This window comes from Cricetulus griseus (genome assembly GCF_003668045.3).
Source record: "Cricetulus griseus strain 17A/GY chromosome 1 unlocalized genomic scaffold, alternate assembly CriGri-PICRH-1.0 chr1_1, whole genome shotgun sequence".
Taxonomy (NCBI): domain Eukaryota; kingdom Metazoa; phylum Chordata; class Mammalia; order Rodentia; family Cricetidae; genus Cricetulus; species Cricetulus griseus.
This window is the reverse complement of record NW_023276807.1, coordinates 27809020-27881108: the sequence shown is the minus strand read 5'-3', so window position 1 is coordinate 27881108 and position 72089 is coordinate 27809020. Positions and strand designations below refer to the sequence as shown.

The following is a 72089-nucleotide window of genomic DNA, read 5'->3' as shown; positions in this document are numbered from 1 at the left end:
TGTAGTGCAGAAATATGTAGTCAAAATATATTTTATACTTGTATGAAACTGTCAGAGAATAACGGATATTTTAAGAGAAATTTCTGGTAGCACTTCTTTACTATAGCTTCTAGTAACTGTGCAATACTTCCACATAAGCTTTGAAACTTTCTTGTAATTTCTTCCAATGAAAATCTTTATCTGAAAGTGTTTTATTATGATATGAATTCAGGGGTTACTGGGTCTTTTAGAATGTAAGACTGATCTTCTCTGGTGAGAAGATATATAATTTATGACTTATGAAACCTTGTTCTCTTTAGATGTCATTTTCTTGGTGACTAAACTTACCTTTTTTAATCTTTGGGCTTTACTATTGCCTATGTGTGGTTTTCTGCTTAGGTTTTCTTGGGCTTCAATTTGATAACTCCCAGAAAATTACAGAATGATTCTATTCCTTCAAATACCTCTTTGTTTTCTATCGTCTCCTTCAGAGACTCCAGCTCAGTTGCTGTTACTTTTTCATGGTGGTCTTTGTTTTCAATTCTTTTATCTCATTTCAGTCTCCAGAACTTCTTTTTGACCAGTCTTCAAGTTCACTCTTTCTTTGCCTAATTCCAATCCAGTCTATCTGCATGTGAGCTTATTCAGTGGAATTTTGTTCAGAGCTCACTCTTCCTTATATTTATCCAATTGCTTTTAAGTTCATAATAATAATAATAACTTTATTTGCTGAGATTTCTTAAACCACTTGTTTGCAAACCTTAAATACATGTATGCAGTTGACTTAAACAACTGCAATGTTGTAGTCAAATCAATATGGGTTGTATAGCCACTGTTTTATTATGAGTTATTCATCATTGTGTTCTGTTTACTCATGTTTACAACTTTTGGTTGGACAAAAACACAAAGAATATCATAAAGTCTCAGAATAAAAATCCTTTTTGTTTTACCATAATTAACTTGTATAGACTTAAATTCTGTGTTCCAACTGCATATGGTGATAGCAACTTAACAACCTTTAGAGATTTCTTCTATCTTCTTGTTACTGATTTAGTGTAGACCACTGTCATCTATTTTTGTCTATAAACTGTAACAAGTTGGTCTCTGGATTTCCTCCATTTTCTCCAGTCCTTAAGCTCTTTTTTTTTTGAAGCCTAAGACAGATAAGATGGTTTTGCCTGGGATATCTAATTGTCTATGGATCAATGATTGACCTCAGAAAAATATTTCAAACTCACAGACTTTATTTTAACAATTCCTTCCAGAAGAGTAAAGTCTCGCAGAGTCTCTGTCTGCTTTCTGTTTCTCCTCAGTGGACTCACATAGTTGTGTGCTGTTAGCATTGTAATCAGGGGTGTTGGTCCTTCTAATTCAGATGCTCTGCAATTGAGAGCTGAAATGACAGTACTTTTAAGTTCGTAAAAATCTCCTGTTCCCCACTCAAGTAATGACAAAACTGTGTTTTCCCCCTGTTGGGAAACTGAGTTAGCAGCACTCAATTTCCCATATTAAGTCTCCCAGGTTGTTCTGGTTTCACAGCTATTTCATAGCCCACTGGTTGCAGCTTTTTCAGCATATGGAATGTCCACTCCATCAAGTCATGCTTGTTAATCCAGAGGAAAATCACATCAGCTCGGTTTCTAGCCTTGTATTGGGCACTGCGGTGTTTAACATTTTATTTCTTTTAACATATCTTTGCACCAAAATTGGTATTTGACTGGAAACATGTGCTGTCAATTTTTCTTTCAGATTGGCTATGAGCAAAAATAAAAACGGGGACAATTGCTCTTAGAACTGATACCTAACCTGGCAATTTATGGGCACTCCCATTGAGAAAAGGTGGTCCAGAATTAAAGCTTTACTTTTGAAGGAGCTAGGCTCCTATATCAATTCCCTCCTACTGGTTTTGGAAATGTCTTTTTTGATATTGTGGTCAATTATACAAATTGTCCTTGGAATGACTTCTCAATTGTCTGTGTGACATCATTCCTTAATTTTGCAAATGCATATGCTGCCTGTTCTCTGAGAGCATTGTTTTCCCCAATTCTGCTAAAATTGCTCAGATTTTTGAAACACAATGATCTTGTTCTCACATATTATAGCACCTGCAGTGTTCTTGCCATTGTACTTGAGAGATACTTTAAATTTTCAGAAAATAAATACTACATAGCAGACATTAAGATTAGCATATAAGTACAGCCTGGTCTCCAGAGCCAATGCCAGGACAGGCTCCAAAGCTACACAGAGAAACTCTGTCTTGAAAAACCAAAGAGAGAGAGAGAGACAGAGAGACAGAGAGACAGAGAGAGAGAGATTAGCATATAAGTGTAGATGCCCCCTTTGAGGGAAATTAATTCATGCTATTAAACAAAGAATGATTAAGCTTGGAGCAATTTACCTTGTGAACCTCTGTATTACAAGATGGCTCCTAAAGGATAGAAAGAATATATTTCACTGTTCTTAATTTAGTGTCAAAATCAAATCTTTTAGTCATAGTTTATAAACCTTCGGAAATATCCCTACAGAAGCACAATCCTTTTATAAATAATGGCTGGAGGGTAATGGGTGTGTCCCCATTCAGTGCCTTGAAATCAGAAGTTATTTCAGAGTTTATAATGGGAATTTGTCATAGACTTATGTATAATAAACAACCCCAAGAAATGAGGGCATTATACCTTTAATGTAAGATGAGTGGTCTGTGGGATCTAAGAAAGAGCCTGAACTGGCCATCTTCTGTAAACTGGCAAGGCATCCAGTGGAGGAACTGGGTTACCCAACCAACCACAAACCCTTTGGACTACAATGTGTCCTGCCTACAAGATGTTCTGGTGTAAAGTTGGTGCAAAAATTGTAGGAGTGACCAACCAATGACTAGCCAGGAAACCCATAACCTGAGGTGGAATTCATGCCTGAGGGCCAGGATCCAGAGGGAGGAGCCTAGTCTCACTGCAACTTGATATACCATGATATACCTCCATGGAAGGCCCATCTGTATCTGGAGAATTAGTGGAGGAGGAGTGGATGGGGGAGGGTGCCATAGGAACTAGGAAGAAGGGAGGGGAGAGGAAACTTTGGTTAGATATAAAAAACAAATAAATAAACAAACCAAAAGCAAGAAACAAAAAAAAGAACCCCTGCATTTGCATAAGAAGCTAGAACGCCAAACTATTAACCTTGACAACTCAGAAATGGGGATAGGCTGAGTGTTCATCTGTCATTCCTGTTGCTCTGGAAGCTTCGAGAAGAAAATTCCTTAGGCCAATGCAAGACTCTCTTAATCAACATAGGAAAATACCATCTCAAAAGAAAAAATCAGAAAGGGTAACAGGAAGTATGGTGATATATTATTTATGGTTTAATAAAAGCTTTCCTGAAGGGGTTCGGGATTCAAAGCCAGCCACACTAGTTATCTGTAGAAGCTAGGTGGTGGTGCTACACACCTTTAATCCTAGGACTCAGGATTAAGAGGTAACTGGATCTCGGTTAGCTCAAGGCCACACTGACTACACAAAATTGACCAGTCCTGAAAGAAACAGCTCACACAAAAGTGATCTCTGGCCCTGGGATCACACACCTTTCATCCCAGCACTAGGGAGGTGGAGACAGGAGTGACATGGCTGGGCAGAAAAAAAGGAATAAAAAGCATGAGGAGACAGGAACTTGAGAGCTTTTGCCTCTCCTTAGAGACATGATTGCCATTTCATCTGGGTGGAGGTAAGATACCCTGGCTAGGCTGCTTTGCTTCTCTGGTCTTCAGCTTGAATCTTGAGCCCCAGTATCTATCTCTGGTTCTTTTATTTGCCGTGCTACAAGGAAGTAACAGCAGGAAGATTAAGTAAGTATCTTCTCACTGGATGAAATGGTCATACCTCAGATGTGCTTGGTAAGAGGTGAAAAATAAAATTGTGACTTTGCTCTTTTTCCATTCCTTTTTAAAATTATTTTTCAGTGTTCTTGAAGACTTTCATACATGTGTACGATGAAACAGGGTCACAGGCAAATCCAGTTTTCCCCCCCAGCCCTCCAAATCCCCCTAACATTTCTTGAAGACAAGATATTGCACTGGGAAACCAGTAGAATTCATTTTAGCAGTTCCCTGCTACTATCTATAACAGAAAATATCCAGTCTCCAAGGAGAGTTCCCCATCCCCACAACACCATCTCCCAGAGTGTCCTGTAAGCAGGTTGACTTTAAAGAGCATAAACATTCGTATCATGTGGGAATCTGGGATCCTCTCAGCTAGAGTCACAGTCTATTGTGGGCTGCACAACTGGATGCTCGGAACAGAACTCAGGTCCTCTGGAGGACTGAGAGAAATTAGCTACTGAACTTTCTCTGCACCCTTTATTTCTCTTCTGTTAAATACTATTTGTGTGCCAAATTATTACTTTGAAACAGATGTTCATCTACACACATATATTTATAAGGCTTCTTACTTGACACATTTTTTGAAGGTCTGATAATGTAACATGGCCAAGTGAGAGCTCAGCAACTTTTACCAACACCACCCTTCCTGCTCTAAGTATATACCTAACATCACCATACAGGCAGTGGTATAAGCCAGTAGTGTGTGAGTTGCATTTGATTGTTCTTCCTTCCTTCCATCATTTTCACAGTGGCCATTTGCTTTGGTGAACCACATGGGAAAAATAACAACTTCATTTAAACAGTTTATGACCAAGCTAGAGACAGTCATAGGCTTAGATTAAAAATCAGACTCACTAACAGCCTTTACCTCCTCTCCAAGCCATTACTCGTGTATAAATCATTTTGATATTGCCATCATGGCATGAGTCAAATCTGAAGACTGCAAGAAATATTACTGTGAGATGTTAAGAAGTCCATTTGTCTCGTTATAGGTTTCTCCCCTAAAGCATATACTATTGATGGTTCTATGTATTATTGATTCATCAGCAAATCTCTCATATCTAATGACCTATCTATCAATTGATCTCTTCCTCCTTACCCCTTTCTGGATCCACTCCCTCATCCTCTTTCTCTTCCTCCCCTACTCTGTGTCTGGGGGGTGAGGGTGTTTGCTTGTTCTTTGTTTTAGGGTATGTTCAGCAAGTGCTGCATAAACTCTGCAATAACAGCAACACAGTGTTTCCCTAACTAAAAAATTATAATGTGCTGTTTTGCATTCTGCTCTGAATTGTTTGTTTTCTATTCTTTTTCACATTGGAAAGTACAGGGATACCAATTTAGATTTAGGAGACATAGCATATATATAAACTCTTTACCTCAAAGTAAGTGGGTGAAAAAGACACTGGAAGTCAGAAAGTCATTTTTCTGTCCTTGTATAGCACCTACTAACTTACAGAATGAAAGAGTGTATTGTGTCTCAGGTGTCTGATGAATAAAGAAGGATGGATCTAATGCAGGAGTGAAATAGAATATCTTGGAGATTTGTGCTTAAGACTGACATTGTAAACAACCAACCTTGGTTTTCCTCTCTACACTGAATCCAAGAAGTCTACACTTTGTCTAATTCTTCATCACTGGGGGAAACTTTCAGGCATGTTTCCACAGAAGAAAGGGGAAGATGATGAAACTGGGAGACTTTTAACACCACTCTACTAATTTGCCTCTTGTGCCAGCATCTCATTGAAAATGCTGTGTAGCCTTCCCTTCGGGTTTTACTCAAACTTCAAAACACTCTTAAGACCTACTCAGAATATAAAAAGAAAAAGGGACATATACCCATTTACTAACACTACCATAGCTGAAGACATTTTCAGTGTTTTGGTTACTTTGAATTTTATCTGTTATCCTACTTTGATCCTAGTAGACTGATCTTGGTACTCCTTGGAAGACACCCTATGTCTGATTCATGTTAAATTCTTTATAATTGTACAATATGGTATGCTATTTAACTTCTTTGTGTTTTAACTTCTTCTTTGGCATGCAGTGGCTAATAGCAGCTCCTACTATGAAGGCTCAATGTGAGATCTTGATGCTACAATATATGAGAAAAGCCAAAGACACTTAGACCTCAAATGTTCCCAGAAATGAAATAGGAAACATTAATCTTTTATCATGCCATGAAAACCATTCAATTTTCAATGATTTCTTCACCCTATCTAATTTATTTTTGAATCCATTGCCATTTTTTTCAGGCTTTTCTTCCTCAGGAGATTAATGCTGTCTGACAAATTCTGTCAGAATGAAAGTGAAAGTGTCCTTTGCCTATTTGCAGAAACCACTAATGCATTGAGACCCAATGTCATCTGTATAAACAAAAGTTTGAATACTCAAGAGTGAATGTATTTTTAATGGGCTCTAAGAATAATGATGACTGATCCCAAACTAACTCAATATGCCAGGAGGGGAAAGTAGAAGTCTACCTAAGCTCTCTTTTTCTCATTTGTTTATTTCGGCCTTGAGCGTATATTCACATGGTGTTTAAAGGCAAAATGTTGAAAACCATGTAGGTGAGGAGGATGCCACAGGCATTTGAAATGCTCTCTTTTTGTCAACTGTTGTGTCACAGAGGCACAGATATAAGCTGTATAATAACCCAGTAATCACACAGATGACTGCTTCACTTGTTTACTTTCTCTACATTTTTGAAAACTAACGTTCAATGCAGAAAGCAAGGGACTTTGAAACCCTCAGCTCTACATCTGATGTCTGCATCACACCTCCCCTCTCAAGCCTTGGGTATCTATGCAGAAGAGAGGCAGTAGATACACGGGGGAAGGCCTAGGCCCTCTCTGAAATTATGTAATATACTTTGATAATACCCCATGGAAGGCCTCACTCTCCCTAGGGAATAGATGGGGGGTGAGTAGAGGGGGCTAATGGGGGCAAGTGAGTATGGGAGGGAGAGGGAACTGCGATTGGTATATAAAATAAGATTGTTTCTAAATTAAATTTTAACAGATTTAAAATAAACAAAGAAGAGGAGGCAGAAAGATTCCAAGAGGCAGAGGTGTTGGATGAATTCAAGGAAATATCTTATTTGAGATACAAAAGTATGATACACATATAAGCTCACAGAGATTGGCATCACACACAAGACCTACCTAGATTCAAGCCAGACAAAACCCTGGCACTGAGAAGGGAAAGTGAATACAAAGTCCCACGCTAAACATTGTAATTGGTAGCTACTTCAAGAAGGAAAGTGGGTTTTCATCAATGGAGTGACACACGCTAGGCCAGTCCACATGCTCTGATGTAGTCGACCAACACTAAATAGACACCATGATAGTTTTGTTTGGTTTTGTTATTTGTGTGGTGGTTTGGGGGGGTGTTTTTGTTTTCTGTGGGCTTGTTTGTTTTTTTGCATGTTTCTATGCTACCTTTATTGTTTGCTTGTTTTGTTTTTTGTTGGTTTGGCTTTTTTTAAGAGAGAAAGAACATGAAGGTGGATGGGGAAGCAAGGAGGAGACCTGGGAAAGGTTGAATAAAATGTATTGTATGAAAAATTTTAAAATAATTTTAAAATTACAAACACTATAGGATTTCTTTAAAAATAAAGAAGAGAAAACCCAGGAACACATGGGAAGTTAAAAGTATACAAATGAACTCTTGAGGAAGCACACACAAGACTTGCGCAAACTGAGGCCAGACAAAGTTCGAATTCCAACTTGGAGAGGGGAGGTGGGCAAGAAGCATTCAAATATTTGAGCCTATGGGGGACATTCTTATTCAAACTACCACACTAATGTTCTTTCTCTTGTAAATAGTTGACAGGATTTGTTCATCCTCCAGGTGAATGCTAAGAATACCTGCCTTGGCTCTTTTTCCTCAGATCTCCACTCTTCACATCTGCTCCTAAGTGCCTTGTACATACACAGCTTTGTGAGACAATGGCCCTTCCAGGAGCCTCCACTAGAAGATTATGACATTGGTTTCAAACCAGGTCTTTCATAAATAAGCTTAAGTAGTCTTCCAGCTCTCTGTCAATGCAAAAATTATTTACATTAACTGACAGGTTTTAGGTATTTGGAGCACTACCCAAAGTTATAACTTTGTGCATTACCATTGTCTACTATTGGAGTAACTTCCTACTATAAGGAACAAGAAACAATACATCTGCTACAAAGACATCTCACTGTTCCTGCAGCTTAGAACAGAAGAATCAACCTGGGTACGACCGATACATATTCCTACCTAACAAGAAGAAATAAAAGATTAAAACAGATGAAGATAATTTGTAAACTTGGTGATACCCTAGGGTTATTTTTTGCTTCTAACAAAATGATTTTTTCTCTGCCAACTATGTATAGAATAGATGTTGAAATATTACCTATTACACAAGACAAGATTTCAATAGCAAAGCTAGAGAAAATAGAGCTTCATGATGAGTTTTGATGGAAAGGTAAATGGACTTATCCTAATTTTAGTTGAGATCGAATATCTTATGAGCCCAAAGCCATTTATTACTGCAATGCAAAAAAAAAAGACATTGGGAATAACCAATTTAAAGACCACATTTTCCTGTGTTTGGTGAAAAGTTAACATCTCAGGTGCTATTCATTTACTAAACTCAAACTGATCATTTTAAGATGTACTTTAGTTTTGGTTAAAAGTTCTTGATGAATGATTAGGAGAGAGTATCTGTAATGTACAATTGATACATTGCACACTGTGCAAATAGACCTGGCAAGATCAGCAGTGGGTGATGTATAACTCTATGTCTGGCTATGCTTTATTTGCATTTCGCTAAAAATGGAAAGAATAAAATTCACTCTGCTGTGCACACTGCATAAAAGAATGTTTAATATTCTCAAAGCATCATGTGATTGTACAGGTGCAGGATATATTCCAGTAAGAAAAAAAATACCTCTAGTCTCTGTCATGTGAATGACAAAGGGAAAATTGCTTCCTCTTCCAAAGGGAAAACTCATAGAACTTAAAATTTAGAATGTCACTAGAGATGCCTTCCTGTCATAAAGTGTCTAAGACTTTACATTTCAGAAAAAGGACCTTTTAGAACTATGCATCATGTAGTGATGTCTGAAATCCCAGATCCATGACACAGAGATGACTAGACATTGCAGGGTCTGCTGTGACCCTTTTCTCATTGATAAGATATAGAATGCATTTCCCATACCATTCACAGGCACAAATGTAAGTTAAGGACATATATCCTGAAGCAATGGTTCCTAGGTCTGTATTCCTTTCCTAACACACACAACTAGGTACATCAGAGTTTCCATTTGTTCATACATAAAATTGAAATTATAATGTATTTACTGATGATTAAATCAGATGATTCACTGGTATTAAGCAAATGCTTTTTATAAAGGTTAAACATTGCCATTACCCACCCTTCACCAGCAAGGTTCTTGTCACAATTTTAACATTTTCTTTTATTTATACTTTATGTTGAGTCATCTCTCACCCTTAATTCAGGTATCATTAACTTCCTTATTTCAGTACTCACATTAGGTATCCAGTAAAGCATTTAAACAAATAAAGAAGCATTTGTGTTTAAACTTTTTAAAGTTTTATTTATTTTTATTGATGTGTCTGCCCACTTTTCTCAGTGTGTGCCATGTAGGTGCCATAAAGGCCACAACAGGGAATCCAGGCCCCTAAAGCTGAAGTCACAGATAGCTGTGAACCATTCTTGGTGTGTGCTGATTACTGAACCCTGTCCCTGCACAAGAGATGCAGGTTCTCCTAACTGTTAAGCATTCTCTTTAGCCTCACATTTATGTTTGGAAATAGCATGGTGATGTTGTGAGATGGCTCACTAGATAAAGACACCTAAGGCCAAGCCTGAAGACCTGCTCACTCATGGTTGAAAATGACAACACTACTGGTTGTGCTCTGCCCTCCCTTGCATGTTGCAGCATGTAGGTACACACACATGCACACATACAAAATGCATAACTGCACAAAATAATTTTTAGAAAGTGTTTAGAAATATCACTCTGTCTTAAGGAAAAGAAAAAGAAAGATGTCTTTTTTCCAATGAAGAGGAAACTGTAAAAAGAACTAGAAACTTTTAAGAAATATAGCTTAAATCAATAATGGAATAAATACCAATTTAAAATGCCAGCAGCTAAGGGGAGCAAGTTATAGAGCATGGGGAATCTTAGGCTCACTGCAGTGGATTTGCTCTATGGTGCAGCAGGATTGTTTTCTTTAATTTTCTACTTGGCCCTAAATTCAGGGAAAAGGAAGTTGAAGTAAAGCAAATTCTTTTCAATTGATGAGTTCATACATGCAGAATAATCCAATACTTTCTAAATAAGAGTAAAGCAGTCAGTCAATTGCTCCAGTTTGCTTTAAATGATAAACACCAAGCATCACTGAGGAAAAAAAAAAAAACTACAACACTATGTGGTGTCACACATGGAAACAAAATGGTCTTTCCCCAAGAGGGACATGTAAGCTCCTTTTAAGCACATGTACAAGAATTTTAAAAGCAGTGGGACCATTCTACTTAGGATTGGCTTAGTCGAGTGGCAATCATATTAGTACATTTCAAATTGGTTAGGGTTGGGGGCGCTAAAGGTATAGTTTTTCCATTCTTGGGCAAGTCTGGACAAATCCCAGGCTTTATCCTTACTTGGTTATCACCTGTGGGTTGGGAGGGGTGTTTGCCCAGGCCTACTTTGGGCAGGAACTGAGGCCTACTTCTTAACTGAGTTACTAGGGGTCTGTCATATTTGCCTGGCCCTCTCAACTGGCAGGAAATGTGAATGTGTTTTCTTTTTAAGTAAAGCATTTGGAATCAGCAGAATAGGAAGGCTTTGGGATTATTTTAAGGCTCCTCTTTTTACTGCCTTGTCTTCCCATTCTTCCCTAAAACCTCTCTTTTATATTTAACACAGCAGGAAATATAGTGGGCTTTTGTATATAAATGCAACACACACATGTAATTTTTGGCCCATGCAAGATCTCCAACCCTATAAGAACATCACAGTCCTGTTTGAAGACTGTGTTCTCCCTTTATGTTTCCACAATGCTAGACGAATTTTCCTTTTAAGACGCAAATCAGACCCTAATACTTTCCTCAGAAGTATTATCAAGCTATCTTTCTATATTTTTATCCAAAATATTGCAATGTACAAGACACAATAAACCAATGCAACTAGCTGCACACACCTCTCTATCCATCTCGGACAGTACTTCTCCAAAAGGGTAACTGCTCAATAATAATAATAAAATAATAATAATGATAATAATAATAATAATAATAATAATAATAATAATAATAATAATGACAATAATGAGTGGTTTGGATACCCAGTGAGACTCTGTTGGGGAAAATTAATTTGCTCTTTTTTATTCTGTTAGTTTGATTTGCTTTGTCCTATTCTGGTTTGTTTTTTGTTTTATCTTTTATTATTATTATCTGTTAAATGCCTGTTTTCTAACATGAAAGGGTGTAGGTTTGGATGGGAGGAGTTGAAGAAGGTAAACCTTAACCAGAATATATTGCATGAAAAAAACTATTTTCAATAAAAGAAAAATGGAAAATATGGGTGGGTGGCCAAAATAATACACAGAGGGGGAAAAATAAAAAATATATAGTTATCTATATCATACCTTGTATCTATTTTACATAATTGTCATTCAGTCTCTATATAATCAATGTGATCAAATTCTGATTGACAGAATCAGTGAGTAGTTTGGTTGTCATTATAATAGTAATGTCTAAAAAATTAAAAAGTATAGGAAATTAAACTTAGAATGAAAATAATACATTCCTAGGAAAATGTATAATTGAAAAGCTATACAATTGTAGTTGCTATTGTTCAAATGCTTTTCTTACATTATGTCTACAAATAAGTCACTGACACTAAGGATAATGAATATAATAATAATCTTCCCTAAAATTTATCCTTTGACTTGTTTTTCTTTACATGCATAAGACTTGTATGTCCACAAGTCTGTTATCCCTGAAAGTACTTGGACTAAAACATCTGTTCTGATAGAAAATGAAGTTAATAATGTATCAAGTCACTGTTCTGCTCATTTTGGGCAAAAATGAAGATTCTATTTTTTACCAAGAACACAGAAAAAATATACATATATATATATATATCAATTAATAACCATCTTCACTGCATAATTCTTAGATAAAAAAACATTCTCTCATCTCAGGTGTTTATTTCTTTAAGAAGAATCCACAAAGGGCTCTATCCCAGCTTTCCAAATTATTCAGGATATTCTTGTTGTGGACTGTTGTCAATAACATATGATGGCTGTCTCTTTGAGCTTGTTATAGCCTCATGATTGCTTTGCATTGACTGATCCTGGTAAGAATGGGAAAGAAAGAATCATCAAGTAATGCAGTCAGTAGAAGTTTAAGCCTCTGCTTTTGTGGTCTTAGACCCGAGGTCCCACAAAAAATTTTTCCTGTGTTACATTCACACGAATACAGTGGATGGTTTTCTACACCAATACACAAATGCCTAGTTATTCCCTTATCTGTATTACCAAGCTTAACTACTTGTTCTCTGCTGCAGCTAAAATTATCCATCTGGCTGTCTACCCCAACACCTGAGTTATTTAATGATTTGAAGCATCACCTGGACCAAGTGACCCCTCACACAGTCTGAAACCTCTACAGACTGTGTTACTGAGGGTTCTTTCTTCCCACTCTTATTGGGATCAATGAGAGTTTCTAAAATATAGCAAGGTAGTCAAGGATGCATTAGTTTTAGTAGCCCAAATACCATCTCATTCTCAGCTTAATTCTGGCAGCAAGTACAGTTTCATTCCTTCTACTTAGGGACTGTGGCATGTCTGCAGTTGTCTTGCGTGACTGCCTCATTTAAACCCATGTTGGTTCCTTCCCCTCTGGATTCACCTTTGTACTAGCTTTTATGAAATTATTTCATAGAGACATGGGTCAGCACTTGAGTGCATACTGCTCATGCAGAGCTGTTATGATAAATATTTCCACCACCTGCTTGAGTTCTGCCCGCCATGTGGGTGGCCAAAATAATACACAGAGACTTATATTATGTACAAATGCTAGGATTTCTCACCTGTTTGGCCAATGACTAGGATTTCTCACCTGTTAGCTCAGTCTTAATTATCATAAATCTATATATCTTATAAGACTTATCTTATTGGACACAGTGGCTCTGTCAAGAGAGAAATTTACTTATTAATGGCCATTCTGAACACAATCGGGACACTGTTTGTTTCACAGCCTGTGGTAATGATAACCAAGACAAAAATTAAATGCTCAACATGCAGCATGAACTAAAAATATAAATTATAATAATTTCATTCATATAATCATATTCTTAAATAGCTTATTATGATGATAAGAACATTTGTTTTAAACAAAGATCTTCACAATCTGTGAAGTAGCATTCCAGATATTTCACTTCTATCTTGCTTCCTCATATTCATTAAGTTTCATCTGTATAAACATTTCAATAGCTCCTAACCACAATGCTAAAATTCCAAGACCTTAATAACAAGGCCCCAATTTTCTGTCTTCTCAATCCTGAGATCACAAACCAATGCATCATGCATTCTGAAATGTCAATCCTGAGCTGTTTCATAACTGCAATGTGCAATGTGACATCTTCCTTTTAGAATACCTTTTATCCATCCTTCCAAAGAAACTCTTATTCACAATGACACAATTCAAATATTTTGTAACACTGAAAGTTTTGTCACCTCTATGTGCTCACATATATTTCTATACACATCCGTTGAGGACCTGTATTGCTGTTTTTATTAGTGGTTTATACACTTACCTGCCATATTTAAAGCTTTCACTAAAGGTTGGGGATTTTATCTTGCTATTTTTGTAGCCTCAGAAAGTAGACTCACTTTTAGAACACAGTCAGCCTCTGAACATTGGTTGAAAGATAAATGGGAAAATGAAGTGTATTATTCTGTATTTCCAAATGGTAATTGTAAAATTCAAAGTTATTGCTCACGATTAAGTTATGATGTAAGTTCTATAATGATCTTACACATAATTAAGCTTTTTTAAAAAATAAATGATTCAATGAGACCAGATTCCATACTTTCATCAGTCTACATAAACTATATCACTATATTGACTTTATTACCTATCTACAGTGGTAGTGTACATCACAAAGAGAAATTTTATAAAGGTGTTGGGTTAAACAAGGAGAACTGCAGACTTTGTGCTGCAAAATGGGTGGTGTAGCTTGTTGTAGACTTGTATAGCTATCAAGAACAGCCAAATATTTCAGATGGAGTTTTTAAAAGCCACCAGTTTCTGCACCATGGAGCTGCAAAAGTAATGAACTAAACATCAGAGGGTCTAAAATTACAGGTATAGAAAATTGCTCTCAATTTGAGAAACCTTTCCACATGAACCTTTGGCTGTTCTGAGAGTTCAGACGCTACCAGAAATTAATCTTTGTGGGCATAAAAACCAACAAAGCTTGGTCAACAACCCAGAGCCAAAATGGCTCAACTCTAGTCCAGGAGTTCATTTGACAGCACACTTCTGGAAATCATGGTTGCATAACTAAGCTATGAAGAGCAGGGTTTTCAAGAAAGAACCAAAAGACATAGGTCAAGCAGAGAAGCATCTACCCACAGTCAAGCTGCACCAGATCAAGATCTTCCAGGGAAATGATCCCTAGTGACATCATCAGATCATCAGTTGGATCCCTTGAGGAAATAAACCTGGAGGTAGAACTGGGAATGGAAGAAATGTAGATAGACCCTCATTAAAACCACAGCTTCAGCCCCTTGCAGAACAATACCTGAGTCTATCAGAGACATCATGAAATCCCCTTCGAAAATATATCATTCAGATTTTATGGAATATAAAGTGCAATTAGTATAATGGATGATTCAGATAGGATGTCAAGTAATTCAGGTTACCTTAATGTTCTCTGTCATCAAGATACCTTAAGTTCCAGAACTTCCTGCCCTTCTCTTCTAAGGGCTGGAACTGTAGGTGTGTGCTACCATGCCAGACTTTGGTAAAGTGTTTTGTATTAATCGTCTGACATTTAACAGAAAGTTACCACCAATGATTCAGAAAACAAAACAAAACTTATATATATATATATATATATATATATATATATATATATATATGTATATATGAAAATGCCATCATGAAACCCTATTTATGCAGTTAATACAGCCTAGTGAAAGATTTCAAAAACAAAGTAAATAATAAAAAATGCAAAAATATGCAAGAACAGGAGGTTTCAAGAGACAACTGAAATGTGTGTAAGAAATAGAAATGCTAAGGCTGAATGTTTAAATATCCCAGTTAGTGACTGATGCTCACGGCAAGCTAAAGATGCCAGACTTGACAGTAGAAATATGAGTATCTGGGAACAATAATGATTTTAAAACACAAATCTGACAGCTAAATCTAGGGAAAATGTTTGATAAAACAACATAAGATTCATGTATATTAGAGAAAAACATATCATATTTGTCATTTGAGTCTCAGAATGAGAAAATAAAAGAAACACAATTTGTAATATAAAATGACCACAAATTAAAAAAAAACAAGACAATAATAAGGCAGTTCAAGAAAGCTGAGAAAGCACAGTCTTTATGAACAGACATGAGTTGAAGAAAATAAGCTTTTAAAGTTTCTATCCTCCTTCAGATTTCTCAACTTTTAGTATCCAATTAATATTGTACAACCATAAGCAGTAAATCTGTTTCTTTTTAAATTTTGTTTATTTATTTAGGAAAGTCATTGCATGCCATAGCATGTGCCAAGATCAAAGGTCATTTCTCTCCTTATACCACATGGGTACTGAGATATTCATTTCAGTCATTGGCCTCAAGCACCTCTACCTGATAATTCATTTCACTGGTCCAAATCAGTATATCTTCTATTGTTCTCACTACATGTTGTCTATTTTCCATTCCAGGGCTTGGACCTTTTTGCCTTATTGCTTGAGGGGGCTAGGAGAATGAGAAGGGGAGAAGAATAGGGATGCCAAGGACATGAGGGAGCAGAAAGTATGAGTCAGGGGAAGAATACACGATAACAAGAATGGAGATATCATAATAGAGGGAGACATTTTTGGTTTACAGAGAAATCAGGCACTAGGGAAATGTCTGGAGATCTACAAAGATGACACCAGCTAACTATCTCAGCAATGGAGGAGAGGCTACCTTAAATGCCCTCCCCTGATTATGAGATTGATGACTGACTTATATGCCTTCATCCAGCAGCTGGTGGAAGTAGAAGCAGACACCCATAACTAATCACCGATCTGAACTGGAACCCAGATGCAGAGAAGGACCAGTGAAGAGCACAGAGGTCCAGACCAGGCTGGTGAAACCCACAGAAACAGCTGACGTGAACATCTGGGAACTCTTGCTCCCCAGTCTGATAGTTGGAATACCAGCATGGGACAGATCCAGAACCCAGGAACATGGGTTTCTGTGAGGAAACCTCAGAAATCTATGGGACCTCCTGTAGAAGCCCAGCATTTATCCCTAGCATAGGTGTGGACTTTGGGAGCCCATTCCATATAGAGGAATACTCCCTGAGCCAAGACACATGGGGGTGGGCCTAGGCCCTATCCCAAATGATATGAAAGACTCTGATGACACCCTATGGAAGGCCTCACCATCCAGGGGGAGCAGAAAAGATATGTGACAGATAAGGTTTTAGTTGGGAGGAGGGTAGGGGAGGACAGGTGAGAGAAGGGAACTGGGATTGTCATGTAAAACAATCCTGTTTCTAATTCAAATAAAAAAGGTGGAAATAAAGATCTAAACTGAAAATTTAAATGCTTTTAGAAATAAGTAATTAAATGACCATGGACAAGCAAACTGAGTAGCCATTACCTAAAACAGTTCTGATCTATACCTGGTATTATTTCAGAGCACAGAAGAAACCAACATCTTTAGTAGATAATATATTCCGAAGTGTATGTGAGGGATGAGGTGCACATGCTAAAGCATGGTGTGAAAGTCAGACAGTCCTCTTCTTCCACTGTGAGTTCTGGGGACTGAGTTCAACACATTACACTTCCTAAGCTCTTTGACCCATGGAGCCATCTTGCCAGACCTGTTGAGGTAGCATGGTAATCTGGTACCATGTAGTTCAAGGGTTGAAACAGGCCTGCCAGGCATTGGTGGTTCATGCCTTTAATCCCAGTACTCAAGAGGCAGAGGTGGATCTCTTTGAGTTCTAGGCCAGTCTGGTCTACAGAGCGAGTTCCAGGAGAGACCCCTAGAGAAACCCTGCTTCAAGATAAATAAGATGAAACAGGCAACAAGGAAGAAAGGGGAGAGCTATTAATGACACTCATTCCTCACCTGAATGAAACTCAAGACTACACACATAATTCTGAACATCTCTTGTGGGGACAATAATAGATAACAAGGAAAATTACAGTGTTGTTGAAAGTGAACTAATGCAACCTGCTAATGAAGGAATTATTTTGTGTCCAAGTCTTTTTTTTTATTTTAATTTCACTTTACAATCTAGTCACAGTTCTCCCTCCCACCACTCCTCCTGCTCCCCCACCTCCCCCCAAGCCCACTCCCCATCTACTCCTCCATGGGAAGTCAACAAAGTCTGGCCCATTAAGTTGGGGCAGGACCAAGCCCCGCCTCCCGGGCACTAAGGCTGAGCATGGCATCCCACCATAGGGAATGGGCTCCCACATGCTAGCTCACACACCAGGGACATATCTTGGTCCTACTATGAGGGGCCCCTCAGATAGACCAAGCTACACAACTGTGTCCCACATGCAGAGGGATGCCCCTCAACCAAAGAATAGATAAAGAAAATGTGGTACATTTGCACAGTGGAATATCAGCTATAAAAAACAATGACATCATGAAATTTGAGGGAAATGAATAGAACTGAAAAAAACATCCTGAGTGAGGTAGCCCAGACTCAGAAAGACAAACTCACTCATAAGTGGATACTACATGTTGTGGTGATATATTATTTACGACTTAATAAAGCCAATGGAGATCAAAAATGCAAAGCTAGTCACAACCATAGAGCCAGGCAATCATGATGCATACCTTTAATCCCAGCAGCCATACTAGCTAGCTATAGAAGCCAGGCCATGGTGGTACATACCTTTAATCCCAACACTAGGGAGGCAGAGACAGGAGTGATATGGCTGGACACAGACAGGAACATAAGGCAGGAGGAGACAGGAACTTGGGATTGCAAATTGAGACTTGGTGGAGGGCAGTGCAGTCTGCACTGTACTCTGAAGATTTGTGGAGACAGTATTGCCATTTCAGCTTGGAGAAGGTAGGAGATACTGGCTTGGCTGCTTTGCTTCTCTGATCTTCAGCATGAACACCAATATCTGTCTCTGGACTTTTAATATCTGTGTTAAAAAATGTAGGCAGACTACAATCCACAACTCCAGAGAAGCTATGTAACAAGGAGGACCCTGAGAAGGACACATGGACAGCCCTGGAAAGGGGAACTGGATGAGATCTCCTGGGTAATCTGGGGGCACTAGGGGCAGTAAAGGGGAGGGGAGGGGGGACGAAAATGGTCGTATCCAAGTATTAATTTATAGAAATGACTAAGCAATGCACAAAGAAACGAGTTTCATTGAAGAGAGATTTTTGATATTCCCTGTTTTTGTTTTCCCCCTGGAAATAAGAGGTACAGAATGACACAGGAGGTCACACAGGTCTCAGGATACAGACAGACAGAAACTGAAGTGACATCATTTTGTCTAGGTAGCAATGTTCCTGTTGACTATAAGGGGAAACAGGCAGATCAGAGGTGGTAGCAGGTGTTTGGAGAAACGATAACATGACGTCTGAACATCCCTAAAAAGTTACTTTGCAGAAGAGATGTAAACAACTTTGGTCATTAGTCAAGCCCTGTGATTCAGCCAACTCGTGGGGAGATTAGGAACAGATGCCAAATGGCTAGCACAAAATCTAAAATTATGGTTCATACAGGAGGAAATTGCTCTCATTCCAATGTCATAAAGCATACGTCCATAATTCTCCCTGATGCTGCTGGCTTCATTAACTGTGCCTTGAATAGTAAGTAGTGGGCTCAGTCTTAAAAGGAAAAAGTTTCCAGAGGATGCAGATGGTGCTTCATTGATAATGAAGCCCCCTTTAGTTTGTGTATCTAGAGTGCTGTAGCTCTGACAATTCCCCTTCATAATTTAATTCACTAATAAAGCACTTAGTAGAAACCAACATTGTGCCAGACACTGTGTGTGTACAGGTTATTAGCTCATATTTTGATAAAAGGCAGAATCTATAAAATGTTAAGTTTTAAGATTAAGAGATTATGAATCTTTAATATGAGTTCTCCATCATAAAGAACAATAGACACCATCTAAGATTGTCATGTGCTTAATATTTAATGCAATGCAGGAGTGAAAATTTAAACTGCACATATTTGTCTCTTAATAATAATCTTGCTCATGCTCTTTGTGTGAGAGCCAACTTTCATACATAAGTGTTCCTAGATGGTGTACCTAACATCCTCATCAAGACATTTTCCCCTAAAGCAAGTGGAGACCATCACAGAAAACCACACTGAACACAATGCAGAGGACCACAGATCATGTGGTGCTCAGTCCCAATGGATAGATCACAGCTCCTGCATCTATGTCTCAGGGAACATGCAGAAGAGGGAATGGAAAGATTGTAAGGGCCAAAATACTAGACAGTCTAATGTGAAACACTCTCTCCTGGAAAGGGCTGCATGAACAAGACCAGAACAATGGCACTATCAACGTCACATGGAAGATGGAAATTTTCGTGGGTCCTATACACAACTAGTAACTGCTGGGAAAAGAAGAATTAGCCTCTCCCAAGGATGAAACCTTTTGTTGGTTGTCCGAGGTAGAGTGGTCATCTTTGAATCAATACTCACAAAAATATGGATTCACACGCACACACACATAATACATAAACAGAAACATATGTGTATGAGAATAATAATCAGATAAAAAGACGCCATTAACTGGGAAGTTGAGGAACATCCTGGGAAGAAGGGCTAGAATGAAGAATGGGAGGGGATAGTGCCATTCAATGTGTTGGTCATGGAAGAAAAAATAAATATATTCGAAAATTAAGGCTAGTCTGGACAACATAATGCGGCCCTGTTTCAAAAACCATTTTCTCTAGTTGTTTCTGTTATACACAAATGCAACTGCCTCATAATTATTAAAAATAAACAAATAAAACTGAGTAGCTTAATGTCACCAAATGCTCTTGGTTTCATGAAAGATTGGGTAGTAAACTCTGGGGTACTGGAGAATTCAGTAATACATTAGCCAGTATGCACTCTAATATCTAATGACAAGAACAAGTCACTGGGCCTTAAACTGGCATGAATGCTTTAAGTGAGTGCTTAGTATAGACTAGTCTGAGAATGAAAATCCCTGGGATCACAGCCCAAGAGACTCTCACATTTTTCTGGACTGTACCTCCCATGATCCTACACAGTAAGGACCTGAGTCAAAAGCCCATGCCTAATCAAGGGCAAGAATAAAATAATAATAAAAATAATTCCAGGGTATTGTGCATAGTAAAGCCTATTTTGAGAGGACTCTTGGAATGAAAATTTCCAGACACACATCAGACACGAAGGAAATTCATCATAGAATTAGCCAGCACCACTTTTAATCATCATAACTTCAAGTCTTATTAATGCGTTAAAGGACACCTGAGAAACATCTACGAGAGTCATAGCCAAGGAACAGTCATGACTGAGACCTAACTAAAATAACATGCAATTCTCTGTCTGGTTTATTAGCACTACAAGATTCCCAGGTAGTAACTGATTATAACAAAAGGCTTAGTTTCTAAACAGAGGAGAGTCTCTAACAACAGCACAAAGCTTAACAGAGGGAACACAATCATGGACTTAAGGAAGCTGAAACTTCTTGCAACTATAGCTACAGCAAACATGAAACACAGCCTAATCACTAGACATGATGTCCAGTTGGCTCATACCAAAGTCCTGTTTGTGTACGAATAGCTGTATAGACAGGTGGGCAAAGTGAGCAGAGCTGAAAACTGGAGAAAGCAAGGAAAACTTAGAAATAAAATGTTCTGTGGCACAAATGAAGAGAGCAGATGAAACACCCTTCAGGCGTTGGGTGATATTGAATAATGAGGAAGGGCACAAAGGAGGAAAAGGAGCATCATTGTGGAAGAGGATATGAAGCTATTGGGGGGGTGCAGAGTTCAACTTCTTCATAGTTTTTTCTTCTTCATCGTGGATGTGTAAAATCAACTTCCTCTGTATTGGTGTAGCAGGAATCATTTTCATGCTCCAAAAGAATCCAATGTATATTATTCTTTGGAGAGAATGGTTATGATAGTTGGACTTTCTATTGTCCATTAGTGTGATAGGAATTAGATATGGCCAGTCATTGAATGCATGACACCAATCCATTCAGAAAAAGTGACTTTTTTAAAAGAAAATTATGTTCTAGGGAATGGTTTTGTTCCTAAATTTTTCCCTATTTTTCTTCTATTTAAAACAATATTAAATCATTCTATCACAGTGTTTTTAATATAATGAGTACATCCTACTATATGTAAAATTAAGTTTTTTTAAAGAAATGTCAGCTGGAGACTCCTCATACTAGTTGCTATAGTCACATGTCCTCAACAAGCAACAACCATTCATTGTCTGAGACAATGTTCTGAACTTAATACTACATATTTACTTATATTCTTATTATCTTGACTCATGACCTGAAGAGTTCCCTTACTCATCTTGATTACATAGCACTCTCAATAGTCTACACACTCTTCCCATTTGGCATAAAATTACAAAGAGAGTTAAATCCATACTCAGAAAATTCAAAATGTACTGGAAACAGTAGGCACATAAGGTATTAGCTCTGATACTGTTGTATAAATTCCCTAAGATAAATAGAATTATAACCTGAGGTTGTTTTCTCTCACACTCTGGCTTTATTCACTTTAATATTTACTACCCTGGCTGGTACCAAACTGAATATTACAATTTTACTCCCTTGGATATTTTGTTATCAAAGCTTAGTTATTATAAAATTGCCATAAGTAAAAACGAAGTGATGTTTTCACTATATAACTTTTGAACCAAGCGAGATTAATCTTTATCCTACAGCAAGGGAGAAATGGCTTGTCACAGATACATCATTTCAAACTGCAGGAGTGATTTTAATTAAAGAAATGCTGTTATCTTCTAAGCCCAGCCATTAAACGCTACCAGCGAGCCCTGGCATTGTATTGCTTGATAGATGCAGTTCCTAAAATGTGAACCAGTTAATTGCAGGAATTTAGTTCATACACATGTTATTGCAATAGGACTTCAGAGTGATAGACATGATCTACAACAAAACCCCAATGAGGCATATAGAATCCCATAATTTCTGCTCACTTAACATTATTTCCTATAAAAGTAACTGAAAGTTCATTGTCTCAAATTTTCATGAAACTAAATGATTAAAATTAAAATCTCAACTGCTTCTCCGTTGTCTGTTAAACAGGTCTCATGGGTCTCACTTAAAGAGAAGTGATTGGAGAATTTATTCACTGGGAAAAATATCAGGCTTGGGGATTTTTACATAAAAAAATGTATCGAGCTATGCACAAAGATAATTTTCAAAATGGAAAATTAAAGATGGTTATGTTCCTCTTATGTTGACTTAAGTCCAGGGGAAGATTAGATTTAATTGGCACAGAAATCAGGTATGGTCTGTTTTGATAAATTTGACAGTAATATTCAAAGCCCCTGAACCCAGAAAAATAAGTCCCCTTAAGGATACTTTAGTTAATAGATGCAGTTTAGAGATGTCTGGGGAAACATGCATGCTAAAGCCTGGAATTCAGCTGAAAATGTCTCACCATGACAAGTTGTTTTGAAATGTGCATTTTTGCGTGACGAGAATTAGTTTAGTTTTCAGATCTTATCTTTCTGAGTGGTGCTTCTAGACCCTCCTCACGTTTGGTGAGACTGGAGAAAGACAAGCATACTTACAAACCCTGGTTTAGAAACAAAGGGGTAAGAGTGGCTTCTTTGGAGATACATGAACCTGTCTATCATTAAAAAGATACCCTTTTTGATTTCCCTTGTTCCTCAAATATGAATAATTTGGATACATTTGTATTCATTTATTTTAATTTTTTTTTGGTTTTTCGAGACAAAAGCTCTGTGTAGCTTTGGAGCCTATATTGGCACTCGATTTGGAGAACAGGCTGGCCTCGAACTCACAGAGATCCTCCTGCTTATGCCTCCCGAGTGCGGTGATTAAAGGCGTGTGCCACCAACGCGAGGCTGTATTCATTTATTTTAAATTCAAAATTTTTAGCATATAAAGCATTTCCCTTTGTTATTGTGAATACTGATAAAAATTCTATTAGATTTGAAAGTGTATCACTAAGGCCCACCTAGCTGCTCACAGTCTGGGCTGACTGAAGACACACACCCAGTATCTTGAGTCTCAGAGTGTGCTGGCTTCATTATGGTGAGCAAATATTTGGTGGAGAAATGGGAAGGAAGAGAAACGGAACAGTTCATGTGCTGCAGAGGGAGGCAGAACTGAAGAAGCATAGGTGGTGAGGAAGAACCTGATATAGGTGACCTGTGCTAATACCCGGGTCCATGGCAACATCTGGGCCTGGGCTGCTGCCCAGGGCTGTGTCTGGGTCCATGGTACTACTGCGGCCAGAGTAGGGTTGATGTCTGTGGCCTGTGTTACCACTGGGTGTCAAGCAAACTATTCATGTTGAAGCCTGAGGGTCCTGCTGAGGCAGCCCCACCCTCCACTGGCCCTGAAAGAGTTGACCCTGCCCTTCACTGGCTACTACAGTGGGAGAGCTCACCCTGTCCCTTCTGGGAACGCTGACCCCACATTTAAGAGAGCTAGCTCCACTCCTCACTATGCATGCTGAAGAGCTGACCCAATGGCATGAGTTGACCAAGACCCTCAACCAAGGGGGATGGCCCCAGCAGGGGCCTGGACTGACCTACATAGCTACCACCCTGGCCCATATCCAGGGCTTTGAATTTACCCACCCTACCATCTGTGACCTGCAAGAACATTTGAAGAGACCAGTCCCGAGGAACCACATAGCCTCAGAATATCCATGACTTGCAGCATCAGCAGGATATCCAAGAGGAATTTTGGCAGTCTTGATGATGTGCCAGATGCCAGAGGCCTTGAACCAGAAAACAACTCATTGCAATGAACATTTGCAAGTAAAGTTGTTAGGACAAAAGGGAATACTGTGTGACACACAGCAGCTCCCAATGCCACTAAGACAAATGAAAGGTAATGAAGAGTCAGGAAAGATGGTGGAGATTAGTGGTTCTCTTTGATTATTGTATTATTTTTTTCTTTATTTTCTTTTGTGGAGGGATATGAAAAGCAAGTAAGAAGGGACTGGGGAATGAGTAGGATTGGGGCATATGATGTGAAATTCTCAAAGAATCAAAAAATTATATTAAATGAATACATAAATAAATAAGCTATTAATTCACAAGTTTGGATAAGTATTCTTAGAAATATTTTATTGATATTTGATTTGAGTCCATGAGAGTTAATTTATGGGAAAGTCACAAAACTATATTCATTTAAATGTGCTTACCCATTTGGGGGGAAGAAACGATATCCCCATATACACATACACATACACACTCATAACAATTAGAAAAAGTAAGTAATCCCCAGATGTATGAATAGAGGTGCCCAGCAAACACCTTCTTCTCAAAACAGGAGAAATAACTAAGAGATAGATGGTACATTTTAAGGTGAGTGGTTATAGTTGAATTCAGAATGAGAGATTGCATTTTAGGATTCTGAGGCCTGATATGATCCAAAAGAAAAAAAGAGTAGTTAGTGTCTTGTGACTATAACCCTGGGTTTCCAGAGTAGCATTCCCCTGCAGAAGATAGGGTAAGCAGAAAAGTGTTATCAAGCACCATGCCTGGGAATGCTAGCAGTCCTAAACACAGGAAAGTTTCATAGTCTTCACAGGCCTGAAGCACAGCTGGAGGAGAAATCTGGGATCTACACAGGCACACTGTGCTAGAGAAAGAGATACTATTGTCACCATGACAAATGCAGAGCCCAAGTTGCTACTGTGAAGTGCCATTTTGGAAGAAAAGTGTTATCAGCATTTATTCTGTACAATGGGCAAGAACTACATGCCTCTGTCCCTGGGACTTCATGCTTATTCTTTCACAGAGGCACAAGGACAGCAGCCTCACAAACCAATCTTGGAATAGTAGAGCAATTGTGAATTCAGCAGGCAAGCACAGGCAGTGTCTTGTTTAACACAAAGCAAGTGTTGCAGCATAGAGCAGAATGCAGGATGCTGTGGTCAAGAGCCTAGGAACCAGTGTCCATGTCCTGTGGTGCCCAGAGGGTGGAAAGCTGTGTGCAGGCACATAGCACTAGAAAAAGACAAAACTCCTCGCTAAAAGATGACTGGAGCCGACAAAGGAATTAGTAAAGATGTATTTTATATACAAATTTTATATACAAATAGTATTTTATATACAAAGATTTGCTGATGAAGAAATCATAAAAGGAAACTCATTCACAGTAGCAACAAATAAAAAATAAAACACCTGTGAATAAACTTAAGCAGGATGTGAAGCACATCTGTTTAAAAATATCATAAAACCCTAATGAAAGAATTTTATGAGGACACAAAAAATTAGAATAAATTCCTATGTTCATAGGCTAGAATATTGTTAAAATATCTTGCCATTATAATTACAGATTCAGTGCAAACCCAACCAAACACTAATGAAATTTTTCACTAGAAAAGAAAAATCTTAAAATGCTTCATCAAAAAGCACAAAAGAATCTGATGAATCAAAGAAATCCTGAGCAAAAAAGCAAACCCGGAAATACCACATTGCCCAGCTTCAAGGCACACTGCAAAGTTATAAGAAGCAAACTAGTGAGGTATTGACATGAAAACAGGCATGCACAGCAATAGAGCAGAAAAGGACACAAAAAGGAAGGAAACAAAAACTTATATCACAGTCAACTGTTTTTGTGACAATAGTGCCAAATACATTGGAGAATGGACAGATTTTTCACTAGGCTCCTGAAAAACTAGGCACAGGTAGACTATTGAAATTACATCCCTGTTTCTCACCATATAAAATAAACTAAAATTTTGATGAAGATATTAATGTCATTAATATAATTTAATGTAATGCAATTTACTAAAAATATATTAATCCAGATATTCCAAAATGTCTGTATAGGCAGGAATTTTCAAACTATGAAATTGCACATTTCTAAGAAAGCAATCAGCACAGAGTAGAGATGATAAACAAAATGAGGAAATGTATATCACTTATTGAACAAATAATTTAAACAAGAGCATCTAAATAATGTAAAAAAAAAAAAAACCTCCGAACCAGATGGCAGTGACACACTCCTTTAATCCCAGAACTCAGGAGGCAGATACAGGTAAATGTTTGAGGCCTGCCTGGTCTACAGAGTAAGTTCCAGGACAACCAGGGTGACACAGAGAAACCCTGTCTCAAAAAAGCAAAAATAAAGAAATAAAATCAATGCAGAAAATTCCCACAGATAATCAAATTAAAAATAAGAACAAATCTGAATAGACAGTCTTTGAAGAACCAACAAATTTATCAAAAATAACCAAATATTTTAGCCACCAGGAGAATGGAAATATGAACCACAATGAAATCATCTCTTCCCACTAACAATTGCTTTTTTTCAAAATGTTAAACAAAATGACCAGTGCTGAGAAGGAAGTTGAGAAGAGGGCACACTGTTGGTGGGAACGTGAATTAGCATGGCCACTATAAAGAATAGTAGGGAGCTTTCTGGACAATCTAAAAGCAGATCCATCATGTGACCAACCATTGCACTTCTGGATTTATATCAAGAAGAAGGAACATCAGCGTATCTAAGAAATCATTCAAACTGGTCCTGATGCTGGGCTTTTCACAAGAGCAAAAATGTGGCATAAGCCTAGGTAGATAAAAATGATGGCTAAAGATAATGGGAGATAGGTATTATATTTGTTAGATGGACAAAATACTGAAAATCCATTTCAGAAAAGGTTGTCAAAACAGAAAGGCATGATCATTACTCACAAGGAATACTCTGTTTGTAGGGTAGAAAGGGAAAAATAATGTTCACATAGATCATTATAGCGACAGAGTAAAGGGACAGGACCATGGAAAGAAAGCTGGTGAGGGAAGAGAAGAAAGACACTTAGCCAAACAAGATGGGTAGAGGGGGTTATATAAAGTACTAAAGAGAAAACTCTTTTAAATCTTCATGGCTTTATAACAGTCATTGAATAGTTGATGTTCTTTTTTTTAAGTGGGAAAAGTTTTTTCCTTTTTTTATTTAAATTAGGAACAAGCTTCTTTTACATGTCAATTCCAGTACCCTGTCCCTTCCCTCATCTTCTGCTCCACACCAAACCCCTATCCCATCCCCTTTGTGCTCCCCAGGGAGGGTGAGGCCTTTCATGGAGGATCTTCGAAGTCTGTCATATTATTTGGAGCAGGGTCTAGAATCTCCCCCATGTGCCTAGGCTGAGAGAGTATCCCTCTATGTGGAATGGGTTCCCAAAGTCCATTGGTATGCTAGGGATAAATACTGATCCACTACCAGAGGCCCCATAGATTGCCCAGGCCTCCTAATGACACCCATGTTCAGGGGGTCTAGTCCTATGCTGGTTTCCCAGCTATTAGTCTGGGGTCCATAAGCTCCCCCTTGTTCAGGTCAGCTGTTTCTGTGGGTTTCAGCAGCCTGGTCTTGACCCTTTTTCTCATCACTCCTCCCTCTCTGCACCTGGATTCCAGAGTTCAGCTCAGTGTTTAGCTGTGGGTGTCTACTTCTGCTTCCATCAGCAGAATGGAAGGCTCTAGCATGGCATATAAGATAATCATCAATCTCATTATCAGAGAAGGGCATTTAGGGTAGCCTCTCCACTATTGCTTATATTGTTAGTTGGGGTCATCCTTGTAGATCTCTGGACATTTCCCTAGTGCCAGATTTCTCTTTAAACCTATAATGGCTCCCTCCATTGTGGTATCACTTTTCTTGCTCTCCTCTATACTTCCCCTGACTTGATCTTGTTCTCTCATGTCCTCCCCTCCTCTTCTCCCCTTCTCTTTCTCCTAACTCCCTCTCCCCTACCCATGCTCCCAATTAGTTCAGGAGATCTTGTCCCTTTCCCCTTGTCCGGGGGACCATGTATGTCTCTCTTAGGGTCCCCCTTCCTTCCTAAGTTCTCTGGTGGTGTGGATTGTAGGCTGGTAATCGTATGTAATCCTATACTCTATGTCTAAATCCATATATGAGTGAGTACATACCATGTTTGTCTTTTTGTGACTGGGTTACCTCACTCAGGATGGTTTCTTCTAGTTCCATCCATTTGCCTGCAAATTTCAAGATTCCATTGTTTTTTTTTTTCTGCTAAGTAGTACTCCATTGTGTAAAATGTACTACATTTTCTCCATCCATTCTTCAGTTGAGGGAAGCATATAGGTTGCTTCCAGGTTCTGGCTTTACAAATAATGCTTCTATGAACATGGTTGAACAGATTTTAAAGGATCTTAAATGCTATGATAATTAGAAAAATGAAAACATTGATTGAACAAATAATTGATGCTAAACCATGAAGACAAATCTTACCTTCTAGAGGTTTTTTAGCCTGCAGTTGGCTGCTTTATGGGGACTGTTTTAGAGGTAATAAAGCTCTGCTATAATGCTCTCCTTATCAACAGCTGTAGCAGCAATAAGGCTTCTTAATCCTTCCTCTACTCCATAGTTACACTTGCCTTCTGCAAAACCTCCTCCATCAATTCATCTTAGTTAAAGGAATGTGCTCCCAAATTAACTTAGTTTGTTTCTCATTTTGTAGTGAGAAATGATTTCATATGGTGATGTCAGCTTTTTTTAAATTTGAGGCTATTTTCATTTATCTAGTCTTTAATTAGCATGGAACCAATCACAGTAAATAAAATTAAAATTAATTGAAAGGAAAATTCAACAAGTTCTTTGAAGACTAACTTTTCATTGAAATTTTCAGGCGAGATTTCACACTTTATAATATCATGAAATTGTGTATTGAGAACACTGAAGTGATTGTCTTTTTATTTTATAGGTCACTGCGTTACTTCCACACTGCGACATACATCACAGTAAAATCCCACCAAGCCTCGTAATCTTTCATTTATCAAATGTTACATACACTTATTACTAGAGGCAATTTATGTTCTATAAGTAAGTTTCCACCCTAACGGAGTGTATTAGTTACTTTTCTATTGCTGTGATAAAACACTACGACCAAGAAAACTTACAGAAGAGAGTTTATTGTGGCATGTTGTTCCAGAAAGGTAAATGTCCATAATGGCAGGGATCAAGCAAGCATCAGGCTTTGTGAGAAGCATCGGGCATGGAGAGGACTCACATCTTCAGTGGAAAGCACTAAACAGAGAGAGCAATCTGGTAGCACTGAACTGCCAAAGCCTGCCCCCAGGGACTTACCTTCCTTCATAAAGGCCACACCTCCTAAGCCTCCCAATGAAGTACCACACCAACTGGAGACCAAGTATTCAGATGACAAAGACTAAGGAGGACTTTTTCTTTAAAACTACCAGAGAGAGTTTATCGGGCTTGAGAAATAGCATGTACCCCCAAAATTAAAATAAGAAGGAAATTAACCTTAAAGTTACAGGAAAGATAATCTATGTGTCAACTAAGTGCTAAGAACAATAAACACATGTGAACTGAAAGGAGAATGGCCTGCACAGGGACATCTGTGTTATGACAAGCTGTGCTATGTGGTAGAAATGCAGAGCCTAAGCTTTGTCTTCAGAAAACTTGAAGGCTAACTCATGGATTAGAAAAATGGCAACAGCAAACTTCCACCCATTGCATCTAACAGTGCTGTCTAAATATGAATGGGAACTTGAGTGAGGCATTGTAAATACAAAAGGAGCATAGAGTTGTAGTTTGGGATAAGCAGCTTCCCACCCGCTCTTAGCATCACAACATTTAACTGCATTTATTATAAATGAGAAAATAAGTTAGAGCAGGTGAAAGAAGGTGGATCAACTATCTAAAATGAACAACCAGATGAGTTGTAACAAGCATCTCAGGGTGCAAGAATGAAGAAGGTCTTACCCTTTAAATGATGGCAGTATAAATGTAGTACTAATGTAGCAATTGCAATTTAAAAGGTTTACTGGGGTTTTTCCTTAGGTTTTGTTGGTCAGAAGTCTGGAAACAACTGAGAAGGGTCCTCTGACTTGATTTCTTTCTGAAATTAAAAAAAAAAGCAGGTTTGGCTGCTGAGGCCCAGCTTGTATCAGTCCCACGCTACAGAGGCTATCTTTTCTGGACTGAAGTCTCTGGGGCTGAGATCGGAGCCAGTCAAATGGCCTTGGTCTATCTGTGAGTTGGGGGTGCTGGATCAGGAAACTCCTAGCTACCCACAATGGCGATAAAGACCAGACACAGACATCTTGTCATTTCAGGAGGGCTCTCAGTCCATGCTGGAAACTGGAGTCTCCAGTTTATTCTAGCATCTCCCAAATAGCTTTCCCACAGTGAGAGTGACTGCAAAAGGCATCTACTATCATGTATATAGCTGATATCAAGTAATTCTTTTTAATTCAAGAGGCACCTAAACAGTCTCTAAGCAAATAAGCAAGTTCTCTGAATAGGAGCTGGCACATCCAGGGCCCATGTCTGTAGTTATGCAAACTAGGAGACATTCTCCACTGAGGCCAAGCCATCCAGTAGCAATTTAGTCAACATCTGAAAGACTATGGGAGAATCAGGCTCCTGGTCAATGGAGCAGAGGTTTGGACCCTGAGAAACTTTATAATGGATAATTTTGAGTCCCCGACATTTGTCTACATCCTTATTAGGTCCTTGGAGTCTTCTTTGAAGTCCAGGAATTGATAGACAAATTTAGTTCTTATTCATCATAACACCAGGCCTGCAGCACCCAGAAGTGCTTGCTTAACTGGCATTTCACATCTTAGTGACTGTTTTCTTATGTGTGATTATGTGAGTTGGGAGGGAGCAGGGTGCTTGCACTTATGGGAATGTGTGTGGAGACTGGAGGTTGATGCCAGATATCTTTCTCAGTTGCTTCCCATCCTATTTCTGAGACATCCTCTCTCACTGAGCCTGAAGCTCACTTATTTGGAGAGGTCAACTGGCCAGCAAGCCTTATGTATCCTTTTGTTCCTACCTTCCCAGTAATAGACTGACAAGGACACATCACCACACTAGTTTTTTGCATGGTTGCTTGGGATCTGATCTCGGGTCCTCACGTTTGTACAGAAAGTGGTTTATCCACTAACTCAGATCTCCAAACCTGCGGTAATTGCCTTCATAGAGACAAAGAGTAGACTCGGGCTCCCACACAAGGCTTCTTTAGCCAGATGTAATCTGATTTATCAGATAGTTTCCCTCTTTATTTCTAAGTTCATGATTTCTAAATTACCTTAATTACAGATGTAAAGTGTCTTTTCCTTTGCCATATCATATAACCTCATCTAATGTGTGGCATCTCACTATATTTGACACCTTTAATTAACTGGCAGTAATTCACAGGTCCTGTCTACACTTAAGGAAAGGTATAGAAAGACATGAACATCACAAAGCTAGAAACTGAGCAGGATTTGCCTCCTACATTTCCCTTACACCTTCATGCAGGTTCTCTTCGGAATCAGTACAGAGGTGAGAACATTGAAGCATCATTTGGGGCACATATCTCTGTTTGTGAACCTTTAGCTAGAGATGAGATATGAGAAAAAAGAATTTCATCTTTGTAAATCTCCATGGCAAACAATTTTTCATTTTAGTTTTCATGTTTTAATTCATATAATATTTTAATACAGATACTCAGATTTACCTGCAATTAAGCAGACACAATACAGCATTTTATGAAGCTGGTCACACAAGAACTGTTGCAAACTAATTGAATGCCATTGGAAACATCAGAAGTGAGAATGCCAGTGGACACAAGGCCATGCAAATTTCCCAAACAGTCAAGGTAAGAAGACCCTTTGAGCTTTCTGCATATACTAGGACTGGCAGGAGAGTAGCTTTCTTTAAATGCTTATGAGTAATATGGAAGACCCATTTGGAAATGGCGATTTGAGAACAAAGCACATTTATAGCACAATGTTCATATGTCTTATCTTCAGCTCTAGCTTGACTGATGAGGGATCCTAATGGTGATTTTGTACCATTAACCGGCTCAGAGTATGTTTGTAACTTCAGATTAAGGGAATCTACAAACCAGAGATCTGACATCCTCATTAGTCATGGAAAACCATTCCATGTCAACCCTCAGGTCTCATTAAAAGGGTGCAGCAAGAGCTAGCCAAGTCCAGCCTGGCTACATCCCCAGATTACAAAAAAAAAAAAAAAAAAAAAAAAAAAAAGACTGAGCTAGCAGTTGCCAGTGATCAGAGGCCTGGCCATGATCTTATATCCCAAAGACACTTATTTTGCTCCATATGGTACCATTTCCTTGTTGTGTTAAATATGTCTAACATGGACAGCAGGAAGTCTCCTGACTTTCAACATTAAAGAATAGGTATACTGAGAGATGCCTTTCATCAGATGTTATCTAGAAAATGTGTGGACCAATGTTATCTAAGCAAACTGCAAAGAGAATGCAAGCTGAACGAGTTGCTAAGTAACTATTCTACCTGTGGCTTCTGGAACACACTGATAAGCTTGAATGCTGCTATCCAGCCTCTCTATTGTAACTGCACCAACACCAGCCTCATCTCCATCCCGATGATTTTAAGCTACAAACATTAATTTTGCAATGTTCAGAGGATACTGGATTCAATTACCCCATAGGCTCTGTTAAATCTAATTTAAAATCTTAAAATTACATCTTATTCAGGACTTTACCCGCCCCCCTCCAGGCCCTCTAGATATGCCTAATACCCTGGCCAGTCGAATCCTCTTATTGAAGAATTAATAGGCTTATAAGGCTTTGAAAGAAATTCTGCTATGGGGTGTCACTACTGTGACTTCATTGTTCTGAAAAATGCTCTTATGTATTCCGCCATTCCGGAAACTGTTCTTATAAATCACTCTGGCCATCTACCACCCTTAGCAGGGAAATGAAATGTATGGCTGACCTCCAGGCATAGAAGGAAATAACCTCTTTTCCTACTTAAATTTCTTCAATGAGCCAATCCAGTAATTTAAAATCTGGACACTATGCCTGTTGCATTATTTTGCAATCTAAATGATTTTTGGGGTGAATGGTCTGTCAAAATCTCTTATGTGTAATTTCATTATCATAGAACTTTAACTAGAGACAACTTTGATCTTAGTCAAAATGTAAATACAGACAGAAGGAACACTTTATTCATATAGTCATATCTAAAAAGTTTCACAGTAATAGACAAACTTCTGGAAGTAAGTAAAACAAGACAGGATGAAGACAAAGGTTCCGGATAAGGTTACAATTCCAAAGTTTTTACTATTAAATTTATTTATAGATATATTCTGCAAATTCAAAAAAAATAGTATTTATCACAATCATGGATCAAGTAGATTAATTAAGGTTATTTTGTTTAAAAACTACCAAATGATTTCCTTGGGAACCCACAGACCACACCAGCCAGAGAAACCTGAGCCTTGCTTACCCATCATCAGGGAAGCTTCTTAGCAGACAGGAACAAATACAGAGACCCAAAACCAGATAGGTGAGTGTGGGCGACATTGGAACACTCAGCCCTAAATGATATCTCCATGAAAACCCTTCTGAAGAGGAAGCAGAGGGTGGGGAGGAGTGTAAGAGCAAAGAGGATGGAAGACACCCAGCAAATGTGACCCTCTAAATCAACAGGATGGAGCACATATGAACTCAAGGGTATGGAGGCAGAATGTACAAGGCCTGCACAGATCCTTTAGGTATATATCATGACTTCCAGTTTGTTGGGTCTCTGAGTCTGTATCTACTTCTGGTGACTTTTCTTAGCTTTTTTTCCTTTTGCTTGCTTATTTTGTCCTATCTTGGTGTGTCTTGTTTAATCTTTTATATTATATTTATTATATATTATATTATATTATTTATTATGTCATTATCCCTAAGAAGCCTGTTTGTTTTCTAATGAGAGACAAAAAGGGAGCAGATCCAGATGGGAGAGGAGGTGGAGAGAAATTGGGAGGAATAAAACAAAGAGGAAAAACCACAATCAGGATATATTTTGTGAGGAAAAAAAATCTGTTTTCAACATAAAGAAATCTACCAAGTGCTGGGATGAGCTGTAAGATAATAAGGATGTCCCCATTTACCTGATGGGTACATAAATTCAAGTCAGTTTGACTTCTGTTTGTATTAAATATTTTTAAAACATGTTAGAAAGAAAATATTCCAAATAAGAGAGCAGAGAAAGAAAATTTTTCAGAGAGAGAAACCAAGATATTACAAGTTGAGACAGAATTGCTGAGTTGCTTGCTCACTGAAGCATTGTGACTGGAGGCTCACACTCTTGAACACTTCTCTGGAAAAACATCTGTCACATATCAAGAGTAGGAATTGAGTTCATTTTTAAAAAGCATCATTAATCAGTGAAGCTCTTTGTCATAAATGTAACCTGTTAGATGTGTAGTTTTGTAGCTCATAGGAAATGTTTATAATGCTAAATAAAGGATTCAAACAACTGACACGGTTGTTGTTACTGTTGGTTTGTTTCATATTTTATGATTCTTTATATATTTATTTGATTATTTTGCAGCACGATGTCACTATGTAATCATGACTTAAGAAGCCATGGGGACTAGGCTGATCTTGAACTTGACTAACCCTCTGCTTGAGCCACCACACCTGACAAACCATATTTCTCCCTTCCTTTCTTCCTTCAATTCCTTTCTTCCTTCCTTCACTTTCTTCCCTTCCATTCTCCCTGCCTCCCTCCCTCCATTTCTTCATTCCTCCCTTCCTCCCTCCCTCCCTTCCTTCCTTCCTTCCTTTCTTCCTTGCTTCCTTCCTCCTTTCTTTTTTAAAACCACAAGAGAAATTACATTTTGACAAAGGAAAAACTTGATCAACAAAAAATAGGTCTCAGCATAAATGGAGTCACAAAACTACAGAATGAATATTGAAAAGTGAAAATCTTTCCAAATGAATGAAAACTCATGCATGGTCACATGTTGGCAGTCATATTGGTTAGATGTTAAGAGTATAGATTCTAATGTTACCAAGAGGCACAGTCTCACAGCAGAGACCCCCAGCCATACCCTTTTACAATATTCCCTGAACCTTAGTACAGAGAGTTTAGTAGATATATCCACTGGGACTGGGCTCCACAGCTCTTCAGTTTTATTGGTTGTGGTTCTCTGTAATGGTCTCCGTCTGAGGCAAAGAAAAGTTTCCTTGATGAGGCCTGAAGACTACACTTATCTGTGGATATAAGAACTAGTGAACAAGGAAGATACCAACCAGTATGTCAAACTAGACAGAGAGAAATCCACAAGGCCTCAGCCCCACACAAAGAACTGCTCAACTAAGTGATGCTTAAACAGGAGAGATGGTTCTTCCCAGAGAGAGCACACCAATTGGTTGACCAGTGCCAAAATCACCCCTGAAAACATACATTCAAGTAATATCTTGGACTCAACTGTGCATCCTGACACACCCATTAAAACAAACATTTTCAAATCAAGCTCACATCTACTTGATGCATGGGAAATATCCCAATACTTACCTAAGCTATTCAATTGACACCCAGAAACGCTAAGAAGTACATTTTTATTATACCTTTGCAGAGATTTTGTATTTGTCATATTTTCAGTTAGTGCACTGTACTTACACAAACCTGCTTTATACATATAAGTTCTAAAATGGAATCTCTTCAGAGGTAAGAAACTAAGGCAATTATTCTGGAAAGATAGGCACATCTCCAAAGCAGGGATTCATCCCCATGAGAGTTTCAGAATTGTCCTGAACTTAAGCAACAGGAGATAAAGCTTGGAACTCAGGAAGGCCCAAGTGAACATGTCCACCTAAAATAATGATTGCTAAGGGAGGAGCAATAATTCCACATCTGCTCATTATAGCACTATGTGAGAAAAGAGAACAGATGTATTTAACCTCATACAGCTATAAATACAATAAATTCCACTTGCCCACTCCATTTTGGGGTAAGAAAGAGTAAGTAGCCTTTAATTTGTCTGTCCTGTTCACTGGAAATTTACAACCCAGACACAATGCATTGACTGAGACAATAAATGATATTTATATATTTAAAAGACCTCAATTCAGATGGTCACCAAACTAAGGTGAGTTTCTCCATTACCAAAGTTTATCATCCAACATGGACCCAAGACTTCTCAAACATAGAAACGGGGCATCAAGGAGCAGCAGAGAATTTTCTAAAAACCCTCATGCTCAATCTTAGAGTGGGAGATTCCTGACTCTCACAAATATCATCCCAGTTCTTTTTTTTTTTCTGTTCTGGTATGCCCTGGCTCCCAGACAACCTCACTGCACAAGTAACTGCAACATGAGCAACAATAAGAACCATGGGTGCCTGCAAGGTATGAAATGGTACCGTTTCTCCAACTGGAGGTATATCAAGAAAAATAGACTAAAGAAACCTGTATGCTTTCCTCCTTGTCCTGGCACTTGAATTAAGACACACGTACAGACAGGAAGTCATCACAAGAGCAGAATTATCGAGGCTGAAAAGCAAACTCTATTCTTTAAAAAAAAATGTAATACAGTAAACATTGCCCCAAAGTTGTAAAATGACAAGAACCTTATATCTAAGTTCAATAAGTAAGTACCAAATTACCTTTTTGCTTGTTTCTTTTGCTTTGTTTTTGTTTTGTTTGTTTGTTTGTTTGAGACACGCTTTGGCTGTTCTGTAACTGACTTTGTAGACCAGGCTGGCCTTGAACTCAGATATCCAGCAACCTCTGCCTCCCATGTGCTAGGATTAAAGGCATGTGCCACGACGCCTAACAAAATTATGTTTTAAAGCTTGATCATAGATACCTAGGTGTTTGCTTTATTATTACTATTTACCATATATATTGTACATACTTTAAAGTCCATAATAAGTTTATTTAAAAAGAAAATGTTTTTAAAGCTAATAAAAGCATGTAGTCATTTCTGGAATGAAAATGTATATACAAAGAGGAATTTGTTACATAGAAAGTTTAAAATAAAGAAAGATTGCTATTTCTCCTGTTCCTTAGCATGAATGTACAAGTTATTTACCACCTTATAACCTCAATTTATATTCTAGAAATTAACTGAGTTGAGACTGACACCCATAAAATATGGTGATATACTCCATGTATTTGTTTTCCATGTTATCCGCCCCCCCCCCCCGTGTGTGTGTGTGTGTGTGTGTGTGTGTGTGTGTGTGTGTGTGTGTGTGTGTGTGTGTGTGTGTGTGTAACATACAGGTATATGTGCATGCCAATTTATTCATGTGCACATGGAAGTCCAAGTTGGAAATCATCATCAACATTCATTCATTGAGGCCATGTGTGTCAACCAAAGCTCAGCAAGATGGCTAGTCTTGGAGCCAGCTTGTTCTAGGAATCCCCTGTCTCACCTTATAAGGCTAGAATTACAGAGCTCAACATCTCACCCAGTGTTATTTTGAATCTGAGGGTTTGAACTCCAGGCCTTATACTTGTGCAATCGGTAAGCTCTTGAACAAACAACCCTGTTTCCCCAGCATATCTCTGTGGAAGTTTTAACTAATTGAAAACCAGACTCCAGGTTTCAACCTAACCTGAATATATCTCACTAGTCCCAAGTAGTCCATCTTTCAAAAAGGACAGTTATGAATAGTGTTTTTTTCTTGGCCTTTTGGTGAATTCAGAGCTGTTACTAACACTCTACAATTACTCAAGTTCCTGTGTTGTCTTTGAAGGACCTATAAATTTAACCTCAGTGGATAAATTGTGCAGAACAAGTATGAGTCAAAAGAAGTTGAAAAAAATACTACTTCTATAAAAAACTGAGATGGAATGTGCTAGGTTGTTTTACAATTTATTGTGATAAAAATATCTTCAAGTATTAAGCAACTACTTGAGCAAATTTGAAACATGTGGATTTTTAAGGTGTTTAAATCCTGTGGTTACTTGTTGTATTAGTCATTGTCAAGTAATTACAAAAATTATTTGAATGTTCCCTCTGTTTTTAAACTGGATGGCATTAGTAGGCTTCATCACCTTTGTGATGTAACATCATGAAGTGCTTTTCTTCTTAATAGAAACTGAGTACCCTGCATGCCTGGCTAGACAATGGTGTGCTTACTGAAATATTTGATGCAATAATTTTAATTTAGGAGAAGAATTATTTTTTTCTAGATAAAAAGCAGTGTTTTCATGGACCATTACTGAACACTGAATGGATTTAGAAATTAACCTTGACTGCCAAACAATTTTTCTTGCTAAATTCAGTCTAAAATTTCTATGTGAAACAACACATGCCCAATGTTATTAGAAGGTTATTTCAATGAAAACTGATATTGTTTTAATATAGTGTAGTGTTAAGCTGCTTTGTATCCACCTCACACTGACAATTTTCAAAGAGTTTGGGGGCTCCATTCCTGGCCCAAGTAGCAGTGAGTATATTTCATGAGATCAAACTACAGCTTCAGCAATAGTTGGAAAACCTCAATGCAAATTCAAAGAGCATATCTCTGTTTCAAAATCTGCTTTACTAGGCATTAGAGGAACGTCTATCAAACTTTCAAACAGAAGTTATTACTCTGCAACAAAATAAAACATAAAAGGCAATTTTCAAGAGAATATATATCCAGGAGGAATATATACATGCCTAACAAGCACTAAATGTGACCAATTAAAATCTAATGCTTGCAGATTTGTAGCAGTGTTTGGCAGAGCAATTTGTGTGAAAACATTTTCAAAGATCAAATACATAAAATTGTTTTAAAGTACAGAAACAAATTTTATGTTGGATCCTACTATCTATAAACATCAAACAAGCCAAGACCTGCCTCTCCAAATCAAAATTTATTTAAAGGTTTATCATTCTCACTGTTGTTACTGTATCACATAAAAAATACACAATCATATTTCAAATAGTTCATTAATTAAGAAGTGTTTTCTCCTTTGCTATGTCATTGTCTTTATATCTATGGAATTTCTCATTTCTTAATTTTGTCTCTAGGCTTACAAAGTATAATATATTTTTAGTATCTGATTCTTTACATTTTTAAAGCAAATTATTACATTAATCATATCCAGTATAGGTACATAGATATATAGAATACTCATACCTCCTTTTACACACTTGCTTCATCAATTCATTTGCTACATTCTCATCCCCAGGGAACTATCAACATGGTATCATCAATATAATTTATAAACATGCAGTACATTAGAATCATGAAGTTGTCTTTCTTCTGAAGCACAATTGGCTTAGTTGGAAACTAGATATCATTCTTAAGCAAGATTAAAGCATATCCTTGTATCAATAAGGAAAAGAATCTACATACTAACTCAAGGCAAAAAGGTCTATTCTATCCAGGGACATAGATGCCATAGGCAACATTGTTTCTTTTATTAACTATACCACATATGGGAGGATAGCTATAATTGTTACCCTCTTATTCAGTTTATTATATTACACTACATGACTAGATCGCATGTCTTCTACACACAACAATATGTACACTAAAAATAATCACTATTTGATAAACCAGGTGTGGTGGTATATGTCTATAATCCTAGGACATAGGAGGCAGAGACAGAGGCAGAAGGATCTCTGGGTTCATGGCCAGCCTCACCTACAGAATGAGTTCCAGAACAGCCAGAGCTACACAAAGAAATCCTATCTTGAACAGACAAAAAAAAACAATAAAATAAAACTTAAAGGCTCACCATCCATTATAGGACCATCACATACATGTGTATAACTTCTAAGGCCATTTATCGCTCTGATTACTTCGAGAATCCAGTATTAAAGTCAAAACTCCCAAGGCTAATATATAAAGAACTCAAAAAAAAAAAAAACCTGGACATGAAGAAAACAAATCACCAGGTTAAAAAAAATCGCATGTAACTAGATTGAACTAGGAAAAAATCATCCTGACTGAGGTTACCTAGACTAAAAATGAGAAATATGGTGTGCAATGTATGATATACACAGACGTTTGCTGTTAAGTCTTCAATAAGTCCTCTACAATCCATATAACTATATAGATTACATATAGAGTATGGGATTAGGAAGTAGGGAAGTATGTATTTCCTAGATGGGAAATACATAGTTATGCATGGGTAGGGTGTGAAATGGGAGGATCATATAGGGAAGAGGAAGGAAATAAGGGGGCATGAGAGGGATATGAGGAGAAGCAGCTAAAATAAAGGGCTGTTTGAGGGGTCATATAAAAACATACTGCAGTAGACACTTTTAAACATATATAGATATATGAAAGAATTATAAATTGAGTCACCTAATAATTGGGGAATAAAAGCCCCAAATAGATATCTATCACCACCAAATGAAAGTTCCAGTGCTGTAAATGATCTACACCTAATTAAGTTCCTGGCACAAGGGCCCCATGGAGACTATGAAACAACCCAGGCTATTACCAAGGTTATTGGCTGCTCTATGCACACCTGATGATACAGCCCTAATGCTGAAAATAACATCAACATAACTAATTGAACATAGGGAAGTTGAGCTTATACACACCTAGAGTTCTCTCCCCTACTGACTTGTGTTAATGATACTGGAAGGTATGCTGCATGCTATCATAGGAGACATATAAACATCAACCCAGCTACAAACCTATGAATCTACAATAGTGACCTGCCTGCAAAATTTGCTGGTGCAATAGTGGCTCAAACATTGTGGGAATAAGTAAGCAACCACTACCTGATTGAACGTAAGGCCCATTCCATGAGACAGAACCCATGCTAGTGTAATCAAAAAACTGAGACTAAATAGGCCATTGACTTAGGGAAAAATAAAGGAATATAGCAGTAAAATGACTCCTAATGACATCCTGCTATACTCATAGATCAGTGTCTTCCTCAGCCACCATCAAAGAAGCTTACTCTTGCAGTAGATGGGAACAAATAACCACAAGTGGGCAATGTGCAGAGAATAAGAGGGACTTTGGAATATTCAATCCTAAACAGGTCCATCAAAGCCCTTCCCTCTGAGCCCTTCCTTCTGGCTCAGAGAATTCTGTGGAAGGGGAGGCCAGAAGATTGGAAGAGCCAAAGGGGACAGATGGTACCCAGGAAATAAGGTCATCTAGACACAACAGGACTGATGCACATATGAACTAACAAGGACTTTGGAAAATAGCTGTAAGTCTGTACAGGTCTAAGTCAGATAGGGTCCCAGAGCCAAGAGCAGAAGTAGACACTGTCCTCATTCCTAATCTAGAAGCTATCTCCAATTGATGATCACTCACAAGGAGAAAATAAGTTTTCTCCAGTGGAGCTACACTTAAGGGTTGGCCTCAGCCCCAGCATTATATGGCCAACACAAAATGAACTCAATGGTATTTTTGAAGTTTTAGGGGCTTTCGGTTTGATTTGGGTTTCTGTTTTTCTCTCATAATGCTATGTCTGTCTGGGCTTTTTTTGTTGTTGTTGTGTTGTTTGTTTGATTTTTGATTTTTTGTTTGTTTTTTGCCTTATAAGTTTTTTCCCAATTTTGTGTTTTGATGAGTTTTCTATGTATGAATGTGATGAATGTGTGTACTTCTTATGGTTTTCCTTTGGCTCTTTTTTTGTAACATTTTCTGTTTGTTTTGTCCTATTCTGTTTTTTATTTTTATTTTATTTTATTTTATTTTAGATTGCTGTTTGTTTGCTAATGAGAGAAGGAAGAAAGACTGTGGATTTAGGTGGCTGGGGAGATGGGGATGATCTGGGGGATTAGGGAAGGGAAAACTATGATCAGAATACATTGTAGGAGAAAATCTATTTTCAATTTAAAAAAAGAAAAAAGATATTCTAGGATTCTTTGAATGGCCTTTTTTAACATAAGAGCAACAATTATCAGTGCTGAATGTATGTATTGCTATTACTAATGGAAGAGCTGGGTAAATAACCACAGACACTTTCTGAGATGTAAATATGAGCCAACATTATATTTATGCTAGAATACCTTAATTTCTCAATTCTAACCAGTAGCTTTCAGGAACCTTTTAAGGAATGTTAAGAAAACAGTGCTCTTGGTGTACCACTTTTCCCTGATGAATATCACTTTGAAAACTAGCTGTAAGTCTTTAAGGTGGTAAGAGGCAGATCAAGAAATGTGTATTAAAGGTACTCCACCCGCCAACATGGCCACTCTTCAACTGCAGAGGTGATGGTCAGCTTAGTTTTTGTAACAGGGAGGCAATTAATTCAATTGTGATAAGTAGGGTCTTCTTGGATTATATTTCTTTAAATGATTATGACAGGGACTTTGTAGATTGGCATCTCTTTCAATCATACATACTGCATGGCCATTTAACTATCTGAAAAACAGGTGTCTTAGTTATGTTTTTATAGCTGTGAGGAGATACCAAGAATGACCAAAGCAACTTATAGAAGAAAATATTTAATTTGAAGGCTAACAGTTCTAGGGAGTTAGAGTCCATGGCCACCATGGCAGAGAGCATGACTCCAAGCAGGCAGGCATGCCACTGTACCCATATCTAAGTACTTACATTCTGGTTCACAAGCATAGAGAGAAAAAGAGCTAACTAAGAAAGACTTGCGCTGTTGAAACCTCAAAGTACACTCCCAATGGCACACCTCCTCCAACAAGTAAGTCCTCATCCTTTAATGCTTTCTTAACAGTCCCAACAACTAATGAACTACACATTCAAACATATGACCCCACAGGAGACTTTTTCATTCACATCACCATACAAGATTAGACCTCAGGCAGGCCATGTTCTATCATAGATATCTTTAGTTAGTCTGTAGAAATTAAAAGTTGTTTTAACAAGATCAGTCTGGTGTTTTGTTTTGTTTTACTAGTAATGTTTTCTATCTTTTTCTTGTTTGGAAGTGTGGATGTTGTCACAGGTCTTTTATGCAGAGTAGAAAGATGACACATATAGTAGTTTGGATGAGATGCTTCCCATATTGTTGGGCATCTGAATGGTACCAAATGGGTAACATTGCTTAGTTAGGTTTAGGATGTATGGCCTTCATGGAGGAAGTGTGTCACTGGGAGTATGGCTTGGGGTTTCAAAAGCCATAGGCTATTTTCAGTGCTTCTTGTTTGTGTTTGGATGTGAGCTGTCAGCTGTTGTCTGTGCCTTCTACTCTACCATCATAGAGACTATCATCCCTCTACATCCAAAAGCCTTCCTTTCATAAGTTACCTTGGTTCTTGGTCATAGTGTTTTATCACAGCACTAGAAAATAACTAAGACAATGCATAAACCCTTCTGGGAATCTAGACTCCTCATCAATGTAGCTTGTAGTATTTCAGTGGAGAGGAAACTCTGGACCACTGCTTCCTAATAAATATTCCTTACATATGTGTAGTAACTTTGGGATGATCTGCTTCACTCCTAACCTTCCCTTAGCAACTCAAGTGGTGAGCAAGCCCTTTTAGGAGCTACAGTTTAGTAATTTCACCTCTTGTCTCTCTCTTTGGCTAGCAAGCAACCACAACCTCTTCTGTAACACCACCTCTCCAGAGTTTAAACCTCTGGGGTGAATTTATAACTGGGCTTCCTCAATTTGTGTATTCTAATTCTGTATTAGAAAGGACAGTAAAAGGATGGCAGGAACTCAAGGTGAAAATTAGATTTTGTCTAATTCTGACTACACAGACAGGATCATCAGGCAGACAAGAGACACAGAATTTTCTGTTAAAGAAACTCCATGAAATTTCAGAGTTTGTAGCGATAGATTTATTCAAAGTCTCTCAAATAATCAATCCTGTATTTCAACATTAAGATGATTCTTTAAGTAATTAATACTAACTTCTGCAAAAAAAATTCATTGATAGTGTTAAGTGTATATTTTTGTTCAGGAAATAAAATGTCAGATTTTTGTACTCCAGATTATTTTTTATAAATCCTATAGTTATAAAAGTTATTTTAGTGCAGTAATAGAGATTTCTGGATATAGCACAAAGATGATAATTTGATGCTTCAGTTTTAACATTTTCTATCCAAGAGCTTTTATAACAACCACGTCCCTTTATAGACCCTGTATAACTTATTATTATATAACTGTCATCATGATATCTGTCTTCAGTATCTCGATGAATTTATCAACTGACAATATGTAATCCTCTATTAGTAGCTTGTGCCTATTGTCTTAAACCCTAAATAGCTCAATTAATAAACTCCAAATTACCAAGTGGAGTTCTTTTGCTCATAATAGCGTTGGTAAATACTATGATTTGAATCTGAAAAGTCTCCTAAAAGCTTATGACTTGAATGCATGAACTTCTAAGTAGGTATGAGACTTTGGAGATTGGAAAATTTTAGGATGTGGGATCTTATTGGCAGAAGAAGAAATAAATCATGAAAGACCAGCCTGGGGGGGGTAAGATGTCATACATGAGTACAATGCATTATCCACACCTCTCTCCAGCTCCTCCCATGCCCATCAACCTTTTCTAAATTATTGTCCAATTCTTTTAATATGTGTGATACCCACTGGTTCCATTTAGTTCTACTTGAATGCACATGCTGAAGGCTGACCACAGACCATGGACAACCAACCAGGAAGCTTGTCTCTGAAGAAAACTGACTGCCTCCATCAGCAACCATTTATTGCCTCTCATTCCTCAACTAGTAGTGGAAACTTGAGTCTTAACCCCATTCCTGCTGCCATGTTGACAGGTATGATTTTATGCAAGTCTTAGGCAGGCAACCATAACTGTTGAGAGTTTATTAGTTCAATAGCCCTCTCATGTCCAGAAGACATTATTTTGTAGTAATGGCATTTACAATATTTCTAACTTCTTCACCACAATTTTCTCTAAGTCTTGGGTGTCTACCTTGTTTTAGATATCCAAATGGGAATGGATATTCCACAGTCACTATTCTCTGCACTTGGACAAATCTTTTCTGTAATGAACTCCATCTGCTGCAAAAAGAATAATTTTTAATGTGGATGAGAACTGTACTAATCTATGGTATGTTGATAAGCATTTAGAACTTATTTGGATGTTGTACCAAATTTGCACAATGACAGCAATAGGTTCTACTCTGGGGTCTATAAATTCTCCAGCTACAGATTGTTGGCTGTGGTTACACTACCAGCTACCACAAACTTCTGTCACAGGTCTTGAGAAATTAAGCTGGTACTGTCTTTGAAGTGTCCTCCCTGAGGGCTAGCTCTCAGACTGTAGGAATTATTATGCAGGCTGAGAGGAGAGAAAGTTATCAACAGTCTACGAATGGTAAATCTTGTGAGCTACAATAATGGCTGACCAGGCAAGATATACCAATTACTGAAATAGTGGCACTAATATAAGAATAACCAACAGTTGTCTTATTCCATTTAAGGCCAGCTCAATGGCTAGTCTTCAAAATTCTCCTCAGACTCTGTTCCTGGTCTACACTGATATGAATACCCTTTGACACATATTCCTACTGCTATAGCTTGAGCTTCCTTGTTACATCTTTCCCCACAATAAAAAAGACAGAAACTCTCTGAAACTGTTAGCCAAAATAAATGTAGACAAAAGTATTCACAGCTAGGGGTATGAAAGCAGTGTTCCTACCGGAAGAAAATAGAGACTCTAGAATGAAGGCGAGAGATACTCCTTGGACAGTGGTAGAAGTATAAAATCTTTTATTTGGGCATTTCTTGCCAGGGGTGATATTCCTGAGTTCACTAATGGTCAAAGCTGATATCAAGATTAAATGCAAAGTGGAAATGAAAAATTATTCAAATATTGCAAGCAGCACTGGGCCCTCAACAACAACATTATCTTTCATACAGACCTTATTACTGTAGAGGCCAGTGTGGTTGAGGAAGCAGACAAGCATATAGCTGTGGTGGAAATGAGGATGATAAATCATCATCACATCCTCCAGTCAATGTTCCCTGTTATCCTCAACAAAGAGGGGGATTTTTGAGTAAGGCATAGCTGTCCCCTTTTATTCTAATGTGAAAGTGTGTCTGTGTGTGTGGGGGGGGTTCAAATTATTTTTTCACAAGGACATAGGTGATAAAGTTGTGGCCTTTAGTTCAGTGAGAACAAAATTTACTTAAAGATGCTTTATATGTAGAAACTGGTTTTGACCACAGTGTGAGCCTTGGTCTACGCTAAGGACTATTGCTAAAGGAAACTGCTAAACAGAGATGATGTTTATCAAGCCATATTCCAAAATGGATTTCTAGTTTTGAGAAGATGTTATACAGAGGGTTTGTTGCTAAAGAGGGAGGTATCTCTGATGCATCCCTTACAACAACTATTATCAATGTTCAAGCATGAACTAAGGGAGTGCAACTGCTGCCTTTGAGGCTTGTCTCTCTGAGTGCACAAGACAAGGAAAGGGAAGGTATCCTTGATGTTTTACTCTTTTACTTTTTTGTCTTGTGACCATTTTGAGGGGCCCTCCATCCATGTAAATCCCATGTAAATCCCATGTGGAGGCTTATTCTTAGTTATGAAAACTCAGCCTTTACTTGGCTTGTTTCTTGCAAGCTTTTCTTAAATTTTCCCTGGTGGCTGACCACAGATGTCCTCCTCTCCTTGTCCTCTTGCAGCTGTTTCTATCTATTTTCTCTGCCTGCTAGCCTCGCCTATCCTTGTTTCTGCTTTGCTATTGGTTGTTCAGCTCTTTATTGGGACTATCAGGTTTTTTAGACAGACACAGTAACACAACTTCACAGAGTTAGACAAATGCAGCATAAACAAAAGCCACACACCTGAAAATGATATCCCCCAACAGGAAGGGAGCTCATCTATGCTGTGCAAAGCAGCTTGTTATTGCTAATGTCAGGGCTCCATGCTCCAGTGGACTAAAGGAGAAAGCTTAGGACTCATCTCAGAATATCATCACCCGAAAAGCTACTGTACTGTCCAACCAACTTCATTCATCATTGGCAAGTTTCTTCCCAAGATACATTCTTCATACATCCTCCAGGACATTTATCCACAAGGAATGACAGGTGGGAGCTAGTCATGGGTGCGGTGGTTGCCTCTGTAATCCCGGTGCTCTGGACAGTAAGGCACAAGAGTCATTAGCTTGAAACTGAGCACAGCGTTGCTACCTTTTGGTAGTCTAGGATACATCATGAAATCCTAACTCTAAATAAATAGATAAATAACAACTAAAAATTTAGAAAGCAATCAAAAACATTGGCAACAAGATAAGCAATGCCAAGGACAGGGCACTTGTAGAGGTTACCTGTCTCCTCCCATCCTAATTAACACTTATTCTTCTTTTAAAAAACAAAGACTTAATCTCCAATAAAAAGTTTTAATTCAAAAATTACTTTAAGTACCTCAATTAAAACAACTAATAGACAATAAAGTAGCTAAATAGTTGTTGCGGGAGAAAGTAGTTCATTTATTAATTCCCCAAGATATGTTTAAATTCCTTAGAAAATTTAATTATCCATGTTATTCTATTTTTAGAAATCTTCATTGTGAATTATTCCATCACCAATGTCAGTCTCTGGCCTCATTTTAATATTTTGCTGTTCAGTATCAAAAAATGAGTAATAAAATTAGAAGATAAATTTAGTTCCCTTGAAGCAAAGAGTTAACCAAAAATCATCCAAGATGCCTATTTGTTTATGCACTTACTTAATATTTTGAAATAATACAGTTCATCTGCATTTGTAAGTACCACTTAATCACAGCAAAATTCTAATTTACCTTAAAATAAAACCTTAACAACATTAAAGTAATCTCAGGGAGCTAAATTGTTCATCATAACCCATGAATCTTTACCATTTAATTAATAGTAAGCCAATGTTTACAGTATATTTTGCAGTCACAACATTTTGCCTATCAATTCATTCCCTTGTTAAATTAGAAGTCAGTAGCACTTGTGTCTTTGAATTAAGAATGCTTGAGCTTCCATTTTGTTTTTCAAATCTGTGCAGAAGAGTTAACAATGACACTAAGAAATACTGAGATCCTTTTCAAGTTTTCTTCTTCCCCAAGGACTCCTTTCAAATAAAAGTTAGCAATCAGGGGAGATTGTACTGTGCAAATTGTTTCTGTAGGAAACATAATCAAAAAATAATAATAACAGTTACCAAAGAACTGAGTCATAAAAACAGCAAGTAATTCTACTTTTAATGAAGCCAGAGTTATCTCTTTCATGATGGAACTCCATAAGTTTTAAAATTATTCTCACTAATCTGAGATACATCAGATGAAAGAAAAAATAAACATTCTACTTTTTAAAACTAGCCATATAGCAAATCAATATACAAGAAAAAATGGTTTCCCTGGGCCAAGGAGCAATTTCATTTATATGGCATTGATCTAAAAGTGAGTTTTTAAGGTTAATCGGAAATCATTCAATACTGTATTCATTTTCTTGGTGCTGGGAATTAGCAGTACTGTTAATCACCAACTTTGACAATGCTCCACTGGAGATGGCTATTCAAGTAAGAGGTGCCCATGTAAAACAATCTTGTTTCTAATTCAAATTTTAAAAAGGTGGAATGAGAAGGGACCATTTCAGTTTCTTCTCATCTTTTCCTCTAGAGATTGGCACAGCAACATTCCACCTAAGGGATGGCTGCAGTGAAATATCTATCCAGGGAAGGAAAAATAATAAGGCAACTGTACATGGGAAACCATAATCCAAGAACAAATCAAGACATTTCTATAATAAGTGCGAGGACTACAAGTTAAGACTGATGTTTCTTTAACTAATATTATACATAATTTTAGTTTTTCCTGCTCTAGGGGCTTGGAGCATATTGGAAGAGACTTCAACTGTGTTTGCCTTAAGTGTTTATCTAGTAAAGTCTAGACAATTTAAAAAAAGAAAGAGGTGCTCAAAGAAATAATAATGCACACTCTAATTCCATTGTTATACAAAGACTTGCTTTAGAAAAACATATCACTTGAATTTTAATGTCTAAGTAGACAATGACGTAAGTTCTCAAAATCCAGTATTGATGATCATAGTTTGAACAAGAACAGCAAAAAGCAGTGATGTCTTTTGAAATGGAGGTCTATTCTGTTAGATTCACCTGACATACTTCTTCTCCATTCTTTTTCAATACATTTCTCTGTATGTATATATGCAATATATATCATCAAGGAAAGTAAAATCAAGGGATGGAGAGATGGCTTCATGGTCAAGAATGTATACTATTCTTGCCTAAGACTGAAGTCCAGTTCCCAGTAGCCATGCACAGTGCCTCAGAACCACCTGGAATCCCAGCATCCCACATCCTTTTCTGAACTCCACTGGCTCAGCATCCCACATCCTTTTCTGAACTCCACTGGTGCCTGTACTCACGTGTGCCCATTCCCACACAGATTTCCACACATACACACATAGTTAAAGATAAATCTTTTCTTTAAAAGTCAGCTGACCATGCAACTGTAGAGGTGCTACTTATCATGACTCATGAAGTCAATGAGACTTCAGCTGTATTCTCTTTGGTGCTAAAATTTAAAGTACTTCGTGTTGCTAATATTTCTCTACTGCTTCTTGGGTCTTCTTTCCTCTTTATGACTCTTGATAAGCTATGGTGAGTGTTTTCTTTATTATTTGGTGTGTTGTACATTTTTTCTAATCACATATGATGATGATCTAACCTCAGAAACTCTGAAACAGAGCCCTAAGCTTTAATGATCTAAATGATTCAGAGACATCCTGAGAACCCGATTGTTGGAAATAACTTTGAAAGGGCAAATGGCTCAACTTTCCAAACAGATGGATTCATTGTTATCAGTCAACTGAAACAAATATTTCCTATTACATTTTCAATAACTTTAAGTAGCTTTTCTAACATTTTCCATATTGGGCTATTCTGCTTAAAACTATGTGAAACCTCAATTTTTTTACATTTCTTTTTTTCTTTTTCTTTTAAATGTAAATCCCAGTTCCCTCTCCCTCCCCTCCTCCCCTGCCTCCCATCAGTCCCCTATCTTAACCCCTTTCTGCTCCCCAGGGAGGGCGAGGCCTTCCTTGGGGGAGCTTCAAAGTCTGTCATATCATTTGGAACAGGGCCTAGACCCTCCACCATGTGTCTAGATTGAGAGACTATACCTCTATGTGTAGTGGGCTCCCAAAGTCCATTTGAGCAGTAGGTGTAAATAATGATCCACTACCAGTGGCCCAATGGATTGTCCAGACCTCCAAACTGACGTCCTCTTCCAGGGAGTCTGTAAGAGTCCTATGCTGGTCTCCTAGTTCTCAGTCTGGGGTCCATGAGCAACCCCTTGTTCAGGTCAGCTGTTTCTGTAGGATGAAACCTCAATTTTAAAAGTCTATGTATCTTAGGTAAGCATATCTCTATTGAACTACTGTATCAGCCTTACTCAAAGTTGAGTCACTCAAGGTTGAGTCCCATATATCCATAATAAATCAAATTATTAAATGAATTTATTTTATTAGTTTGTTGTGAAATAATGGGAATAAATAAAACAATAAAGTTCTTAAGTATTTAAGTTAGTTTCATCCAAGAAATCTTTGTTTTGATAACTGTAAAGAAAAAAAGAACAACTATAAATTAAAGAGAAGCCTCAGCTGATTCCACACTGACTTTGTATTAGAGGTTGTTTCAAGGTTTTTTAAAATGAGAGGAAAAAATCGCTTTTACATTTTTAGCAGCTGGATATATGCACTCTCCTGATGACAGAACACTCCCCTTGTGATAGAGAGTCACTCGCTGTGGCAGAAAAGCCAAGAGGAAGAAAAGGCTGTGTGATCTAACTACAGCCCTGAACCCAATGACTAAGAAATGAGCACGGAGATTTGAAAGAGGGTCAAATCCAGTTCTCATCATACACACTGCACCATCATTGGCGGCCTCTCATCTAGATATCCTGGCCATCGCCCACATCTCATCATACACATCACACACGCCAGCCTCCTTTGCCTAGCTATGTCTCATGTAGACATCTTGACCATCAATTCTATAAACTTTTTCTTTGCATAGCTATTCCAGTTTAGACATGAAATACTCCACGAAGATTCAGTTATAGACAATGAAAAACTGGTTTCCAAGATAGCAATACTCAGAGGTCAGCCATTCGAAAGTTATGGAGTCATGGGATTAACCTATAGAATGTATGAATCCATTGATGGGTTCAGAATGAAATTGACTACCAGGACACTGTAGAAACTGTGAAAAGTGAGGCCTGGCTGGAAGAAGTAAATCTCTGGGAATGTGTCTTTAATATATGCACATTGTCCCTTGTACTGACTGCCATCAAGTCAGTAACTCTACTGTACTTACAACCAAGACATTCTGCCTCACCAGGAGCCCTGGGTTACAGATAGGGTCTAGTGACTATGGACCAGAATCATTGAAACCATGTGCCAAAATAAATATTCCCCTATTTTTATCTCTTTTCTTAGATATTTGTAACCATTACTGAATGTTATATATACCACCACAATATCTTGGAAAATTGGATCAACATTTTAATTTTAGTCTCTGTTTTAGAATAATGGTGAATTCTTCTTTTTCTCTTTTCCCACTATTAGTAAGTTGCCAAGGCAAAGCTCAAAGTATTATCCACTTAATGGATTTCTTTCACTAAGAGACCAACTCTATTCACAGACTGAAGCTGCATATAAAAACTAGCAATTACTTTTCCAGGGATATGGTGGAAGGAAACATGACACAGGACTAGACTCTGATTTCCTTACTTTTATTTGTCTACTTACTGAATCTGCTCATATCTAACCCCTCAACTATCCTCATCTGTATGCTGCAATATTACATATCTACATGTTGAGTGCTACGGGCACACCAAATAGTTAAACACAAGTTCATCACAGACATAATTCCTTGACGAGGAACAAACCAGGATCTGAGTTAAAATTATTTAGAAATAATTTTTGAAGGAGGGTTGAGCTTACTTCGTACTTGCAGGGAATGATTATAAAAAAAAGACTGCTATAGAACACTATGGGGAGTAAAGGAAAACTCGGTCAAACCAAGCTTTAGGAGAACAGTTGTTTTGGGGAAAATCTTTTCTTTGGAAAAACTATACAGGAAGCAGAGGGGGGAAATAAGAGCAACTGTACAAGGACTCAAAACAGAGCAGAAAAAATAAACAAGGAAGAAAAAAATTAGAGCCTTTTATTACCTAATGAAACGTAATGGGAGGCATGTACTGAGTGATGTTTTCTGGTCTTGTATTGGGTCACACCATATTCTATTCCATTTCCTAAGCACAATAAACCAATTTTAACTAGTTTTCCAATAATCTCAAATCCATGACAGATTACAGATCCACCCACTCACTCTGAAGTCCACGCTGCCCTAACAAAGTGATTTTCTCATCTATTTGTGCCATCTCCAAGACCTTACTTGTGTCTGGGGTATATTTCACTCATAAAAGACATTCTTTAAGAACCGTTAGTTACACTCATGTTATCTAGGAAAGTCTACCAACTCTTAATTTCAAGAGAAATCTAGAGATCTCAATAAGGTAGTTACTAAAATAGTGACTGGATCTTATCCCTCACCTCCTCCAGGTAAAGAAAACTGCAGGGTGGAAAGTTGACATGGAAAGCATTGGTGTATAAGTCAGAAAAGGAGTTCATTAAAGTTAACAACTTCTCCAGCTGTTCCTTGCAACCATGGCCTTTAAGTAGGTCAACATATGTCAATGATAAAGTTCAAGTTAGTGTGAAGAAAACAGAGGGGAAATGTTCCAGACTGTGAAAACACTATGCGATGAAAATATTTCTTGCTGATTAATCTACAAAAATAGAAGCCTTTTGGGGAGCTGATTTTAATCAGTTCATAAAGTAAAATACTGTTGTGTGAAACTTCCTAAATTATGTTTCTGCCAAAAACATTGTAATTATTTTTTTCAATCCCATTTATTTTCAGTTTCCTAAAGAGTAATCAATTTACTTAGTTGATATAGTAGATTTATAAATACAGTGCACATAATAAGTATTATCAAAGTATTTGTTTCATTATTAGGCATGGAACTTAATTAAAATTAAATCTCCAAAATATGAACTATTTTTCGGCTGTTATATTGACCAAGTAATGATGAATGGATATGTTGGTTGGAATTATGTCAACTTGACACAAGCTCGAGTCTTTTGGGAAGAAAGACTCTCAAATTAGAACATGCTTATAAGATTCACCTATGGGCAAGTTCGTAGTACATTTCTGATTATTTATGTGGGAGGGCCCAGCTCACTGGGGGTGGTAACACCCCTAGGCTAGTGTCCTCAGTGGTATAAGAAAGCAGGCTGACTGAGCAGGCCATGGAGAGCAAGTCTGTCGTGGGAGCTTTATACACTGTTTGAAGATATATTGCTGTGATGGATTTAATAAAGAGCTGAACAGCAAATAGCAAGGCAGGAATTACATGAAGAACTTCCAGACAAAGAAAATAAGTAGGAGGAGACAATATAAGCATACTGAAGAATGGAGGAGACAGGATGGGTGATATGTGACAGAACATAGATTGATAGAAATGGGTTGATTTAAGTTATAAGAGCTAGTTAAAAACAAGTCTTAGCTAAGGCCAAGCTTTCAAAATTAATAATAAGTCTCCATGCTTTTATTTGTGAGCTGGCATCCCAAAGAAAAATCCATCTATTCAATTAAGTAAGCAGCACTCCTCTGTGTTCTCTGATTCAGTTTCTTCCTCCAGGCTCCTGTCCTGCTTGAGTTCCTGACCTGAGCTTACTCAGTGGTGGACTATTACCTGGAAGTGTAAGATAAAATAAACTCTTTCCACTCGTTCCATAATTAAAAGTTGCTTTTAATCATGGTGTTTTATCACATCAATAGAAATCGTGAGACACCAGGCAGTGGTGGTGTATGTCTTTTATCTCAGCACTTGGGAGGCAGAGGTAGGCGGATCTTTGTGAGTGTAAAGCCAGAGTAGTCTACAGAGCTAGTTCCAAGACAGCCAAAGCTACACAGAGAGACCCTATCTAAAAAGAAAAGAAAGAAAGAAAGAAAGAAAGAAAGAAAGAAAGAAAGAAAGAAAGACAATGCCTGAGCATCAAAAGCCTGAAAAATATAACCACTTCTTAAAGTATCAGCAAGTAAAATCAGACATCTCAATCCTCAACAAGAATTACTTGTGTTTGTAGCTTAAGTCATCTCCTCTGAAGGTAAGTTTGTAATGATTCAGGTTTGAAGAACCTACTCACAAAACTTTACAAAAATATTATGTCTTCATTTCACAAAGGGAAGGCCATTGGGAAGGAGAGAGAGGGGCTGTGGGAGGGGAAGTCAGTCAGACAAGGTAGGCGAACATGAGCAAAGTACAATGATATATATTCATGAAAATATTATAAATATGTATTATTTTGTACACTAAAGATAATTTTAAAATTAATTTTAAAAGTAATCTTGCCTAGTTGTCAAGTTTTCAAAAATTACTACCCTCAGGCATTTCAGCTAAGGTGGGCTGGTAATGAGTGAAGTTTGCTTGCAATTAAAATAAAATGTTTTGAAATAATTTTGGAGAAAAATTGTAACTATGGAAAAGTTTTTCTAAAGAAATATTCTTGAGCACAGAGGACAACCACAACCCTACCCCTGCGTCTTGACCTTGACCCTGGAGAGAGCAGAATCAACCCAGCCACTCTGATGATAGGTGGTCAAGCACTATTATGATAAGTGATTACAGAGTGGGAAATAGGGAGAGAAAAACAGTAGAGCCCACCCTGGTAGCATGAGAACGTACAGGTGAGCAAGATAAGAGGCTGTGAAAGCAGAAGAACCAGCCTCACTGTTTGCTGCCTAATGCATTGGGTGAGCCAACCAGGGCAGTGCTGGAGAGCTTGCCTGGGTGGCAACAATGAGGGAAAGCTGGCAGGCTGACCGACCCAGTCACCACCCATGCCCAGACCTAGGGCTGTGAGTTGAGCCACCCCAGCATCTACTTCATCTATGACCTGGTGGAGCATATGAAGGGGCCTGACATGCAGACCCAAAGCTGCAGAATCTCCATGACACAGGACAGCAACAGGATAGCCAAGAGGAGTCCCAGCGAGGGCCCAATATCAATAAACAGAAGCCAAAGGCCTCAAATCAGAACAATGACTCATGGCTAGTAAAGATGTATTTAGTAAAGGGTATACTGTGTGACTCACAGCTTGCACACTGAGATTTTTGCTTGTTTGGTTTTACTTTTAAAATTTGTTTTGTTTGGAGGAAGGTTGCAAAGGGAGAGGAAAATGAGTGGGATCAGAATGCATGATGTGCAATCCACAAAGAATCAGTAATAAGTTTAAAAAATAGAAATATTCTCATCGATAGAAAAATTTCATGTGTAAGAAAGTTTTGGCTCCATTCTTGACGTACCAAACTTTGAAATGCTATTTGAATGCACTTAGAACATAGTGGTTCTAATAATTTTAGTGTGGTCACTACACGAATATGATATAGAGTACATATGAATTCACACAATATATATGCATACTTATCATGTAAATGAACATCATACTTTCAGGAAGTAGACGACTAATTACCAAATATACTACTAATAAAAGCTATCAAACTATATTGTTATGTTTAAATTATATCATATACTCAGATGACTATAGTTAGAATGAATACATTTTACTTTTAAATATGGACATATTTATTCAATGTCTACATCTAAAGTCATAAAATTTTACCAATCAATTGTCACTTGAAGGATGAAAGTGATTTTCTTAATATTACTTACTTATTTATTTATGTATTTGATGTCTTTGAGACAAGGCAGATTTGGCTAGTCTTGAACTTGCTATGTAGAGCAGACTGATCTCAAATCTGGAGTAATCCTCTTCCTTTGCCTCCCATATGTTGCAATTACAGACGTGTGCTCCCAAATTTTAATATATAGAATTCTAAGCCCTTAAATTATTTATCGTTAGGATACTTGTACAGATAAATTGCAATGGCAATAAAGTGTCATCTGTGTGTACATGTTCATGTGAGTGCCCACATGTATGCAAGTGCATGTATATATGTCAACATAGGCATGTGGAAGCCAGAGGTAAACTTGCACGCCATTGCTCAGGAACCATTCACATCTTCCTTTCTATTTCTCCCTTCCTTCCTTCCTTCCTTCCCTCCCTCCCTCCCTCCCGCCTCCCTCCCCCTCCCTCCCTCCCTCCCTCCCTCCCTCCCTCCCTTCTTTCTTTCTTCCTTTCTTTATTCCCTCCTTTCCTTTCTTCCTTTCTTTTTTCTTTCTGTCTTTCTGACTTCTTGTCCTCTGTCTGGCCTACCCATCTGTCTGTTCAACCTTCGGTCTTTCTTTCTTTGAGACAGGATTTCTCATCAACCTATAGCTCACCCAGCAGGCTCCACTGGCTGGCCAGTGAACCCCAGGGTTCTACCTGTATTTACCTCTCTTATATTAAAATTACAAGTGTGCACCACTATGTCTGACCTTTTTCATTAGAGTTCTGAGCATCAATCTCAATTCCTTATGTTTGTATAGCAAACAGTTCACCAACCTAGCCACTCTCAAGCCTTAGCAAAGATATTTTGTGGGAGGACAGACAGTCTTCTGTTAAATCAAAACATTTTGATGCACTAGTGTTTCCCATTAATAACAAGCTTCTTAACATGATTTTCAGGCCATATGCTTTTGTGCCTCTCTTAAAGTCATCACCTTTGAATTACTACTCAACATTTTCATTACCAACTGTGTATTATCTGTGAGCATTTCAGATCTGGTTTAAATAACTTTTCATGAAACTTTCCCTAGCCAACACAGGTATTATCTTAGAGAAATAATGCTCTTATATATACTTATTATACTGAAATTATATCTTCTTTGGAGAAACTATTTATTTCATAGATGGCTCATTAGGTGGTGCATTCTAAAGCAGGGAAGAATTTCTGTTTACTCATTACTGTATTGCTAATAGCAATAAGGCTAGGTATATGAAAAGTTCTCAAAATGTATTTGTTGAGAGAACCAATTTATTATTTGGCTGTTTTTATACTGAAGATTAGTATTCTGACCTTGTTTTCAGTCACATAAATGGGTAAATGGGAAATTGCACTGTGAAGAGAATAGAGAGGCATCATAACACTTTGAACTTCTTTATAATCTCATAGGCCCTAACAAACAAATGAACATAGTCATTTAATATTTACCTCTGCACATAGAAACAGGACATTCACTCCTATGCTTATTCAATTTATTCATGAATACTAAGTTGTTAAGCTTTCAGCATTTTCAGGCTGAGAAATTTGATCAAGCAATTGTACAGTCAGTATAGTTTCTCTCCTTTGCTTAGTGGTCAGCTACCTGAAGATTGCTTAAAACCTCTTTTATTTCCTTAGCTTTTAAATCCATGAATTCTGGTGCCTTTGCATCTCTTCAAATTCTTGTCTCACTGGATTTTCCCTCTAATATCCTCACTAAATCTAAATGGGGTTTTACTCAGCACATCTCCTCAGATTTAATTTTCCTAGTTCTAACATTTTTGTGACTATTTATTTCAGCATTTTATTTATCTATTTTCAAGTGGATTCCTTATTGTTGTTTTCCTGGCATTCGATCTCTATTTGATGTTTTAAAAAGTGTTGTATCACTGGATAATAGTCAAATTCTTGCCAATTTTCTGCTGAATTTCATCAAATCCAGTGCTGTTTTATGAAAACTGCAATATCTTGCGCCACTCAGGGCAGATCCATATTTGAATGTCAAAGAAGGTTAGTTGATTTTTTAAAGACAGGATCCCTCCATTTATTCATACCATCACCCATGAGAATTCAGCGATGTAAATGGTTGTTGGTACACTGCTTTCTGAAGAGCATGGAACCCAGTGGCCTTCCTTTCATAAAACTGCTTTATATCCAATGTTCTGAGTATGCTGTTCCTTTTAGTGTCTTAGAAGCATGCTAAGACATCATATTCTGTTACATTGTAGGTAAATTACTTGACAGCGCTAATTTTTTCTATAGTCAGTTGGTGGACTATTAATGATGGCATTTTAAATATGCCAAGCTTCTTATATTTTGGCAAATACTTCTACAAATGATTCATGTCATACTTTTCATATACCATTCTTACTGGATAATTCAATTACCAAAAAAGGAACTCAACTATTTAAAAATCGCCTATCTCTTCAGAGGCAAACTTCATCTGCAAGCAATTAGAAGCTAGAGATTAATATATTCATAGCATAAGGAGACTGCTGTCAAATTAAAGGATACAGGGCTGGAGAGATGGCTCAGTGGTAAAGAGCACTGGCTGCTCTCCCTGACATCCTGCGTTCAATTCCCAGCAACCACATGGTGGCTCAAAATTATCTGTAATGGGATCAGATGCCCTCCTATGGCATGAAGTCATACATGTAAGTAGAGCACTCATATACATCACATATTTTTTTAATTAAAGGATAGTATGACTTCGTATAATAAAGAAAGCTGTGGTACTGATAATACAAAAGTTGGTTAAGAAGGATGGATTTAGGGCTGGAACTATGGCTTAGCACATAGAAGGACTAACAAACCTCAGTTCAATTGCCAGCACCAACATGGCAGCTCTTCACCATCTGTAACTCCAGTTCCCAGGGATTGCTCGACATCTCCTGGCCTCAGCAATTAATCAGTGCACAGATATGCACTCAGAAAGACACAGATAACACATAAAATAAAAGTGAATCTTTTTTTAAAGAAAAGTACCTTTATAATTGGCTGGAATTGAGAAAAGCTAGAGAAATGTGTCTGTAGCCGCCCCATCTTGAACTATGTTGTGATTTATAAACTTCAGTTTGGCCTAATAGTCTGCTTCCACATGCACATAGTCCTCTGGCATGGATGTCAGATGGTGATGTCTGTTAATCTAAGTCTAGAGTCTCCATTGAAAAGTCAAGCATAATTCTAATAGGTGTGCCTTTATATGTTACTTGACCTTTTTCCCTTGCAGCTTTTACTCCCAACAAACACTAGTTAGAGCCCAGGGAAACATGCAAGAAGAGGGAGAAGAAGTATTGTAGGTGCTAAAGGAGGTCAAGGAACCACAAAAAAATAAAACAGAGTCAACTAACTTGGGATCATAGGAGCTCATGGAAAATGAACCCATAACCAGGAAGCCTGTGTGGGTATGACCTAGGCCCTCTGCATATATGTGACAGTTGTGTATTTTGTTCTTCTTGGGGAACTCCTAGCAGTGAGAGCAGAAGCTGTCTCTGATTCTTTTGCCAGCTTTGGAACCCTATTCCTCATATTGGGTTACATTGTCCAGCCCTAAAAGGAGAGGAGATGCCTAGTCTCACTGCAACTTGATGTGTCAGCTTGATTGATACCCTTGGAAAGCCTATCCTTTTCTGAATAGAAATGGAAGAGGAGTGAACATGGCGGGGACAGAGAGAAGGTCGGGGGAGGGACAGGGATGAGAGGAGGGAGGAGAAACTGCAGTCAGGATGTTAAATAATAACAATAATCTATAATTTGAGAAACTCTAACTTCAAGGTCTTAATCCTCAATTTCTCCTCTGGTTCTTCCGTGGTGCTCAGCAATGTGGCACACTTGTGGTGCTGGTAGCATTTCCCCCAAAAAGTAGTCTAAATTTTTTTATGACATTGACATTTACTATGGAGAAATCGGTGCAAGCACCATGGTGTACATGTGGAGATCAGAGAACAATGCGTAGGAATTAGTTCTCTTCATTCACTACGTGGGCTCCAGGAATTGAACTCAGGTCATTAGGCTTGACAGTAGAAGCCTGACCCGGTGAGCCATCTGACTGACACACAAAAGTAGTCTTACCATTTACTGGCACATATATTGAATCTCTCAAGTGTGCACTGCTACAGAGTTTATACTTTTGTGGCACTGACAGTCAAAAAGAGGAGTTTGAAACCTAGATACAATTAATTAGAAAGTAGTTTCATAAGATAAAATTTTGAATTTTAAAGTATATTGGAATTTGTCAAATTATTGGATAGTTTTTGCTACATGAGGAAATCAAGTACTACCACTTTCATTGGATATGCAGAACAACCTGCCAAAACATCAGATTATTTTAGCTTACAACATGTGCAGCAAGTGAAAGAAAGGCCAAATAAAACGTTCTAACCTTAGTTATAAAACTATAACCTGCAATTATAGTGCAGGTAAAAATGCCTCTGACAGAAGCAACACATGCACAGTTGTCAAATATTGAAAATACACTAAAAATAAAATCAATCATTGTCAGGCACAAGCATTTTAAAAGGCTGAGAACACTGTTTTCTTTTTATAAATGAAAGTATAGTGACTTAAATTCAAAAGTTATTTGTAGCAATCTCTTTACCTTTACTGAAAATAGATAAGCAAAATTTCAAGATAATTTTTAAATAGATTAGTAGTGTGACAAATATATATCAATTTGACTTTCTAAATGTCCTAAATTAGGAAGAATATTGAGGGGGGAACCTCTTATCCAGACCATAAAACTTTCACAATAGCTCTGAAATAAATTCAAACTCAGTTTTCTTTCTTTAACAGATGACTCTGAAGAGGTACCCAGGTAGCATTACACTTTGGGTTCCATTCATACAGAAGCAGAAGTATGCACAGAGGTATTTTTTCCTGAGCAAAGTCATTCAAGGGACCATTTTAGTGTACAAGCTAAGAGGGCCAAATAAGAAAGGGTCATTTCCAGCTTCATATTCCTTATGGAATAAGGAAGATGTCACATTCATTAAAAATGGATTTTATCCTTATTTTTTTACTTTAGAAACAATCTTATTTTAAGTAAATCTCCCATTCCCTCACCCTCCCATCCTCCTATGCCTCTCCCAACTCCTTAGCCCACTCCCACCCACTCCCCAGGGATAGTGAGGCCCTCCATGGGGGCCATAAAAGTCTGTCACATAATTTGGGGGAGGGCTTAGGCCCTCTTTCATGTATCTGGGCTGCAATATTATCCCTCCATAGGGAATGGATTCCCAAAGTCCATTTGTGCTCTAGGGATAAATGCTGGCTCCACTGGTTTTGTTGTTGTTGTTGTTGGTGGTGGTGGTGGTGGTGTTTTAGTTTTTTTGAAAGTATGTGCTTGAAGCTATGAACATTAAGGCTTGTGCTTTATTATAATAACAATTCAACAAAGTTGGAAACAATGGCTGATGATTTAATACAGGATCAGAATTCACAACCATATTATTACCTGGAATAATAAAGATGAGGTACAATAGGTTTCATGTAATTTTCATTTTTATATACATAATAACTCTATACTTAAAAATTTAAGTAGTGAAATTGCTGTTCTTCAACATAAATTAGATCATTTAAGGTATCAATTCTAATGAAAATGTCTTCTAAGGTCAATACCGAAGGAAATTCGACAATGTCCACACTATCACTTTCAATTTTCCCAGCATGTGGACCTTTGAAGACTGACTACCTACCCATAGTGATAAGATATAGAACTAACTAAAGTACAAAATACTAAATATTGAACTTTTAGGAACTTACACATAAAATAGTTTCCAATTTTAAACTGGAGAATTTTATCCGATAGGCATAAATCGTATTTTATGCCTGAATTAATGTACACATTCCTCATCAAGGTTTTGTTTTGGTTTTTGTTTTCTTTCTCTTTTTTGCAGATTTTTTTATTTTAATTAGAAACAAGATTGCTTTACATGACAATCCCAGTTCCCTTCTCCCTCCTATCTTCCCCTACCACCCCCTCAACTAAAACCTACCTATCACATATCCTTTCTGCTCCTCCTGGATGGTGAGGCCTTCCATAGGGTATCATCAGAGTCTACTGCTGGCTCCACTGTTAGAGGTCCTATAGATGGCCCTACCCACATTCAGAGGGCTTGGTTCGGTCCAATGCTGGTTCCCCAGCTTTACAACTGGGGTCCCTGTGCTCTCACTAGGTCAGATCAACTGTTTCTGAGGGTCTTGGCTCCTTTGCTCATTCCTCCTCTCTTTCTACAACCAGATTCCAGGAGCATGGCTCAGTGCTTAGCTGTGGGTGTCTGCTTCTGATTTGATCAGCTACTGGATAAAGGCACTAGGATGGCAATTAAAATAGTCAGCAATCACATTATAGGGGAAGGGCATCAAAGGCAACCTCTCCACTACTTCCTAGTTGGGGTCATCCTTGTGGATCTCTGAACATTTGCTTAGTGCCAGATTTTTCTTTAAACCTATACTGGTTCACTCTATTAAGGTATCTGTTTTTGTTGCTCTCCTCTATTCATCTCCTGTCTCAGATGTCTTCCTTATCCCTCTTGTTCTCTTCCCCTCTCCTCTTCTCCCTTTCTCTTTTTCCTCCCTCCCTCCCCCCTCCCCCTGCCCCCTATGCTCCCAATTTGCTCATGGTTCTTGTCCATTTCCCCTTCTTCAGGGGACCATATGTTTCTCTCTTAGGGTCCTCCTTGTTTCCTAGTTTCTCTGGTGATGTTGATTATAGACTGGTAGTCCTTTGGTCTATGTTAATATCCATATATGAGTGAGTGCATACCATGCTTGTCTTTCTGTGACTGGGTTACCTCACTCACGATTGTTTCTTCCAGTTCTCATGCATTTGGCTTGAATTTTATTATTTTTTCCCCTGAGTAATACTCTACTGGGCAATGTACCACATTTTCTCCATCCATTCTTCAATTGAGGGGCATCTAGGTTTCTTCTAGGTTTGGCTATTACAAACAACACTTCCATGAACATAGTTGAACATATGTCCTGGTTGTATGAATGTGCATCATTTGGGTATATGCCCAAGAGAGGAATTGCTGAATCTTGAAGTAGACTGATTGCCATTTTCCTGAGAAACCGTCATACAGATTTCTAAAGTGGCTGTACAAGTTTGCACTTCCACCAGCAATGGAGAAATGTCCCCCTTTCCTCTCCAGCATAGACTATTATTGGTGTTTTTTTTTTATTTTAGCCATTCTGGCCAGTGTAAGATGGTATCTCAGCTTTGTTTTGAGTTGCATTTTCCTGATGGCTAAGGATGTTGAGCGATTTCTTTCAGCCATTTCAGATTCCTCTGTTGAGAATTCTCTATTTAATTCTGCACCCCACTTTTTAATTTCATTGTTTGGTGTTTTGGTGGATAGATTCTTGAGTTCTTTGTATATTTTGGAAATCAGCCCTCTGTCAGATGTGGGTTGGTGAAGATCTTTTCCCATTCTGCGGGCTGCCATTTTATCTTGTTGACTGTGTCCTTTGCCTTACAGAAGCTTCTCAGTTTTAGGAAGTCCCATTTATTAATTGTCAATCTTAGTTTATCCTTAATTTTTACAAGAAAAAAATGCCTGTAACTTGTTGGATGAAAGTTTTAAAATTAGGACTTTGAAATAATTAAACATGTTATCTTTAAGGAAAGTATCTAAATAGTAGAGGCACTAGTGGATTGATAAAGAGCTGGTGCTGAGTACATATGAAGTGTTAGCAGACTTACTCAACTCTTTTTGACTTAATGAAGATGAGTCTCATGTCTACAGCACTAGTTTCTAGATTATTTTTAAATGTATTAAGTAAATAAAAAGACTTCTGGGGAAATACATTTGGAAAACTTCAGTTTATAGGAAGTTAAAATCAATTCTGTAGGACTCTGGAATATGTCTGATCTCCCTCTGAGAACAGAAATTGTCATAAATATCTTCAAAACACATTTGATCATAGAGAACCTCTTAAACCACTGCTCCAAATGAGTGTCTGAGGAACTGTTTATTCTTACAAATGCCAGGAAGCCACTGACTGCATTTCTGCCCTTTAGTTTTCCTAAAAACAGTTATTTGTACAAGAAGAATATTGAATTCCACATGTTGGTAAAAATCACCTTGGAGTAAAAGTGGACATATTGCAAATGTAGAAAGTATATATCTAGCAGTATGAAATAAGATATTTTGTTACTCTTCGACTCATCCTCAGAAATGAAAATGTACCATCTGCAATGAATGTAGGACTGGGCTTCCTAATGTCAGCATCACTGGGGGTTCCCTGAGACCTGCAAGAAACTACACAGGCATGGTGAATATTCCTGGGTATCCATTTAATTTAACTGAAATTGAGCTGAAAACATTGACAAAATTGTAGTTTGTGATATAAAGTGACACATAATAACATATTAATTGTGTAAGGGAAATGTATGTTGAATTAACTATTCAGCCATGCATAATTATGTAATATAGAGTAGCAGGGGGAAAATGAGCAAAACAACTACTTTAGGGTACTGAATAGGCATTGCAGCAATGTTCTTGACAAACATGGGAATGTGGTAATGGAAAGCCCACCATCACCCAGCTTTGCCATGAAGTGCTCCTCAAAACATGGTGCAGGGAACTGGAGCTCAGCAGTTTTTCTGGATATAGAAAAACAAACACTGAACATTTGGAATTTGAGAAGAACAGAAGTGAGGTAAGGACTCTGAAGACAAAGGGCTGTAGAAGTGGATATAGAAGTAGGGAACTATAAGCTTAACACCAATTATATTTAACAAGAACAAGAATAGCTAAATCTAGATACAAACATGTGTGTGTGTGTGTCCAAACACAAAGAGAATATACACACATGTACATATGTATTGTGAGAAGAATGGGATTTCTGAAAGTTACAGAGTTATTGGTGAGAACTTCGAGTCAGATAAGATAGCAGAGAATACAAGAGACAATAAATTCAGATCTCCCAAATGGCATGTGGTAAAAGTATGTTACAGTATATTTCTATTGATTTTTGAAATAGCAAGTGTGATTATGAACTATGTATAAATTATTTAGCATTTAACATTTTTCCCTTAAGTTTCTATGAAAATAAGAGGGCAGTAGGTTGAACAAGAATCACCTGTCACATCATTTTACATACAGGGATAAATGTCTATGCATTTGAAATACAAGACTGTATTGAGTCCTTTGAAAGGATGTATTAATGTCTAAGTTCCTGATATAGGAGAGAAATGAAATAAGATTGTATTTGTAACTAAACAGTTTGTACCATAAACTGGGAGAACCCACCAAATTTTAAAAAAAAAGTCATGAGAAGGAGATGTTTGATAAACCCTAGCAATGGTAATATAAAAAAGAAGAAAAGTATTTTCAGGATTAAAAGAAAAATGTTACCAAACTTGGAATATATCTTACTGATAGAGCACATTTTTCCATGCACAATGTCCTGGCCAGAATCAGTAATGGATAAGGAATCGGAGACTATCACCACTAACAACAATGTTAACTCTAGATCAATCTAAACAATATTATATAATTATAAACTCTCACAAGATAAAATAGATCCAGTAATAAACCAATTTCCTGGTCAAGGAAACAAACAAAAACAAAAATTGAAAAAGCATTTATAAAAACAGGTCAAAATACAGTTTCAAGCTTGGCCTGGTGGCAGATGTGTAACCTCAGTTACTCAGAAGCATAAGACCAGGGTTCATAAACTGCAGTTTGTCTGGGTACAGAGATTATTCAAGGTCAGCTTTAGCAGGTTAGAGAAACCCTTCCTCAAAAATAAAAATAAAAGTTTAAAATAAAGAATGAGCTTCCCCCTCCTCCACTGGCCTGGCCCCTACCGAGGTGAGTGTACTCTGCTCCTGTCCTATTCCTACCCAACTTCCCATTCACCCCGGATTGCTCTGGGCCTGCCCCTGATTAGAGTAGACCCAAGCAGGGAGAAGCTCTCTGAGTCTGGAAACACCTCACCCTTCCTTCCCCCTCCTCCACTGGCCTGAACCCTAACGAGTGAGGAGACAACCAGGAAAGGAAGACCATGCAGAGCTGCAGACATTGATGTCTTGGGCCACACAAACCACCAGGTAACAAGAGGAGATAGAGAGACTGAACCTGCACCCACTGCAAGAAGACATGGGAAGAAGACTGGATAAGAACACATTCAACAACAGAAAGACCAATATGACGCCACCAGAATCTAGGGACTCCACACCAGCAAGATCTGAAAAACCCAACACAGAGGGTGAAGAAGAGATGGACCTCAAAAATTATCTTAGGAAGATGATAGAGACCTTTAAAGAGGAAACAAGAAAATCCCATAAAGAAATAGAAAATAAAGCAAGCAAAAAATTACATGAAGTGGAGGAAAAGACAAACCAAAAATTTCAAGAAATAAACAAATCTCTCAAAGAATCTAAAGAAACAGAAGAAAAAACAACCAAACAAGTGAAGGAAGCACTAAAAACAGTTCAAGGCATGAAAGCTGAAATAGAAACAACGAAGAAAACATAGAATGAGGCAATGGTGGAAATAGAAAGGCTGGATAAATGATCAGGAACTAAAGATGTGAGTATAACCAATAGAATTCAAGAGATGGAAGAGAGAATCTCAGTTGCTGAAGACTCGCTAGAGGATATACAGTCATCGACCAAAGAAAATTTCAAGTCCAACAAATCCCTAACACAAAATATCCAGGAAATATGGGACACCATGAAAAGGCCAAACCTAAGAATAATAGGTATACAAGAAGGTAAAGAAATACAACTCAAAGGAGCAGAAAATATATTCAACAAAATCATAGAAGAAAACTTCCCCAACCTACAGAAGGATAAGCCTATGAAAGTACAAGAAGCTTACAGAACACCAAACAGACTGGACCACAAAAAGAAGTTCACTCGACATATAATAATCAAAACACCAAACCTACAGAATAAAGAGAAAATATGAAGAGCAGCAAAGGAGAAAGGCCAAGTAACATATAAAGGCAGACCTATCAGAATTACTCCCGACTTCTCAAAAGAAACTTTGAAAGCCAGAAGGTCCTGGATAGATATCCTACAAACGCTAAGGGAGCATGGATGCCAACCCAGACAACTGTACCCAGCAAAACTTTCAATCACTATAGATGGAGAAAACAAGATATTCCATGACAAAACCAGACTTAAACAATATACATCCAGAAATCCAGCACTACAGAAATTTCTGGAAGGAAAACTCCAACCCAACAAAGATAACTACACTCACAAAAACATAGGCAATAGATAATCCAATTTTACCAAACACGAAAAGAAACAGGAGGGCAAAATACACATGTAGGGAGCTGCAGAATACCGCACCCAAAAGATGGCGCCGGTTTCCGCCCTCCGCCAGCCCTACAGCGAGCGCTCTCTGTGGTAAACAACTCCAAATTTGGTAAAGGTCATGTATCCTCTTAATTCTGCTTGGAGACAACCTATCCTGGCGCGCCACGTAGGGTTAGGTGATTGGTAGATGTAGACTATATCAGGCCCCGTCTCCCTCGGCCCGGGGCCACCACCGCCATTATACACTGTACAAAGCAAAGAGGTTCCCGATTAAACTGTGTTGAAGAAGATTCCTCGGTGTGGCGTCTTTCTTGCTGGTCAAGGGTGGACGCCGCATACACACACAATAACACCACCAACAATAAATCCAAAACATACAAGAACCAACAATCAATAGACATTAATATCCCTCAATGTCAATGGTGTTAACCTGTCCATAAAAAGATACAGGCTAACAGAATGGATACGAAAACAGAATCCATTCTTCTGCTGTAAACATGAAACACAACTCAACTTCAAAGATGGACATTACCTCAGAGTAAAGGGTTGGGAAAAGATTTTCCAATCAAATGGGCCCAAGAAACAAGCTGGTGTAGCAATACTAATATCTAACAAATTAGACTTCAAACTAAAATCAATCAAAAGAGATGAAGAATGGCATTTCATACTCATCACAGGAAAGTCCATCAAGATGAAGTATCGATCCTGAACATCTATGCCCCAAATACGAAGGCACCAACGTTTGTAAAAGAAACATCACTAAAGCTCAAACCACACATAAAACCACAGACATTTATAATAGGATACTTCAACACCCGCTTTCACCACTAGACAGGAACACCAGACAGAAACTTAACAAAGAAACAAATGATCTAAAAGAAGTTATGTCCCAACTGGGTTTAACAGATCTCTATAGAACATTCCATCTATACACAAAAGAATATACCTTCTTCTCAGTGCCACATGGAAACTTCTCTAAAATTGATCACATAGTTGGCAACAAAGCAAACCTCCACAGATACAAAAGAATTGAAATAACCCCCTGTATCTTATCAGATCACCATGCTTTAAAGCTAGAATTCAACAGCAATACAAATTGCAGAAAACATGCAAACTGGTGGAAATTGATTAACACCCAATTACACCATTCCTTGGTTGAGGAAGAAATAAAAAAAAAAGAAATTAAAGACTTCCTAGAATTTAATGAGAATGTAAACACAACATACACAAACTTATGGGACACTCTGAAAGCAATGCTAAGAGGAAAGTTCATAGTACTAAGTGACCACATGAAGAAACTGGAGAATAGTCACACTAGAAAATTGACAGAACAACTGAAAGCTTTAGAGCAAAAGAAGCAAACTCACCACTGAGGAATAGATGCCAAGAAATAATCAAACTGAGGGTTGGAATCAATAAAGTAGAAACTAGGAAAACATTACAAAGAATCAATGAAGAAAGAGTTGTTTCTTTGAGAAGAACAAGATAAACAAACCTTTATCCAAATTAACCAAAAGGCAGAGAGAGTGCATACTAATTAGCAAAATCAAAAATGAAAAGGGGAATACAACAATGAACACTGAGGAAATCCAGAGAATCATAAGTTCATAATTTGAAAACCTATACTCCAAAAAATTTAAAAATCTAAAGGAAATGGACAATTTTTCTGGATAGATATCACTTACCAAAATTAAAGCAAGAACAGATAAGCAGTTTAAATCAACCTATAACAACTAATGAAATAAAAGAAGTCATCAAAAGTCTCCCAACCAAAAAAAAGCCTAGGGCCAGATGGCTTCACTGCAGAATTCTACCAGAAATTCAAACAAGAGATAATACTAGCACTTCTCAAATTGTTCCACACAATAAAAACAACAGGGACATTGCCAAACTTGTTTTTACGAGGCTACAATCACTTTGATACCCCAGCCACAATAAGATATAATTAAAATAGACAACTACAGACCAATATCCCTCATGAACATCAGTGCAAAAATACTCAACAAAATATTGGCAAATTGATTCCAAGAACACATCAGAAAAATCATCCACTATGATCAAGTAAGCTTCATCCCAGGGATGCAAGGATGGTTCGACATATGAAAATCCATCAATGTTATCCACCATATAGAAAAACTAAAAAAGAAAAATCACATGATCATCTAATTAGATGCTGAAAAAGTCTTTGGCAAAATCCAACATCCCTTCAAGATAAAGATCTTGGAGAGAACAGGAATAACAGGAACATATCTAAACATGATAAAAGCAATATACACCAAACCAATAGCCAACATCAAACTAAATGGAGAGAAACTCAAAGCGATTCCTCTAAAATCAGGAATAAGACAAGACTGTCTACTCTCTCCATATCTCTTCAATATTGTACTTGAAGTTCTAGCTAGAGCAATAAGACAAGAAAAGGGGATCAAAGGGATACAAATTGGAAAGGAAGAAGTCAAACTCTCACTATTTGCAGATGATATGATAGTCTACATAAGTGACCCGAAAAACTCTACCAGGGAACTCCTACACCTGATAAACACCTTCAGCCAAGTAGCAGGATAAAAAATTAACTAAAAAAAATCAGTAGCCCTACTATATACAGATGATAAAACCAATGAGAAAGAAAGAAGAGAAACATCACCTTTCACAATATCCACAAGCAACATAAAATATCTTGGGGTAACACTAACCAAAAAGTGAAAGACCTGTACATTAAGAACTTTGAGTCTTTAAAGAAAGAAATTAAAGAAGATACCAGAAAATGGAAAGTTCTCCCATGCTCTTGGATAGGTAGAATCAACATAGTAAAAATGGCAATCTTGCCAAAAGAATCTACAGATTCAGTGCAATCCCCATCAAAATCCCAACACAGTTCTTCACAGACCTTGAAAGAACAATACTCAACTTTATATGGAAAAACAAAAAACCCAGGATAGCCAAAACAACTCTGCACAATAAAGGTTCTTCTGGAGGCATCACCATCCCTTACTTCAAGCTCCATTGTAGAGCCATATTTGTGAAAACAGCTTGGTATTGGCACAAAAATACACGGAGACCAATGGAATCACATTGAAAACCCTGGTATTAACCCACGCACCTATGAACACCTTATTTTTGACAAAGATGCTAAATGTATACCATGGAAAAAAGAGAATCTTCAACAAATAGTGCTGGCACAACTGGATTCAGACATGCAGAAGATTGCAGATAGATCCATATCTGTCACCATGCACAAAACTTAAGTGCAAATGGAAACCAAGATCTCAACATAAATCCAGCCACACTGAATCTTCTAGAAGAGAAAGTGGGAGATACCCTTGAATGAATTGGCACAGGAGATTGCTGCCAGAACATTACATCAGTAGCACAGATATTTAGATCTGCAATTAATAAATGGGACCTCCTGAAACTGAGAAGCTTCTGCAAGGCAAAGGAAACAGTCAGTAAGACAAAACGACAGCCTACAGAATGGGGAAAGATCTTCACCAACCCTACATCTGACAGAGGGCTGATTTCCAAAATATACAATGAACTCAAGAAGCTACCCACCAAAACACCAAACAATGAAATTAAAAAGTGGGGTGCAGAACTAAATAGAGAATTCTCAACAGAGGAATCTGAAATGGCTGAAAAACACTTAAGAAAGTGCTCAAAATCCTTGGCCATCAGAGAAATGCAACTCAAAACAGCTCTGAGATACCATCTTACACTGGCCAGAATGGCTAAAATCAAAAGCACCAATGACAATCTATGCTAGAGAGGATGTGGAGAAAAAGGAACACTCCTCCATTGCTGGTGGGAGTGTAAACTTGTAAGAACACTCTGGAAATCAGTATGGCGGTTGCTCAGAAAAATGGGAATCAGTCTACCTCAAGATCCAGCATTTCCTCTCTTAGGCATATATTCAAATAATGCACATTCATACAACAAGGACACATATTCAACTATGTTCGTAGCAGCATTGTTTGTAATAGCCAGAACCTGGAAGCAACTTAGATGCCCCTCAACTGAAGAAAAAAGCAGGAAAAAAAAAGCAATGGAATCTTGAAATTCGCAGGCAAATGAATGGAACTAGAAGAAACCATCCTGAGTGAGGTAACCCAATCACAAAACATGGTATGTACTCTCTCATATATGAATTTTAGACATAGAGCAAAGGATTACCAGCCTACAATCCTCTTCACCAAAGAAACTAGGAAACAAGAAGGACTCTAAGGGGAAAAAATGCATGGACCCCTGAGAATGGGAAGGGTCAGGATCCCCTGAGCTAATTGGGAGCAAGAGGGTAGGGGAGATGGAGCTTCCAGAATGAGAGGAAGGGGAAGAGGAGGGGAGAGGAGGAGCAGAAATGTTGAGTTGGTGGAAGAATAGAGAAGAGCAGGATGAGAGATACAATATCAGAGGGAGCCTTTATAAGTCCGGGGAAAGATCTGGCACTAGGGAGATTTCCAGAGATCTACAAGGATGACTCGAACTGAAAATCTAGGCAATGGTGCAGATGATAGCCTAAATGCCCTTCCCCTATGAAGAGACTGATGACTACTTTTTATGCCATCCTAGAGCCCTGATCCAGTGGCTGATGGAATCAGAGGCAGACACCCACTGATAGACACTGAACTGAACTCTGGAACCTAGTTACAGAGAGGGAGGAATGAAGATCAAAGGGGTGTGTACCAGGCTGGTGAAACCCACAGAAACAGCTGGTCTGAACAAGTGGGAGCACATCGACTCCAGACTGCTGTCTTGGAGACCAGCATGGGACTGATCCAGACCCCTGAACATGGATGTCAATGAGGAGGCCTCTGCATTCTAGGGGGGCCCTGGTAATAGATTAGTTTTTTTTCCTGGCATAAGAAGGGACTTTGAGAGCCCATCCCACATTTCGGCCTGAACACATGGGGGAGGGCCTAGGCCCAGCCCTGGATGATGTGGTGGACTTTGGGAAGCCCCTTTCAAGGGCCCTTCCCAGCCTGAGGAGTGGAGGGTGGTTGGGGTGGGAGGCAGGTGGAAGGTTGGGGGGAGGGGTGGGAGAGGGAGAAGGGATTGACATGTGAAGCAAGCTTGTTCCTAATTTGAACTAATAAATATTTACAAAAAAAGGATGGATTGTCCCCCAGTGGTAGGAGAGCTCACACTTAGGCAGTCGCTTTGGTGAGACTTTGTG

General features: G+C 38.0%; 1 long non-coding RNA gene across 1 annotated transcript; it reads right to left on the bottom strand.

The window, feature by feature from the left end:
- Positions 1–45636: 45636 nt before the first annotated feature.
- LOC118239718 lies at positions 45637–50241 on the bottom strand. The gene is made up of 2 exons (XR_004772544.1): positions 50055–50241; positions 45637–47025 (listed from the first exon to the last, which is right to left on the bottom strand). It is a non-coding gene; the product is annotated as an uncharacterized LOC118239718 (long non-coding RNA).
- Positions 50242–72089: the final 21848 nt, after the last annotated feature.